Source organism: Phoca vitulina, unplaced genomic scaffold, assembly GCF_004348235.1.
Source record: "Phoca vitulina isolate PV1807 unplaced genomic scaffold, GSC_HSeal_1.0 scaffold5, whole genome shotgun sequence".
Classification (NCBI taxonomy): domain Eukaryota; kingdom Metazoa; phylum Chordata; class Mammalia; order Carnivora; family Phocidae; genus Phoca; species Phoca vitulina.
This window is the reverse complement of record NW_022589708.1, coordinates 73,181,433-73,252,381: the sequence shown is the minus strand read 5'-3', so window position 1 is coordinate 73,252,381 and position 70,949 is coordinate 73,181,433. Positions and strand designations below refer to the sequence as shown.

The 70,949-nt window shown below is 42.2% G+C and overlaps 3 protein-coding genes and 2 non-coding genes across 7 annotated transcripts; all 5 read left to right on the top strand.

The window, feature by feature from the left end:
* Nucleotides 1-9,337: 9,337 nt before the first annotated feature.
* LOC116631256 (protein FAM162A-like) lies at nucleotides 9,338-10,051 on the top strand. The gene is made up of 2 exons (XM_032402447.1): nucleotides 9,338-9,729; nucleotides 9,943-10,051. The coding sequence occupies exons 1-2, from the start codon at nucleotides 9,338-9,340 to the stop codon at nucleotides 10,049-10,051; spliced, it is 501 nt and encodes a 166-aa protein (XP_032258338.1).
* A 15,888-nt stretch (nucleotides 10,052-25,939) lies between these two features.
* Nucleotides 25,940-30,940, top strand: RPL21 (ribosomal protein L21). 3 transcript variants are annotated; one of them, XM_032403297.1, is made up of 6 exons: nucleotides 25,940-25,988; nucleotides 28,427-28,505; nucleotides 28,767-28,828; nucleotides 29,386-29,498; nucleotides 30,427-30,577; nucleotides 30,739-30,940. In XM_032403297.1, exons 2-6 carry the CDS (start codon nucleotides 28,439-28,441, stop codon nucleotides 30,826-30,828), a joined length of 483 nt encoding a protein of 160 aa, XP_032259188.1. In that variant the 5' UTR covers nucleotides 25,940-25,988; nucleotides 28,427-28,438; the 3' UTR covers nucleotides 30,829-30,940. The 3 variants fall into 3 exon arrangements, with proteins under 3 accessions (XP_032259188.1, XP_032259190.1, XP_032259189.1); XM_032403299.1 differs by lacking the exon at nucleotides 25,940-25,988 and adding an exon at nucleotides 25,998-26,240; XM_032403298.1 differs by lacking the exon at nucleotides 25,940-25,988 and adding an exon at nucleotides 26,231-26,254.
* LOC116631829 lies at nucleotides 29,200-29,270 on the top strand. Its single transcript, XR_004299279.1, has one exon. It is a non-coding gene; the product is annotated as a small nucleolar RNA SNORD102 (small nucleolar RNA).
* On the top strand, nucleotides 29,566-29,692 carry LOC116631838. Its single transcript, XR_004299287.1, has one exon. It is a non-coding gene; the product is annotated as a small nucleolar RNA SNORA27 (small nucleolar RNA).
* Nucleotides 30,941-38,821: 7,881 nt separating the features above from the next.
* RASL11A (RAS like family 11 member A) lies at nucleotides 38,822-41,671 on the top strand. Its single transcript, XM_032402503.1, has 4 exons — nucleotides 38,822-39,059; nucleotides 39,465-39,521; nucleotides 39,628-39,707; nucleotides 40,629-41,671. The coding sequence occupies exons 1-4, from the start codon at nucleotides 38,936-38,938 to the stop codon at nucleotides 41,094-41,096; spliced, it is 729 nt and encodes a 242-aa protein (XP_032258394.1). The 5' UTR covers nucleotides 38,822-38,935; the 3' UTR covers nucleotides 41,097-41,671.
* Nucleotides 41,672-70,949: the final 29,278 nt, after the last annotated feature.

The following is a 70,949-nucleotide window of genomic DNA, read 5'->3' as shown; positions in this document are numbered from 1 at the left end:
CCCAACAGATCTGATGAGGGCAATAAAATACTGCTGAACATAAACGCTAAGGGCTAAATAAAATGCCCCCAAAAGGTGTACTTTTAGGCCTCCATGTTATATGACTCCAGTTTTGATAACTGTTAAAAGGAATTTCTATGAAAACTAACTGTATAATATAATATATAAAAACATCAAATAACATAAAACAGCCAATTAATGATACTGAACTTAAAAACAGCAACTACAAGCCAACTCTTCTGTCAAATCCACATCTTAATGGCAGGAACTCAACCAAAGGAGGGATGCAAGAAGCCAGCACTGACACATTATGCTATTTCCAACATAACTGAGCACTTCATAGACAGCAATTGGGAAAAAAGTAAAGCACTTTGCATTCTGAAATAAAAATAACAGGGCCATCCTAACTGGCTTGAGCCACCAAGCTATTAAAATATGGAATATCCTATAAACCTGGTTTCTAAACAAAAGCAACTCTGCTCCTGATTTTGCTATGTTGCTGTCTGAGAATATGTCTTGGTCTTTATGACTATAATCATGTAAGGAAGCTGTCTATTGCCAACATTAGCACACTAATATAAACTTGCAAACCTTCGTAATTTTGTGGTTTATTTGATCAAATACTTACCGGGTCCTCTATTTGGGGAGGGAATCCTTCTGAAGTCTGACTTCCTTGTCTTCTTTGCAAGTACCTTCCCTTTTAAAATCTGTCTCTGAGCCCTCCTTTGTTGTTCAGTCGGATGCTTCATTTGCTTATTGGTCATCTTTCTTGCTTGGTACTTCCAGCTTTCAATGTGATGACGTTTTCTTTGTTCACAGCTCACCCACACACCTCATGTTTTGACTGGGAGTATTTTCATTGGCATTTTACACAGATTCATCCTGGATACTGTCCACAAATGAGTTCTTGGTTTCCTCCTAAAGCAGCAATTCATGGATATGTCCTTTCAGAAACATGTAAGAGGAAACAAAACCACACTTGTAATGCTCTTTGGTTTGTTCTGTCTCAACCTAAGCAAAACCTCACTGTTAGAATTAAGTCAGTCATGGGTGCCTGGGTGGCTCAGTCATTAAGTGTCTGCCTTCGGCTCAGGTCATGGTCCCAGGGTCCTGGAATCAAGCCCCACATTGGGCCCCCTGCTCGGTGGGAAGCCTGCTTCTCCCTCTCACGCCCCCTGCTTGTGTTCCCTCTCTCGCTGTGTCTCTCTCTGTCAAATAAATAAATAAGATCTTAAAAAAAAAAAATTAAATTAATGACTTATTTTAGCAATTTTTTTTAATCTGAAAGCTTCCTTATCAGTAGGAAAAAAAACAGTATTTTCAACCTTATAAAAACCTGTAATAATGAAAGTTCTTGGGCATATATGAGTCAGCAGTTTTCTCCCATTTGTTTTTTATTTTGGGCAGAGTTTACATGTCTTCTTAGGGTGACTGTGGCCAAACTGCAATATTTGTGGCTCCCTTGGGACAGATCTTCACATTCTCACCCTTGCCTGGGGTCCTAGGACACAAGGTTGATGCAAAGGCCCTGAGGTAGACATATTTGTAAATGTATAGAGGTGGAAACCATCAGAGGCATCACAAAATGAGTTGGCTTTTAGGTCAAACCTGGAACATGTCCACCTTCTGCAAGTTTAGGTTTGTGTGGAGAATGGTTCTGCGTTCAGATAACACAACTTCATATCCTCCTCTGAGGCTCACAACTCAGAATCCAAGCTCTGAAGACATAAGGAATGTTCCTTGACACTGTGCAGACTCCAAGCAAACACCTATAGCCCATTTCTACCCCCCGCCCCCCACTTCCAACTTCCAATAGTTGTAGCCAGAAGTGAAGCGGAGAAGCCAGGACACAAACAGCAGAGAGGAATGTCTCAGTATTCTCTGTCAGACTCCATCAGACATACCCACATCTGACACCCCACATGTCTCAGAGAATGTGAGACAATCGTCGGTGGTTAGTGGACCCAAATTCATATTCCCATAGAATTTGAGCATATAGCATCAAATGCTTACCACAGGCATGAGCACCCTGGTCTCAGTCAGCAGCCTCCCAAGGGCCATGTTGATCTGGATCTTCTGTATATGAGAAATGTCAAGACACTGAGGACAAATGAATAGTCCATCCAGGTTCTTTCTCGCCAAATACTATAGGCAGGTGAAGCATAAGTTGCTTGCAAGATGTCAAGCAGAGGTCTTCAAAATAGTTCAGGTAAAAAGAAGAGATAGATTCTTTTCTGAGTTTTCTGTTATGGTCACATAGAAGTTTGCCATCCTAAGGCCCATGTTCAGTGCTGTACTCTGGAGTCCAAGTCTCTGAAAAGGCTCACCAAATGTCCTGCTGCCAGGTTTTCCTGGATTTACTTATTCCAGGAGAACTGAAAGCACTTTGAATGTGAAAAGCCTTTTGTCAGTCTGTATCACCACGGAGGCAAGGCACCTTGGACAGAAGCTGCATGCATACATTATAGCATAGGGTTCCTCACAGTAGACCCCACAAAAGGGGTAGGTCAATGCTTTCCAGGGTTCAGCCACAGATCTTCTCAAGCATCCAACTCTGAAGACTCCCAGAGAAGTCTGAAGGGATCTGGACTAGATGCTACCCTTTTGTTAGAATCAGTAATTCACACCCATATCACCCCTTCTGTCCATTGGACAGACATCTGTGAAAATAGAGTAGAGAACTCCAAACTTTCATCCCTCCACAAAAGCAATGGACAAACTGGCAAAAATGGTCACAGTGAACTTCAGAACTCTAGAATCTAAAAACAAACAAACAAACAAACAAACAAAAACACCTCTCAGCAACCAGGGGAAAGCTTAATGAAGGAAAAAAAGCTGAATTTCAGCAAGAGAGCTCTCTGGCATTCTAGCTTACCTCATTACCATCCCCCACTCCCCAACTCAGCTGCAGACTTGAAGACAGAAGCCCGTTTTCCTGGTTCAAGTTACTGGTACCAGAGGGACCAACACCAAACTTATTCTCAAAGAATTGTGCGTGTACATTTGGACTGGAAGTAGCTCCCTGAAGTCCTCTGGTAGCTCCCTAAAGGATCTGCTCAAGGACTTGCCTTTGTTTCACACGCCTCAACTCCGAGGTGGCTTCTTGGGCGTCATTTGCCAAAAACATTTAAAGGCAAATGTATAAGCCGCTGCCACCTGCGGCAAAGGATAACAATGAGGGCAAGCAATAGAAAAGCCAAATACTGGGGAGAAAGAGGCTGGAGAAGGGCATGTTTGGGGGATTAAGGGCTTTTAAATGCTCCCATTTAATCCAGAGAATCTAGAAGGCCACATACATGCCTGGGATGGATACATGCTCAGAAAAGACCTGAGAAGTTTCAAAGCCCTCATCCCTGGCTGATCTTCAAGTTCCATGCAAGCAGGAAGTAAATGGCCTGGCCAAATATCAAAGGAGCAGCACAACATAGAGCCCATCTGAAAAGACTAAAAAGAGTTTTTAGTGTTGTTGTTGTTGTTTGGCTCCAGGTATTAAAAGAAATCTTTGCCTAACCACTAGCTGACTAGTAAGCTAATGGAATAGAAACTTAAGTGGCCACACATGACAAAAATATACTTTAAAAATTAGTTCAGAAAAGTCATTTAAAAAACAAGCAACATCAGCCACAACAAACAGTAACAACATATCATGGAGAGAGAGGGGGAAAGTGATTTCTAAAGCTGCCACATTATAACATTCAAAATATCAAGTGTTCAATGAAAGATTATAAAATTACATGCAAAAGAAAGAAAGAAAGAACCACTCAAAGGAAGAAAGAAATTAATAGTTCTTAAGGAAGCCCAGACATTGGACTTAACATACAAAATTTTAAATCAATTGTCTTAAGTATGCTCAAATGGCTAAAGAAACCATGGGGGGGAGTCGGGGGGAGGAACTAGGAGGATGATGTCTCACCAAATGGAGGATATTAACAAAGATATAGAAGTTACAAAAAAGAATCAAATAAAAATTCTGGAGTTGAAGAGTGCAATCACTGAAATGAAAAACTGACTAGAGAGTTTCAAAAGCAGATCTGAGTAGGCAGAAGAAAGAACCAGTGCATATGAGATTATCCAGCCTGAGGAGCAGAAGGAAAAAAGAATTAAAAAAATGGACAGAGTCCAAGAGACCTGTGGAATACCATCAAACATACCAATATACACAGAATAGATATCCCCAGAAGGTAAGAAGAAAGAGAAAGGATCAGAAAGAACATTCGAAGAAATAATGGCCAAGACTCCCAAATTTGATGAGACATGAAGCTCTCACCCAAGAAGCTCAATGAACTCCAAATAATATAAAATCAAAGAGATATACACTAAGACATATTATAATCAAGTTGTCAAAATCCCAGGACAAAGAGAGAATCTTGAAAGCAGCAAGAGAGAGAAAACTCCTCAGGTACAAGGGATTATCAATAAAATTAACAGCTGATTTCTCATGAGAAACTATGGAGGCCAGAGGCAGTGGATGACAAGCTTAAAGTACTGAAAACTTGTCAACTGAGAGTTCTATATTTGACAAAACCATTCTTTAAAAACGAAATAGAAATTAAGACATTCCCAGATTAACAAAAACTGAGGAAATCTGTCAGGAGTAGACCAGCCTTACAAGAAATGCTAAAGTGAGTCCTTTAGGCTACAATAAAAGGACAATACACAGTAACCTACAGCCTTATAAAGATGTAAAGAACACCAATAAAGGTAACTACATACATATATACAAAAGCCAGCATTATTATATTTTTGGTTTGTAACTTGTTGGTTTTTCTTTTTCATATATGATTAAAGACACACACATAAAAAAATAGTTGTATATCTATGTTAACCAGCACACAAGATAAAAAGATATCATTTGTGACAACAGCAACATAAAAGGGGGACATAACATATATGGAGTTACATAGGAGCAAAGTTTTTTTAACATTTATTTACTTATTTTAGAGAGAGAGAGAGCATGAGTGGAAGGGACAGAGGGAGAGGGAGAGAGAATCTCAAGCAGTCTCCAGTCCCAACATGGGGCTCAGTCATGACCCTAAGAGCACAACCTGAGCCAAAACCAAGAGTCTGACACTCAACCAACTGCATCACCCAAGCACCCCAGGAGTGAAGTTATTGAAACTAACTTAGCATATATTCAAACCAGATTGTTATAAATAACAATGTTAATTGTTAACAATTAACAACCAGGGTAATCACTAAGAAAATAACTAAAACATATATAGGTGAAGAAATGAGAAGAGAAACAAAACAGTGGAATAGGAAAAAGTTAAACACAAAAGAAGGCATGAATGAGGCATTGAGGAGCAAAAATGGTACAAGACATATAGAAAGCAAATAGCAAAATGGCCAGAGTAAGTACTTTCTTATTAATATCACATTAAGTGAAATTTATTAAACTCTCCAATGAGAAGATAGACATTGACATTATTAAATTAAGCAAATTTAAGAATGATCTAGCTATATAGTCTCTACAAGAGACTGATTTTTTTAAGATTTTCTTTCTTTATTTGACAGAGAGAGAGAGAGAGAGCACAAACAGGGGAAGCAGCAGAGGGAGAGGGAGAAGCAGACTCCCCGCTGAGCAAGGAGCCTGATGTGGGACTTGATCCCAGGACCCTGGGATCATGACCTGAGCAGAAGGCAGCTGCTTAACCAACTGAGCCACCCAGGCGTCCCAAGAGACTCATTTTGGATCCAAAGACTCAAATAGGTTGAAAATGAAAAGATGAAAAAAGATTCCATGTAAATCATAATCAAAAGAAGGTTGGGTAGCTATACTAATATCAGATAAACTAGACCTTAAGAAAACCTATTACAAGAGAAAAACAAAGACATTATATATTGATAAAAGCATCAATCCATCAAGAAGATATAACAATTATATCTAATAAAAGATTCCCAAATAAAGAAGCTCCAAAATATACAAGGACCTCCAGATATAAATCCTAATAAAATAGCTCCAAAGCATATGAAGCACCTAATAAAAATGCCTAATAAGAGAGCCACAAGATATATGAAGCAAAAACAGACAAAATTAAATGGAGAAATAGACAGTGTTATAATAGTAGTTGGAGATTTCAATATACCATTTTCAATAATGGATAGAACAACTAGACAAAAGATCATCAAGGAAATAGAAGACTTGAACAATGCTATAAGCCAGCCAGAACTAACTGACATATACAGAACACTCCATTCAAAAACAGTAGAATAAACATTCTTCTCAAGTGTACATGAAACACTCTCCAGAGTAGACTATATGTTAAGCCACAGAAGAAGTCTTAATAAATTTTAAAAGATTAAAATCAAACAAAGTATCTTATCTGATCATAATGGAATAAAACTTAAAATCAATAACAAGAGAATCTAGAAATTTTTCAATTACATGAAAACTAAACACATTCTTAAACAACAATTGGGTCAATTAACAAATCACAAGACAAATTAGAAATTACTTTGAGACAAATGAAAATGACAACACAACATATCCCAAATTTATGGAATGCAGTTAACCAGCGCCCAGAGGGAAATGTATAGCTGTGAGTGCCTATGTTGAAAAAGAAAAAAGATCTCAAATCAATAACCTAACTGTACACCTTAAGAAACTAGATAAATAAAAGCAAACTAAATCCAAAGCTAGAAGGAGAAAGGCAATAATAATGATTAGAGTGGAGATAAACCAAATAGAGAATAGAAAAACAACAGGAAGAATCAAGGAAACCAAAAGCTAGTTCTCTGAAAACAGTTAAATAAAATTGACAAATTTTAAAACCAGAAGATCAAGAAAAAATGAGAGCAGGCTCAGATTACTAAATTCAGAAATGAAAATGGAAACATAACTGCTGACACTGCAGAAATAAAAAAGGATTATAAAATACTATGAACAGCCACTCTGGGAAACAGTATGGAGGTTCCTCAAAAAGTTAAAAATAGTGCTACCCTAAGACTCAGCAATTGAACTACTCGGTATTTATCCATGGGATACCAACATAGTGATTCAAAGGGGCACATGCACCACAATGTTCACAGCAGCAATGTCCACAATAGCTGAACTATGGAAAGAGCCCAGATGTCCATCGACAGATGGATGGATAAAGAAGATGTGGCATATATGTCTACAAAGGAATATTACTTAACCATCATAAAGAATGAAATCTTGCCATTTGCAACAATGTGGATGGAACTAGAGGGTATTATGCTAAGCAAAATAAATCAGTCAGAGAAAAACAAACCATATGACTTCACTCATATGTGGAATTTAAGAAACAAAACAAATGAACATAGGAGAAGGGAAGGAAAAATAAGATGAAAATTGAGAGGGAGGCAAACCATAAGGGATGCTGAACTCTAGGAAGCAAACTGAGGGTTGCTGGAGGGGAGGTGGGTGGGAGGAAGGGATGACTGGGTGATGGGCATTAAGGAGGGCACTTGATGTAATGAGTACTGGGTGTTATATGCAACTGATGAATCACTAAATTCTACCTTTGAAACTAATAAAAAAAAAAATACTATGAACAATCAGACTCCAGCAAAGTAGAGAACCTAGATGAAACCACCAAAACTGACTCAAGAAGAAACAGAAAATCTTAACAAATTTATAACAAGTGAAAAGATCTGATCAGCATTTAAGAGGTTTCCCAAAAAGAAAAGGCCAGGAACAGATGGCTTGCTTCACTGGCAAATTCTATCAAATATTTAAAGAAGAATTAACACCAATCCTTCTCAAAGTATTCCAAAAAAAATAGTACAGAACAGAACACTTGCTTATCCTTTTTATCAGGTAGCATTGCCCTAATACCAAAGCCACACAGGGATATCACAAGAAAAAAAAACTACAGACCAGGACCCCTTATGAATATAGATATAAAAACTCAACAAACTACTAGAAAACAGAATCTAAACAGAGTCCTGGATTTCATTCATCCCAGGATTGCAAGAGTGTTTCAACTTTTAAAAATCAATCTATAAAATACAGCACCTAAATAGAATAAAGGGGAAAAAAAACTTAATGATTATTTCAATTGACAAAGAAAAAGCATTCAACACACTTCAGCAAATGTTCATGATAAAAGCACTCATGAAAGTAGGAATAGAAGACAACTTCCTCATCACAATAAAGGGCATTTTTGAAAACCTCAGCTAACATTACACACAATGGTGAAAGTCTGAAAAGACTCCCCCTATGATCAGGAGCAAGACAAAATTGCCCACTTTCCCCATCTTCTACTCAACATTGCACTAGAAGTCCTAGCCAGAGAAATGGGGCAAGAAAAGGAAATAAAGGCATCCAAATGGGAAAGGAGCAAGTAAAACTATTCATAGATGACATGATCTTTTATATAGTATCTCATAAAGAATCCACACAAAAACATTTAGAGCTAATGAATGACTTCAGCAAAGTTACAGAATTCCATATCAAAATACAAAAATTAGATGTATGGAAACAATTTCCTTTATAAAACCATCAAAAAGAATAAAATACTTAGAAATAAATTTAATCAAGGGGGTTCAAGACTTGCATGCTACAAAACTATAAAACATTCTTGAAAGAAATAAAAGCAGACCTAAATAAATAGAAAGCCACCTTGTGTTCATGGATTGGAAGATTTGATATTGTTAATATGGCAATAATTCCCAAAGGGATCTACAAATGCAGTATAATCCTTATCAAAATTCCAACTGCCTTTTTTTTTCCAGAAACAGACAAGTTGATCCTAAAATCTTTAGGAAATTTCAAGGGACGCTACATAACCTAAACAATCATAAAAAATAAGATCAAAGTTGACTCAGATTTTCCTACTTCAAAACTTAATGCAAAGCCACAGTGACTGAAACAGTGTGGTATTGGTGTAAGGATAAACATATAGATCAATGGAATAGAACTGAGCATCCAAAAATAAACCCATACATCTTTGTCAAGTGACTTTGGACATGAATGCCAAGATCATGTAGTAGGAAAAAAATCTCTCTTCAACAAACAGCGCTTGGACAGTTAGATAGCTACATGTAAAAAAATGAAATTGGACTCTTACCTTACACCATTTGCAAAAATTATCACAAAATGCATTGAAATCCTCAATGTAAGAGCTAAAACTATACAACTCTTAGAAAACATAAAGGCAGATCTTTGTGACCTTGGATTTGGCAATGGTTTCTTAGATACAAAAAAAAAGCACAAGCAACAAAAGAAAAAATAGATAAATTGGACTGCATCAAAATTAAACTTTTGTGCATCTAAAAATAAGAAAATGAAAAGACAGGTGGCGTTTGGTGACATTGAACATGCCCGCGCTGTCACCACCCACGAGGCGCTGGCAGGTCGGCAGAGTAGGCGGCCATGGGGAGTCTGTACGGCCTCCACAGGCCGGTGGGAAGTTATTTTAGGTTATATGAAAGAGATGTTTGCTCATCTCTAAGACTTACCAGAAATCTTGATTTGAAGACAATAAATGGATTTTGCACCAAACCACAAGAAAGTCTAAAAGCTCCACCCTACACTTACAGCCGCAGAGTGCCATTACACAAACCTACACATTGGGAGAGGAAGATCCTGATATGGTCAGGTCGCTTCAAAAAGGAAGATGAGATCCCAGAGACTCTCTTGCTCGAGATGCTTGATGCTGCCAACAACAAGATCTGGGGGAAGATCAGCTATGTAATGACGGCCCTGACAGTGGCAGGATGCATGTCGATGGTTATTGAGGGCAAGAAGGCTGTCAAAAGAAACGAGTCTTGGGGTGCCTGGGTGGCTCAGTCATTAAGTGTCTGCCTTCGGCTCAGGTCATGATCCCAGGGTCCTGGGATCGAGCCCCACATCGGGCTCCCTGCTCAGCGGGAAGCCTGCTTCTCCCTCTCCCACTTCCCCTGCTTCTGTTCCCTCTCTCTCTGTGTCTCTCTCTGTCAAATAAATAAACAAAATCTTAAAAAAAAAAAAAAAGAAAGAAACGAGTCTTTAACAAGCCTGAACTTGGATAAGAAAGCTCGCCTAAGAGAGGAAGCAGCTATGAAGGCCAAAAGAGTAGCAGAGGTATCCATTTTGGCTGGATTTTGAAAATGCAGGAATAATGTGGCAGCAGTTAGCCAGTATTTAAAAGAATATGGAATGGGGATCCATTTCAGGAAAGTATGCTTTGCACAAACTTATAATTTCCCCATTTCTGCTGTAGGGATACATATATATTTCCTTAAAGAAAAAAAAAGAAAGAAAGTTGAAAGGACAACCCATGGGTGGAATGGGAGAAAATATTTGCAAATCATATATATCCAGAGTATATGAACACTTACCACACAACAACAAAAAGACTAACAACCCAAATTGAAAATACACAAAAGACTTGAATAGATATTTCTCCAACTAAGATATATCAATGGCCAATAAACACATGGGAAGATCCTCCATATCATCAGTCATTAGGGAAATGTAAACCAAAACCACAATGAGATACCATTTTATACCTTTAGCATGGATATACCAAGAAAAAAAATAGCAAATGATTGTTGGTAAGGATATAAAAATACATTGCTGGTGAGAGTGTAAAATGATGCAGCTGCTGTGGAAAACAGTTTGGTGGTTCCCCAAAAAGTTAAGCAAAGAATTAACAAATGTTCCAGCAGTTCCACTCTTATGTGGCATTCCAAAAGAGCTGAAAACAGGAACTTGAACAGATCCTAGCATGTCAGTGTGAATTGCCACAATACTCACGAGAGCCAAAAGGTGGGAGCAACCCAGATGTCCATCTGCTAATGAATGGATAAACAAAAATGGTATATCCATACAATGGGATATTATTCAGCCATAAAAAGAATTGAAATTCTTGCATATGTGGCAGCAGGCATAGACCTTGAAAACATCATGCTAAGTGAAATAAGCCAGACACAAAAGGACAAATACTGTCTGATCCTTTTGTACCAGGTCCCTGAAGGAGTTAAATTCACAGAGACAGAGAGCAGAGTGGTGGATGTCAGGGGCTGGGGAGAGGGAGGAGATGGGGAATCATTGTTCAATGGGGACAGAGTTTCAGTTTTGCAGGATGACAACGTTCTGGAGATGGATGATGGTGATGGTTGCACAACAGTGTAAATGTAGGGCGCCTGGGTGGCTTAGATGGTTAAGGGTCTGCCTTCGGCTCAGGTCATGATCCCGGGATCCTGGGATCAAGTCCCACACTGGGCTCCCTGCTCCTTGGGGAGCCTGCTTCCCCCTCTGCCTCCCTCTCTCTCTCTGTCTCTCATGAATAAATAAATAAAATCTTTAAAAAAACAAACAACGTAAATGTACTTAATGCCACTGAACTCTGCTCCTACAAATGGTTAAAATGGTAAATTTTATGTTGTGCATATTTCACCACAATAAAAAAATTATACCTTAGAATCTTCTTGAAAAATACTTCAAAAAATATTTCAAGAATGGCAATGCTGTTAGACTGAATATAACAATATGAGTTATAAATAATATATAATAATATAATAATAATATAATAATAATATAAAGTATTTATATTTAGAGAGTAACAACTTTTAAGAGTACAGTATTTATTTAAATGTAGGATTCAGCTGCATTTTGTGTATTCACGGTGTTATATCACCATGTCTACTTCCAGTATCACCACTGTCTACTTCCAGAGCACTGCATCACCCCAAAAGGAAACCCTGTACTCATTAAGCGGCCCCTGAAAATCCTTTTTATGCTTTCTGTCTCTATGGATTTAGCTATTCTGGACATTTCATATGAATGGAATCATACAATGTTGGGCCTTTCGGGTCTGTCTTCTTTCACTTAGCGTAAAGTTTCTGAAGTTCATTCATGATGGAGCATGGATCAGTACTTCATTTCTTTTTTCTTTTTCCTTTTTTCTTTTTGTGCGTTAAGGAGGGTACTTACTTTTTTTATTTACCTTGTCAGACACATTATTTTGATAATTTAAAAAAATGGTTTCAATAGTCTATGGTATCTCCACCTACTGACTTCGTCTTTCCCTCATGAGCTGCTTACTTCTTTTTCGAGATCCACTTTGGAATCTGATTATCTATTTTTCTTTTTTTAATGAAAAATTTTCAAATATACAGAAGGACTAGAATAATGAACACCTATATTCATTGCCTCGTTTTAATATTAACATCTTGCCATTTGTTTCATCTGTTTTTTACTTGAGTATTTGAAAGTAAATGAGGCATAACATTTGTCAGCATTTGGATGATGTCCCAGGGTGTCTAAAGTTTCTCATGTTTCCTTATGTTCTCAGGGAAATCTCCCGACCTTCTTTTCTCCCTTTACGTCACATAAAATGTCCAACATGAGTCCCTCATTCATCATTTACTCCTAGTCTCTCATGCTTATTACTCCCAGTAATCCCAGAGTGGATTCATACGTGATTGCTTACTAGGATTGCCTCCTTCTTCTGAGAACACTTCCCCTTCATTCCACCCAGATTGTTCTCTCAGGAGCTACAGTTATCATACAACTTCACACACATAGCCCTCCGCCTCCCATCACAGTTGATGGATCTAGAAGTCTTATGGCCTAAGGAGTGCTTTCCCACTGCTCTCGGACTTAGGGCCCAGAGAGTTGAGGTGGTTTCTCTGCAGGTGGCCAAGTTGGCCAGCTGAGAAGCTCAGGAGCTCTCAGTGATCATGTTTCTGTTCTGTGTGGAAAGATGGTTTGCCATGAGAGAGAACAAGGAGGCTCACGCTCAGAACAGGTGGAGCAAACATCCTCCATTGTTACGAAATTGACTTTTTTGTCTAAGCTAATTTAAATTGGGATTTTGGCGCTTGCAGCCAAAAGAGCACATATGTAAGTGTGATTTGGCCTAGGGGGTATCAATAAGGAGAATCTGGCAAAACCTTCAGGCTACCCCCAGGTAAAAGTTATAAAGACCACTCTAAACAATCCATCTGACCCCAAATTCAAAAGACTTGAAGAGAAGCTATAATTCTGTGGATGTTTCCAGGTCTTTCTACAGATATAAATACATCAACATATAAGACTTTAAAAAAAGGAAAGAAAAGAAGGCAGGGAGTTGACCGACCTATGTAGAACTTAGGATTTCAGATTGTTACTTTTGCATATTACACATTCATCCAAAAATCAAACAATTTTATTTTTTATCTACTTTTTGTAGAAAGTGCCTAAGGATTGGGGAGCATGGGTGGTGCAGTCGGTTGAGCATCTGACTCTTGATAGCAGCTCAGGTCATGATCTCAGGGTCATGGTCTCGGGGTGAGATCAGGCCCCACATTGAGCCCCATGTCGAGCGCTGCATGGAGCCCCACATGGGGCTCTGTGCTCAGCAGGGAGTCTGCTTGAGATTCTCACTCTCCCTCTCCCTCTGCCCATTCCCCACCATGCTCTCTCACTCTGGCTCTAAAATAAATAAATAAATCTTAAAAAAAAAAAGTGCCTAAGGAAGTATAGCGTGCTTGATATTGAACAGGAAAATATATTTCCTTTAATTTGTGGTTCTGTATTTCAGTCTAAACATGATCAAATCCACATCCACATCCACACAAGAAATAGAAATATGTACACATTTTACAAACTGTTAAATATACCAACACACAAAAACAAATAGCAAGCTGGAAAAATATTACTAAGCTGAAAAACTCAACATTTGTTATCTATATAGCAAATTCTTCTCAAATATCAACCTAGCCATAGAAATGTGTAGGTCCATTTCCTAAACTATGTATTACTGAAAATAATTTATTCACAGTTTTGTAGCCTCTGATAAAATGTATACTTTTCATGGGTATGGATATAATCATATAAATCAGGTAATAATTCAAAATGTGTTTGAGTACACGTGTCCCAAAACTGTTCTCTCACCTCCTCCTCCAGCTTGATGTCACCTCCTCTAGCAAGTCTTCCCCGATGTCCCGGATAAGGATCATGCACTATTGATGTTCTCATAGTCTCAGCTGGTCATTCATGGCACATATAAAGATTATTGTGAAATAATCTCCTAATTACTAGTTTAGTATTAGTTTCCCTGGAGAATATGTAATTTCCCTAAAGACACTGACTTTTCCCCCTCTCAGGAATGGGTCCCAGTATCAAACAGGCATGTAATGAAATGCTTGGTAAAAGATTAATGAATAAATCTGTCACACCACAGAGAATTTTATAAAGAAGGGACTCCACAATTTTTGTAAGTTGTCTTATTTCTGGTTTGTACAGAGGGTGAGAATGGAGAAGGGGGTGCATACTACTGAGGAAGGCATGAGTGAATACAAGGTTCTGGCATTTGAGGGTTTCTTTCTCTCCCAGTTTCCAGTCAAATGTCAGTTAGAGCAAGGTTTACTTTTTTATTACATACAATCATAGTAATTTCCCATTTTGGTGTCCTGTGTTTCAAAATCTTTTTAATGATGTGTGGTGACAGATGTTAACTAGACTTTTTGTGGTGATCATTTCACAATATATACAAATACTGAATCATTATGTCGTACACCTGAAACTCACATAATGTTACAATTCAATTATACCGCAATATTTTTAAAAAAGAATTTAAGCTATAAGTCTCGCTATAAGCACTGCTTTCATGGTATCTCATACATTTTGTTATATTTCATTTTCATTCATTTCAAAGTATCTTCTAATTTCTATTATGATTTCTTCTTTGACCAATTGGTAACTTATAGTGTGTCATTTAATTTCCACATGATTATGATTTCCAGAATTTTCCTTGTGTTCCCCTGTGGACTGAGAACATACTTTGTATGATTTCAATTAAATTTTTGAAACTTGTTTTATGGTCTAGTATATGGTCTATCCTGGATAATATTCCATGTGCACTTGAGAAGATGTCTATTTTGCTTTTATTATTCAAATATTCTATAGATGTCAGTTAGGTCTAGTTGATTGATAGTATTAAGTGTTCTAAATGCTTGCTAATTTTGTCTGGTTGTTCTACCCATTACTGAGATGGGGTAATGAAGTCTCTGACTATTATTTTTTGAACTGTCTGTTTCTCCTTTCAGTTATCTTCTGTTCAATCAAACACCCCTAACCCAAGGTTGCTTAAACATGTCTGACACTCTTTGTCCACAGGATCTTTGCACTTGCTATTCTCTTTGCTTGACATGCTCTTCTTTCAGATACCTGCATGACTGTCTTCCTCATTTTCTTCAGATCTTTGCTCAAATACCCTTCTCAGTGAGGTCTTCTCTAATCACTCTATTTTGAATCATAACACCTCATTTCCTCTTTCCTGCTTGATTTTTTTTTCTCCATCGCACTTGTCTCCATCTGTCATAATGTATATATTGTAACATAATACCGTAAATAGTGTACTCTTCATTATCTTTCTCCCACTAGAATGTAAACTTCAAGAGCACAGGGATTTTTGTCCATTTTATTCCCCTATATCTCTAACCCTAGATCAATGCTGCCACATAATAGGTGCTCAATGAATGTATGCTCCATGAATGAATGAACAAATGCCCTGAGCATGGCTTGAGTCAGCTGGGCAGCAGACTAAGTTGGATTCATTGTCAATTTCAAGTGGATCCTAGGTATCAAATCATTCTATTATAAGACCCTGCAACTGTAAATAATCATTTTCTTAAAATTCCATTCATGTTATTAAAATTATCCATATTAACACTGATTCAGTTGGGTCAGCTTGTTGCTCCCTTCTATTTCCATCTGTTTCCAAATATTTTTTGAGCCTTTACTATACTGTATGCTAAGCCCTGGATACAAAGGGGTAAGCCTAGAGTGACAAAGTCCTTGCCTTCATGAAGCTTACATTATAGTTTTCTGAAATTCACTGTGCAAAGTCAGCACACCCCTCTCCTCAGTTTCAGTGTCTTCCCCTAGATCAACTACAATTAAGTAGAATTCTAGCAAATGATTTAAATTGAATCTTATCAATTTTGTGCACATAAATCAGCTTTCAAATACCACTGAAACCTAGCTTTAAGCACTACAGATACCTGAAAATTAGTTCGAATAGGTGGCAATGGAATTGTATCCATAACATTTGAAAGCTGAGTGCAAATTGGTAGCATTAAACTGAGTCTGACAAAGGTTCTTCACGTAATTTTATGTTTCAGCTACAAATCCCAGTGCTAAAACCTTTAAAAGCATTTGTATCAATTATTTTGCAGAAATACTTTGATGTCATTGTGGTTCATTATAATGGTTAAAGTTATTGTCAGTCCCCCCGCCCCCAACAAAGCCTCTTTCGATAATTCCTGGCATAAATGAAACCTTAGCCAGAGTAATTTTTCTAATGGCTAAAAATGTTTTAGTCTTTTGTCAGCAAGTTCGGTAGTTAAAATATTTCAACCGCAGAGTCTTCTTATTCCATCAGAGAACAGCCAAGTACCTGAGTAATAGCTCAGAGATTGAGACAGGACACTATGCCGGTCAGCAGAAAAATTTGAATCTATCATAGGACAGAAGCCTAATTGCTCACCGATTTCATTTGACATCCAGAAAGACTGTTTTGAGAAAACTTTTGTGGGTTTCTTTTTAAAGTGTTTCCAGGATTAATTTTAACAAGCACAACCAAGTGCTAGTTCCCTATCTGATTTTCCCACAAAATTTGACCTGTTTGACTAATAAGCAGTTACACTGGCAACCTAAGGACATGACAGAGTAATAGTGAAGCAAAATCAGCTTAATTACAGGATAAATTAAGAATTGAAGACCGTCAGCTCAAGGCAAGTCAGCAAAATTGTACCGTGGCTTATTCAGAACTCACAAAGCAAAATGGAAATAACCCCATGTGTTCATGTTCCTGAATAACTCTGCAGAAGCAAGATTACTATGGGTACCTGCCTATTTTGACCTGGGACTCACCCTAATTGTATAATAGTCAAAGTTTGCTACAAATGGAGATGACTTCCAGAACTTACAGTGACATCCCTGGCTCTCCTCAGGGGGTCAAAGCACACCTGGCAGTAGCAGAAGTAGGGGACTAGGACAATGTTTTTAAACTTTTTGGTCTCAGAACCCCTTTACCTCTTAAAAATGAATGAGGACAAATTGGAACTTTTTGTTTATATGAATTTTTGTCTATCGATATTTACCATATTAGAAATTAAAATGAATCATGTCTAGGAATATTAATTTATTTAAAAAGAATAGAAACCTCATACATGATAATATCTTTTTATGACAACCATATTTTCCAAAGTAAATTTTTTTCATTGCATTTCTTTTTTGCTGCACCATTTGGTGAGAAATGTGGCATTGTGTTACCTTTTTGTGATATCCTTAAGGTCTAGCTCCATCGAAAATGGCTGGACACTCCTGTTTGCTTCTGCATTGAATCTGTTGCCATATGCCATTGGGTTGAAGTACATGAAGAAAGTCCAGTCTCACACAGGTATACTATAAAAGGGAGGAGTATTTTCATAACTTTTACAGGTAACTGTGGCTAATCTTACTTGATGCTACACCAACACTCAACAAGTGGCAGATTTTTTAAAAGAGTAGTTGCAGTGTGAAATCTGAAATGCTATCGGTGACATTTTCATGCTGGGACATTAAAATCTATTGGTCTGTCTTACACTTCAAATGATCTTTTCCCATTCCTTGCTTTGTAACATTATGTATCGGTCATCTGAAAGTATGGCTCACTCAGGCAGATAATCCAAATGTTGACACATTTAATTATATAAAACAAAATATTTGTTCATATCGCCAATGATCTAATCAGAAAACTATCTGAGTTGTAGGAAACTGTCAGGCTCACGGTGGTGGATACAAGTTTCCTAAAATTATAATTTCTCCGTAAAAGCTCAAATTTTCATTGGCACCATTGTCAGTTGTTTCCCTTGAAGCAGCAATAGTCCGGTTAAGTTCATTTATCGGAAAATGTCAGCCAAATACGCAACTCCGACTTGCCATAAAATTTGTCTGTTGTTCTTGCAAGTAAAAATAGTGTTCAATGGGAAAAAGTGGTGGTTAGTTCAGCTTTCAACTCAAACAGCAGAGCAGGTGCTTTTCCTCCAGACAATTACTGTACTGGTCATATAGCACTAGTGTCTTTTGCATGGTTCCCATTTTATGACAATTTATTAAAAAGATGTGTACTCAGGGATGGAGATCAAATAAAATTAATGATTTTTACTGCCCTGATCAAGCATATTATTAAGTGAACTGGCTTTTTTTTTTTTTTGACCCTAAGAGTGCATGGTGGTGAAAAGTACAATAGTGACTAGTGCCACAGCCTTGATTCATGGTAAAGCTCTAGGCTGTTTTTCCCATTATTGCTTTTGCATCATCAGAGAAATGTCAGTGCAGTATAAAAAGCAAATAATGTCTCAACACTATTATGAAAGTAATTTTGACCTCACACATGCCTTGCAAAGGTCTCAGAAACACCCAGGGGTCCACAGACCCAGACTCTGAGAACACTTGGACTATGAGAAGCTATAAAGGAGAGCAAGGGAGATGAGATGCTTTGTTACAAAATGGAAAAGATGTTCTACATTTATTATCTCATGTGGGATTATAAATACAAGCTCCTCCTAAACAAGTATCTGTGCTTCCACTTTAAGGACAAAGAAACAGACTTCAGGAAGTGATAGAATATAGAACCTAGTCTGTCTGACTCCAAAACTCATGTCCCCACTCCCCCATAGTGGAAAAAGATATCTTCTTTCTAGCTTTGATTTAGGGACCCTCTTGCAAAGTACCCACCCCTCCTCCATGATAAGCCATGTCCCCACACTATCTTCTAGCCTGTTTCCATGTCTGGGCTGGCCTCTGACTCCGCCAGTGAAACTACTTCTCTTTCTACCAGTTATCTAAGCCACAGGTGACAAGAATATGGCATAAGAGGACTTTTTCTCCAATGAGCCTCCATTGGACATTAATCATCTTTACTTTTCAGTAAGCCTGGAATTGGCCTCAGAAACGTCTCAACTAGGTCCAGGTAGCCATAATCAATCAATAAGTCAATCAGAGCTAACAACAGATATGAAATTTATTTGTCAGCCTTCATCTCTAAATTATGATGAAGCATGCGTGTGGGAACAGAGCATGAACCTCCTCCTTCGTTACAAATACAAAATGTAAGTTTGCCAGAAGAGATGCGGCAGCTTCAAGTGATGAAATTACCTAGAAAGAACAAACATAATCATTCAGAGTAAGGATTGTTGACCCCAACTGATGAGTCTCCCTGAATTTACTACAAGTTCAACAGTCCACTAGATGTTTCCTACCTACCACAGAACTCTACACCATATCTGTTTCCACTTTTCCAAATTGTGCTTTACAGTCTAAACATAATTGGGCTTCCATAAAGCACTGCAATGGCTTCCCCAACCCTCACTGCAACACTTTTTCTGTCTGAACACTTCTGATATTTGACTAGGTTCTTCCTCATGTTGCACTGGTCTTAACATCTAAGATAGTTGAAGGTATTTTAGAAGCTGGAAGAAAAAGCAGGATTTGGGAACAGAAAAATCTGGATGCAGACAATGAGGACACTGTTTAGAGGGCTGAGATTCAATCTGAACGTCCACTCACATGGTCACAAACCTGTTTATGCTTCACTATTTTCAGGCAGAAAATGAAATTGTGGAAAAGTGCAATCTTTGCCTCTTTGATTAAAAAATAGATTTTATCTTACTCATTACCCTGCCCCCAGCTTCTCAGGATCTCAAATGAAAATTTTAATGGAAAAAAGACTATTTTATGTAATTATTCTTCACTATATGTTTTTCAATTATTCATAGTATTTCAGACCCCATTACTTATCATTACAATGACATTTCCCTGGAGAAAAGAATTCTCATTATATACTTTCTACACTAGAAATTCCTAATCATTTCTCATTTGAAATTGTTCTCCTACCAGTCTACCAAGACAAAGGGCAAATCAAAAGGAGCTGATTGATACTCATACAGAGTTCCCCACTAGAGCCTCACACATAGAGGATAGATCCAGGTTTCCTCCTAGCTTGGAAAATGTGTCCTGCTGGAGTTAAACTGCCAATGTCCTCTGAAAACCAAAATAAAACAAAACATATACCTTATTAAAATCCCTTCACAGGAGAAAATGTGAAAATAGAAATAGAGATGTGACTAGCTTAATAACCAAAAGTTATGGGTTTTGTTTAGTACTTTATTCAAGCCTGGTACTAAGTATTAATTTCTCTCATTTTAATAAGTCACATTCCTATTCATTTGTTGACCTTATTTTCTAAAGCTATTGGATGACTTTCATTTCTCTGAGTTTTTAAAATTGTTATTCATCTCTGTGCTTTTATAGAAGTTAAAATACCCTCTGCCTAAAATACTCTTACTACTTGTTTTATGGTCAAAGCTTTACTCTCTCATCAAGTCCAGCCTCTCTGGGAAGCTTCCTTTTTGTCCAGGGGTTCATCTTTCATCCGCTCCCTTCCTCTAATGTAGGTGCATGGTATCATCCGTGGAATGCCCATACTGTTCATGTTCAGTGTCCTCTATTATACCGCTTAGAATATTGGAATGCACTCACTTTTTTCTTCCACCAAACTCTTTGTGGAGTCCTTGAGGGTGAGGGTCATGTTTTATTCATGTTTATAGTCTCATCACTCAGTGTAGTAACCTGATATAATCTAGATGCTAATAAATATTAAATGAATTTTGAGTTTTCCTTCTTTCCACATTTAATTTACTTCACTTTTTTTTTTTAAGTTTCAATGCTTTTCTTTTTCTCTTTACACTAATGATCTCAAAGTGGAGACAAATTGACTATAAGAGAGTCAGGAAACCACTATGGTTTTCCGATGTGTACGATAGAGCTAGTGACACAAACCTATTTTAAAAGCCTGTAGTAAAAATAAATGCCTCACTCTCTTTAGAAGAAAATGCTAATAAAATGGGGGGGTTCACGTTGAAAATCCATTTGGCAATTTTTTATGAAGTTAGACACACACCTACCTTATGGTCAAGTAATGTTCAATCCAGGTATTTTCCCAAAAGGAATTAAAACATATTCACAAAATGTTTATGACAGTTTTATTCACAGTATCAAAAAATTTCAAACAACCCAATTTCTATCAAGAGAAGAATGTATAAATAATTTGCAGTATATTCACATAGTGGAATACTATTTAGTATTAAAAAAGGAATTGAGGGGCACCTGGGTGGCTCAGTCGTTAAGCGTCTGACTTTGGCTCAGGTCATGGTCCCAGGGTCCTGGGATCAAGCCCCACATCGGGCTCCCTGCTCAGCAGGAGGTCTGCTTCTTACTCCCCCACTCCCTCTGCTTGTGTTCCTACTCTGGCTGTGTCTCTCTCTGTCAAATAAATAAATAAAATATTAAAAAAAAAAAAGGAATTGAACTATTGGTACATATGATATGATGGAATCTCAAAAACAAGCTGAACAAAAACAGCCAAACAAGAGTACACAATGTATGGCACCATTTATATGAAATTTAAGAATAGGCAAAACTAATCTGTAATTATAGAAATCAGAATATTGGATGGTTCTGGCGAGGGACTGGCTGGAAAGGAGCATCAGGGAGTATTCCACAAGGATGGCAATGCCCTGTACCTTTGTTGGAAATACTGGTTACAAGGTTATAAAAGTTAGTACAAAGTCATCCACTTGTACAGTTAGGATCTGTACATTTTAGTGTATACAATTAAAAATCTATCTCAGTCTCTCTGTCATGTATATACACATACATACACGTGTCCATGTATAAGTATGCATACACACATATACACACATCATACTGGGGTTCAATTATTTACTTATTATTCAATTAAGTCAAGAACAATGTACAATGCCTAAAATAGTGGGTCACAGCAAGAACACATTTAATTTTGGATTTATTGTACTATTATTTTTATTTTCTTAATTATTATTTTCTTAGGCTAAAAGTAATATGATTTTGGTTACACTTAGCCTGGACCAACTGATGAGTGGGGTAAATAACAGAATATGCTAAAAAACAGAACTACTGACTTAGAATTAAATTTTTCCTATGACAAAGATTTTTTAAGGTTACCTAAAATATAATTGCAAATATTTTGGTCACAGACATTTGGATTTGCTTTGTAACTTAAACATCTTTCTAAATTCCTAACTAGGTAGATATATAAAGCAACGTAGTATGTTAATGTTCAGGAAACAAAAAGATGAGAAACAATGAGCCATCTGAAAGGCAAAGGGAAGAGCATGCATAAAGCCCCTGAGGCTAGAAAGACCTGGCCTGGGTCAGGGAACTACAGAAGGCAGTGGGAGCTACAATGAACTGGGTCGGGAACCAAGTGAACCTAAGATAACCAAGAACTGGTTTACACAGGACCTTGCAAACCAGGGAAGGACTTTAAGCAAAGTCATGATACAATCAGATTTATATCCCTGAAAGATCATTCTGGCTACTATGTAGAAAATGGAGCAGGGGCGCCTGGGTGGCTCAGTTGGTTAAGCGACTGCCTTCCTCTCAGGTCAAGATCCCAGGGTCCTGGGATTGAGCCCCGCATTGGGCTCCCTGCTCGGTAGGAAGCCTGCTTCTCCCTCTCCCACTCCCTCTGCTTGTGTTCCCTCTCTCGCTGCGTCTCACTGTGTCTCTCTCTCTCTCTCTGTCAATTAAATAAATAAAAAATCTTAAAAAAAGAAAAGAAAAGAAAAGAAAATGGACAGAGCAGAAGCAAGAGAGAAAAAAGTGACCTTAACGGGTCCGTTGCTAGTTCGGGCGAGAGATTTTAGTGGTGGCGGTAGAGATGGGAAGAGGCAGGCCATCTGGGACAAAATTTGCTGATGGATTGGATATGGTGGGGGGAAAGGAAAACTTAAAAATGAAACCAAGGCTTCTGGTTTATGTTATTTACTGACATGGGAAATATTGGACTGAAAACCGGTTTGGGGGTGGAAATAATAAGTTTTATTGTGGACACATTAACTTCGAGATACCGAAGGTATCCAAGAATAGATGTTACCCTGAATAGTTTTGAGAAGAGTCCCGAATTTAAAAAATAAATCTGGCAGTAAGCAGGATAGAGATGAAATTTAAAGTTATAGGTATACATAGAATTCCCCAAGAAGAGAATGGAGAAAGAGAAGAGCAGGGGAACTAATTCCAAGTCCTGAGGTACTCTATTATTTTAGAGGACAGGAAAAATAAAGAAAACCAGCAAAATAGGCTGTGGAGTGGTCAGAAAGGATACTGTTTCAAGAAGGGAATGGCCAAAGCTTCTGGGAGGTGAAGAAAGACATGAACAGAGAATATCTTTTGGATTTGGTAACATGGAAGCAGCTTTAGTGGCAATGACTAGGGCAGAAGTCAGATTAAACTGAAAACAGAATGGGAGATAAGAGATAGTAACGTTCATGTATTAGGTTAAACCATATGACCTTGCTGACATCGGACAGTTTTTGATGTACAAAAACAGTAATTTCAAATGATTCTTTTTTTAAAAACCTTGATGGAAGAAAGTATGGAGCAGTGTAGGAGGAAAAGATGCAGTCAAGCAGGGCCAGGAAGGTGGAAGGAGAGGGTTGTGGGTTTTGGGTGGAAAGACCAAAACATGTTTGTACACTGATAAAAACAAAGCAATTATCAGCTAAAGAAAGGTGAAGAAAAGGGATGGAAGATTTGGTTATCGAAGAAAAAATGTGAGATAACCTTTACAGAGAGTAGGTGTGTAAACTAACTCTGGAACTGCATGGGGCTGTTAGGCACCACTTGAGAATTGTTGATCTTGAATGTATGGCAGGGGCTAAAAGCTCAAATGCTGGCAGGGGCAAGACAAGTAAACAACTGAAGCAGGCTCAGTGGACATGAAACTCAAGAATATATATCCAGTCTAAATGGGGTGGCCACTGGATTGCTACCACCCAAAGTGTCAATCCTATGTTGCCACATCCTCTGATTTTTCAAAGAGGAGCCAGAAATCTTGATTTTTTACATGACATACCATAATTTTAAAAATTCTCTACGTGTTGAAGAAAACAGAGGTTGCATTTATCCAAGGTTGTACATTTGTTAGGAGAGTGATATGGAAGACTGACTTGAGTTAGTTGAGATGGAGTAACTGTAATGATGAACTACTAAAAATTAAGTTGGATAAAAAAGAATATAGAAGCTAAAGGGAATTAGTGGTTACAGTTAAGGTGGAGGAGTCAATGTATTAGGGGCGCCTGGGTAGCTCAGTCATTAAGCGTCTGCCTTCAGCTCAGGTCATGATCCCAGGGTCCTGGGATCGAGTCCCACATCGGGCTCTCTGCTCAGCGGAAAGCCTGCTTCTCCCTCTCCCACTCTCCCTGCTTGTGTTCCCTCTCTCGCTGTGTCTCTGTCAAATAAATAAATAAGATCTTAAAAAAAAAAAAAAAAAGGAGTCAATGTATTAAAGGAATCGATGAAGACTGGCTCCTGATTCCTCAAGTTCTTGAGCAAGTGAACTCAAGGCTAAAGATTACAGTCACAGAATGTATAAAAATCAAAACTTTGGAGCCTATGCAGTTTTTAGAAATTACAAATTCCAGATGCATCGGAGAGTAAGTCAAACGCAAAAAATCAATGGGATAACGTTATTTAAATTCAAACAGGTTAAGATTTTTGTTATTTAGCTGACTTTTAGAAAATACATCATAAAAATAATACAATGAGAAAAGCATCAGACAAATTCCAGTACTGGGACATTCTACGAAATAGCTGACCACTACTCCTCAAACTGTCAAGTTCATCAAAAACAAGGACAGTCTGAGAAAATGCCACAGCATAAGGAGACATGATAATTACATATAATGTGGTATCCTGGATGGAATCCTAACAGAAAAAGAATATTAGGTAAAATTAAGGAAGTCTGAATAAACAATGGATTTTAGTTACCAATAATGTACAAAATTGGTCCACTAATTGTAACAAATACATCATACCAATGTAAAATGTTAATAGGGGAAACTGGGTACCAGGTATACAGAAATTCTTTGCACTATTTTCTCAAAAATGTTTTAAAATAAATCTAACACTACTCTAAAAAACACGCTATTAAAATAATATATATCAAAAAGTGTAACAAATAAAACAATGGCTACCTATATTTTCAGTAATAGTCGAGATAGTAAAAACCTCTTATACTACTTCATGGTTCCTTCCCTACTGGACATGAAATAGATTTCTAAATTCGATTTTTTTCCCTTTTATTTCTTGACTACTTCCATTACGTATGCATATGTAGCTAAGCAACATACGGTACTGTTTTACATGTTTTCAGATTCTATGTAGATCGTCATACTATACGTTCCACATCCTCCTCTTTTCGTCTCATATTTCTGGGTCTAGTATTGATTTACTGGCATATTCCATCATATGAGCATCCCATTAATGAATGTACTCTCTTCGGCGGATGTTGCTAATTTTTTGCTTTTATGTCCTGATTTATGTGTCAACGTTCCTACAAGATATATACTTAGGAGCAAAATACTAGGGTACAGTATTTGAAAATTTGCAGTTTTACTTTGTCAAATTGCTTTCAAAATGCATGTTTAACACGCACACGCCAGCAAGAGTGTGGTATATCTTGACTCATAGAGCAAAAAAAACTCTTGAAAGACATACAAACTGGATAATATGTTTGCCTTATTACAATTTGTCTTCTGCGCCCACGTAATCATTTCTGCAAACACAGAGCTGTTAACGAGCCCCACAAAAGGCTTAGACGCCGTTATACCAACCTCTCCGCGGCGCCCGGAGACGCCGACACACGCGCGCTTCCGGCGTAAGCTCGACGCAAAGGCAAACGTCCGCACGCTTGGGTCACCGGCGTCGTGATTGACGCCCCTGAAGGCCCCTTTCCGGGCTGTCCGGAAAGATCCAAGTGTCAGCTTGTGTTGGTCTATTGCCTCTTTTTCACAAGAAAGAAAAATATTCTGCCAGGCTCCCCTTGTTCTCTGAGAAGATCCCCTTCCCCAGAAGAGTTGCTTTCGGCTGGCATTTCTTTCAGGCAGTGCTGTGGGCAGCCCGTAGGCCCTTGTAAGGCGCGCGCTGCGGCCCCGCCTCCTTCTTTTCGGCCGGAACCGCCATCTTCCAGGTAGGGCCTGCGCGTGGCTCCCGGTGCCGCGTGTCTCACGGACTCGAGTTGTGAACTTGTGACCACAGCGGCAGTGCACTGAGGTCCTTGAGAGACCGTCTAGCTTGTCCTGGGCCCACTGACCTGGGTGGTGGAGTTATGTTCGTCCCAGACCAGGAGCGGCGTGCGCCGGGGCGGGGGCTGAGGACCAGACGGCAAGGCCGCGGCCCTGCGTGGGGAGAGACTCGAGAAAAGCGAAGCCGAGTCCCTGGGGTGAGGCAGTTCGGGTCAGTCTGGGAAAGAATTTGTTTTTCCTGTGTCCCCACGGCTTCAGCCTCGGTATTCTGGGCCTTCGGACAGGTTTTGTGCGGCCGCGTGGCCCAGTGCCTTTCGAACTCTTCAGTGTGGCGTTTTTGCCACTAATGTAAAGCCTAAACCTGTGATGCTGTGGGATAGCGGCTTAGGGGTAGTAGGAATGGGTTTACGGGTTTAAAGGCATGTGCTTTAACTTCCGGTGAGGCCTAGTTGTGTGTGAAAACCTGGGTTTGCGGTCCGAGAACAGTGGATGCCTTGCATGATAGGACCTGTAGACCGCTCGGCTTTAGTGCGTGAAATTAATCCGGTTGATTTAAATTGGGGCCCCAAATCGCATTTGGACAAACGGAAAGTGCTTTCAGGTTGCCACAAGTATTGTTTTGTTAACGCTGGGGCAGCATGTGAATAGTTAGGTGTCTCATTTGGAATCTTAGGGGGAAAGTCATTGAATTACCACTTAATCTTACTTTTCTTTTTTTCATCCTTTTTTTCTTTCGTCTTTTCATCTAGTTTGTAAATGTTAGTTACCAGAGTTGAGCAAACTGTAGGTTCCGTTTTATAGTGGGTCCTGTTTGGTACTGTTAAATAATCTAAAGCATCACTGTTTCCTACTTGTTATTGTTTTTTTAAAGCGTGTGTTGGTTCGTGATGTAAGATAGATTTCTTTCTGGGGAGAATGGATCTGGTGGAAAGACAACGGACACTGGAGTCAAATTACTCTCCATTACTGAATCTGCCACTTAGTGACTCCATAAAGTGATTTGGGCCTGCAGACTATCTGTTGTTTGTGAACTTGACACTTGGGTATGAGTTGACACAAATGTAGAGAATTTGAGGATTAAAGCAGAATATTTGGCACTTAATAGATGCTTAGTTGCCTTTTTAAAAAGTAACGGATGCATTTGTTGTAACAATGATTTGGTTTTGGTGGGTTAGGTGAAACATTGTGTCTCCATACCTCCCAGGTTAATGAATAAGGTACTTTGGAGTCACTTTTCTTTAAGAAGTGTTAATAAGAGGGCACCGGGGTGGCTCAGTCGGGCTCAGGTCATGATCCCAGGGTTCTGGGATCGAGCCCCGCGTCGGGCTCCCTGCTCCGTGGGGCGTCTGCTGCTCCCCCTGCTTGTGTGCTCTCTCTCATTCTCTCTCAAATAAATCGTAAAATAAGAAAAAAAGGAATGTTAATAAGAGACTGATTTATGTTACAGTCCCATCAGGTTAAGCCTGACTTAACATATCTGCTTTGTGGTAGGAGTAATTCTCAGCAATGATAGTTCTGCCCTCGAATGACCTAAAGCAATAAAAACCATTGTTTTAACCTTTTGGGAAACAGTGAAATACTTGATTTGAAATGCCTATCTGTGAATTCTTAGATAATGATAAATTGATTACCACTTACTAAGCCATAGGCTAGAACTTGCTGAATGCTTTGTAGACATTACCTCAGTTAATTGTAAGAGTATTAACCCCATTTCGCAGATGAGGATCAGAATTTAAATATAAATTTCTCAGGAAGCAAATGGCAGAACCTAAGTCAGATTAGGTCAGTAGTTATAAAGCCTGTGTTTTTCAAAACCCTTCAACTCTACATACGTTTATTAGTAAATGATGGAGTAATCAGAAGTATGAAGTGATTTGGAAATTCATGGCAGATGCTGTATAAGATACACTGTCACAAAAAATAACACCAATAAGAGAAGGGGTTTAATCACCATGTAAAAATGCAGGGCTGATTTGTCTTGTTCTCCAACAACAAATAAATTACCAACAAATTAGTTAATCCCAGTGCCTTTGGCATTCTGGGCTGGGTTCTACTACAGACAGCGTGGTTTTAGAAGTTTTGTTGTGTTTTTATGTTCTAACAGGGAAAGTACTGGTGTGGGTTTAAAATAAAATCCTGCTACTTAGTAGCTTTAACGTTAACAACGCTTAGGCAGTTTCGGCAAAAATCTTACATGCCAAAATGATGGGTTTTTACCGTTTATGAGAAATATGGATTGGTGAATCAGCTTACATTTCTTAATTCTGTAGCTCCTGTAATGCAAGTGTTTGACATTTACAGGGTTGTTTGATTGGTTTTTGTTTAAAAAGACAAATGTCAATTTTGCATTTGCATTTAACTGTTTTATACTTTCTGTTTTCAGTAATTCGCCAAAATGACCAACACAAAGGGAAAGAGGAGAGGCACCCGCTATATGTTCTCTAGACCTTTTAGAAAACATGGTAAGTAGATTTACCCTCTAGAGAGCAAACATAGCATACCTTCATACAATGCATTCTTACTAAATGGCATTAATTAACCAACATCTACCTAACTTGTTTTTGTAATAAAAGCATAAATTTCATATAGTAGTTTCTTATAAATAAGATTTAAAAATACAACTGTCAAAAATAGAGTGTTGAAAGCTAATAAGCTTGCATGTTTCTTTTATACTCTAGACTTTTTAATCTTGATACTGACTATACTCATTTTTTTGGGTGCAGGAGTTGTTCCTTTGGCCACATACATGCGAATCTATAAAAAAGGTGATATTGTGGACATCAAGGTAAATTCTACAATTGGGTAAATAACCTACAGAATATTAGAAGGTAGAAAAGTTTAATTTGGAATTCAGATACTAGTGTATGTTGCATCTGTTGGCTTTTTATTCTCCTGAATAGGGAAAAATCTTTGGTCTGAATAAGAGCTGGTAAGTGTAGAATGGCTATTTAACTCAGAAACCAGTTTTAAAGTGCTATTCCTGAGTCTAAGAATTTTCTCGTTACTTGTTAACAGGTTGTGAATTTGTGGAGGTAGAAAGGAATAATACCTTAGTGCAAAATTTAATTGTTGATGGTGATAGAGATTGTTACTTTTGTAAAAACAAGTGACAGTTTTGTTTTGTGACCAATATTTAAATGTATCCTGGTACTCTGGAGCTTAATGATGATTGTCTTTTTGATTGCTTAAAGCAATGTGAAAAACACATTTCACCGGCTCTGAAAGCTCTTGAGTTGCCATTTAAAAGAAAAAAATTTTAGAGTATCTTAGTTACTTTAATAAGAGTCAGGATGTAAAAGGAAGGGGAAATGCTGACATAACTTTCATCTCCTTTCTTAACAGGGAATGGGCACTGTTCAAAAAGGAATGCCCCACAAATGTTACCATGGCAAAACTGGAAGAGTCTACAATGTTACTCAGCATGCTGTTGGCATTGTTGTAAACAAACAAGTTAAGTAAGTAATGTCAGGGTTCTTTTTAGTCAGGGTTCTTTTTAGCTGATCAGTATTCCTTCATACCCCATACCCCCTTTTCACTTTGCCAATTGGACTTATGTCTTTATTGGTCATTCAAGTGGGGCAAAGGAAATATCCTTTTAAAACTCAAGCAAACTGGGTGTTTGCCTTGTATCCTGTCAGAGGAAACAAATTGAACTAGACTTAATGGAAAGTTTTATTAGGGTTTGGTGTTAAGCAGTTCTAGTTTTCAGAGTATAAAAAAGAATAGTAAGTAATAAATTGAGTTAGTGATTTGGTTTTGGTTATATAGTATTTCAAGGTCTGTCACCTCATCAAAAGAAAGCTTAGAAGTGGAGATGTTTGGGGGCGTATGGGTAGTGCAATTGGTGAAGCATCTCTTGATTTTGGCTTGGGTTGTGGGCTCTCGAGCCCCACGTCAGGCCCCATGCTCAGCATGGAGTCTGCTTAAGACTCCCTCTCCTTCTACCCCCCTAAAATAAATAAATAAATCTTTTACTTATTTTTAGAGAGAGAACATGAGCATGGGGAGGGGCAGAGGGAGAGGAGAGAGAGAGAGAATCTCCAATAGACACCCTGCTGGGTGCAGATCCCGACACCTAGGGGATCAATCCCATGACCCTAGGATTGTGACCTGAGCCTAAACCAAAGAGTGGAAGGCTCCACTGACTGAGCCACCTAAGCACCCCAGTGAATAAATCTTAAAAAAAAAAAAAAAAAAGTGGAGATGTTTGCTTCAAGGCCTCTTAGAGTACAATTAATGATTGTAAATTAGCCATCGCCTTGCTGAGTAATGCTATCTGTTGGTAAAAGGTTTGTGGTTGGTTTAATAAATGAAACTGCCAAATAAAATTGGACTTGGTTACATTTTTGCTGAAGCGTTTATAGTAATGTTGATTCTCCCCAGGGGCAAGATTCTTGCCAAGAGAATTAATGTACGCATTGAGCATATTAAACACTCAAAGAGCCGAGACAGCTTCCTGAAGCGTGTGAAGGAAAATGATCAGAAAAAGAAGGAAGCCAAAGAGAAAGGTACTTGGGTTCAACTGAAGCGCCAGGTGAGTGCTTGACAGATGATTTCTTGGTATTGATCTTGGGAATTTTAAAACTTGCTCAGTGGTAATTTTCTTTTATATGAAAGTTAATGAATTTGAGTATGTTATTTGTTCCTGAGAACACTTTGAAATTGATTACTGTTCTTGGTTTTTTTTTTTAATAGCCTGCCCCACCCAGAGAAGCACACTTTGTGAGAACTAATGGAAAGGAGCCCGAACTGCTGGAACCCATTCCCTATGAATTCATGGCATGATAAATGTAAAGAAAATAAAAGACCTCAAGACTGTAAAAATGTTTCTCTCGATTGAGTAGAAGTTGGTGTCCTTTCCCCCAAAAAAATATTTAAAGCAAACTTTGTGTCCTAATTCATTGGGTGATGTCTTTATTCAAACTTAGTGGCTTTTGTCTTGCTGGAAGATGTGAGGTGGTTTATGGCAGAACAATATACTCAATTGGTTAGGAAACTGCCAGATACTACTTTAAAAATATTTATAGTTGGAAAATAGTCCCTCCAAATCCCTAAGAAAAAAGAATTTTAAAAAAATATGTGAAAGGTTATCTGTCGCATTGCATTTAAGCTCAGTGAAAGTTGAGTTCTTCTAATTGTATCCTGTCTTAAATAGCTGTGTTTTAAGGATAAAGAACTTGCCTTTGAAGGCTACTATTTAAAAACAGATGGTTTAAAGCACTCTGTCTGGTTCCTACCAAAAAATTGTTTTCCCTGTCATTTCCTGTTATGGTTTTCTTGTATGGTGCTCTGGCTCTTAGGAAAAATGTATTGGAATTGCTCCTTCTTGCCCCAGTTCCTTTGTACTTGTCTTTGCCTGAAATACCTACACTTTAAGTTGGTGAATTCCTGATTGTCCTTTTTTCACCTTGAGTGTCATAGGTGAACCTTCCCTGATAAAAGTATTTCAAGGAGAGAAATGAAAGTGCTTGGAATCAGAGAAGAGAAATTATTTCTGGTTTGGGATGATAGAGTAAAGTCCCTTACACCTGTTCTCACTACAGGTGTGTTTGCTTTCTTACAGTGTTTATAATTTTTAAAAATTTAATCTTCCCGGGGTGCCTGGGTGGCTCAGTCGTTGGGCATCTGCCTTCGGCTCAGGTCATGATCTTGGGGTCCTGTGATCAAGCCCCGCATCAGGCTCCCTGCTCTGCAGGAAGCCTGCTTCTCCCTCTCCCCCTGCTTGTGTTCCCTCGCTGTGTCTCTCTCTGTCAAATAAATAAAATCTTTAAAAAAAAAAATTAATCTCCTCCAATAGACCTGAGGTTAAAGACTGTTAGTAAACTTTGCTGTCCTAGGTCCTAGCACATAATAAACATTTCATAAATGTTCTTTGAATTGAGGAAAGCACTTCCCCCCCCAACTTTTTTTTTTTTTTTTTAAGACTTTATTCATTTATTTGAGAGATAAAGCACAAGCTGGGAGGAGAGGGAGAAGCAGGCTCCCTGCAGAGCCTGATGCTGGGATCATGACCTGACCTAACGACAGCCACTTAACCAACTGAGCCATCCAGGCACCCTGAGCAGACATTTTCTAGTTTCTGTGTGTTTAATCTTGTTTTCCTATGGACTTCACCAAACTAGAATGTTTTGGATTTTAGAGGGCTTATAACAATTTTGTTCATGAGTAATTGGGATTATTAAGTCTCCCATATGATGTGGAAAGATTGGGGAACCTCAGACTTTGTTCATTTTCCGGCAGTTTGTATTAACCTTACTTTCTGTTGCCCCTAGATTAGACCAAATGATTTCCAGAGGTCCTTTATGCACATAGGGCCTATGACTCCATATTCCCATGACCACCAGATGACATAATTGTGACAAAAGACATGGCAGAGGATCAGCTCTCTCAGTTTAGGGGGGCTGGTGAAGGTGAATATTAAGAAAAGGAAGGGCTGCAAATAGAACTGGTTTAGGGGAGTTCTTAGGGCAGATCATCAGAAAATGTGAACTCTAACATCTGATGTACAGTGGCAGTTTTCTAATCGCTATAATGGCAATAGTGGTACCATGAATGTACATAAAATATTTTTGGTTTTGGGGGTTCCTGGGGGGCTCAATCCAACTTGGTTTTGGCTTAGGCCTCGGCAGTGAGGTCAGGCTCCACTGTGGGCTCCAGTGGTTCTCAAGTATGGTTCCCCACCTGACAACATTTTTGGAGAACTTGCTAAAAATGTGGGCCCACTAAATCAAATTTTGGGCGTGAGCCCAGCACTCTACAACCTCTCTGGGTGACTGAGATGCTCAAGTTTGAGAACCACTGATCTATGTCTTTAGTCATCTCTAATATACTTGAAACTCAAAGTTCAGAACTTGTTTTCTGAACCTCTATTTCCAACTCCCTCTTGGGCAGTTCCATCTGGATATCCTGCAAATACACAGATTAGTTTGAAGAGGTTTTATTGGAGAAATAAATTGCATCGAACTCCCCTAGCTTTGAGTAATGTGTATGTGCTGATAAATTATGTGCCCGCCTTGAAATGCAGGTCCTTTTAAATGAGTTAATTGTTATAGATGGTGAAATTATAAATGAATCTCTTAAAATTTCCCTTTCCTACACTTTGTGAGGATGAAGAAAAATGTTCTAACTTTAAAATTTTTTGCCCTATTAAATTAGAGCCATTACCATAAATGAAGGTGCATGGCTCCTTTAACTTTTGATTCTGTCTTTTCTGATCTAGCCAGGTACCTTCTGAGGACTTCTGTTTTATTCAATTGAGCCTAATCCCAAGAGTTGAATAAAATAAATCACACTCTCAATGTTGGGGCAGGAAAAACCCCACAGTTTCATATCTCTAGTGTATTCTCACTGTGTATTTCATATCTCTAGTGTCAACATTTTCTCTGTACTATGGTGGGAAAATGGAAAACAATTTTTGCTAAAATGGAGCGTTAACAGTTGCCAAGATATAAAAGTAGGTTTACTTTTTGAGCACAAGAGAAAACAATTAGATTTGGAATACAAGTGTTTATCCCATCCCCACTTAAAAACAATAGTATTGTTCATACAAAAGCTTTCCCAGAATCTGTTAGACAAGTTACTTGGTTATGAATAATAGTGGTGAGGCAGCCTCTGCAGCTCGTATTGCTGAGGCGGAAAGTTTGTACAGAGGAGTGAATAGCAGCCCAGGGTTTCTGTATTGTGATTGTTTTCCAACTGCAAACGTGTATGGTGAGGATTAATTGACAGGCTAGCTCATAAAGCCCCAAATGGAAAAAGCATAGAGAAAATGCCTCTGATACTTCCTTCCAAGATTGGAATTTATGGAAATCATTTGATTTGGAAAAGAAATGCAGTGAGGTACTCTATTCTCCAAAATGAGGTGATGGCTTAGCTCAAGTGAGGATGTGATAACTTTTTGCTCCTGAGCGAGAAGGAGGTTCAGAATAATTGCTTATGGGAGATGAGTAAGTAAGTAGTTCTAAGATTCTTGAGAGCAGAGATGATATTTTGTTCTTCATATATATATGCTCCTAGCACTGACCCTGTTACATATAGTCAGGGTTACCCTCCTTAAGAAAAGTTCAGTGGCTTTCCATAGCCTCCAGATAAATTCCTGAGCATGGCATGCATTGCCATCCACAGTCTGGTCCCCAACTTTTTGGGCTATCCACCACATCCTTCTAATGTTTGAGACTACTCGTAGCTCCCCAGACTTGCATTATACTTATACTTCCATGATTTTGCTCATGCCATTCCTTCAACTTGACATGCCATCTCCCACCCTCTGTGTTTCTGCCTACCAAATATTAGTCATGCTCAGAGACCGGGCAATTTCTTCCTGTAGCTTTCACTGATTACCACCGCCCCCTCCCCCATTCAGATTTAATTCTCCCCATTGCATCTCTATTGGAGTTGGCACCCTGACCTGCTTTGTCATTCCTTTTACATGACCCGAGTGTTTTCATCCCACTCTCTACCTTGATGGAAAATGCCAAGATTAGAAATCAGAGGGGTTGGGGGTGTCTCCTACTGAATGGCTCAATGACCGGGTAAGTTATAAACTTGTCTGAACCTCAATTTAGGAAATATTTAACCCATTTTACAGGTTTAGTTAAGATTAAAGAAGAAATAGAATTTTTTGGTAAACTCAAATTTATAAAGGATAATTTCACTATAGGGATGTCTGTGAAGGCAGGCAGGAGTGTCTTATACTTTGTCATCCCCTCAGTAGATGATTGGTAATAGAAAGTTAACTGTTAATATATGTTAAGAAAGAAAAAAAGAAGAAGAATGTAGCAGGATGGGAAGAATGAAGGGGGGGAAATCGGAGGGGGAGAAGAACCATGAGAGACAATGGACTCTGAAAAACAAACTGAGGGTTCTAGAGGGGAGGGGGTTGGGAGGATGGGTTAGCCTGGTGATGGGTATTGAGGAGGGCACGTTCTGCATGGAGCACTGGGTGTTATGCACAAACAATGAATCATGGAACACTATATCTAAAACTAATGATGTATGGGGATTAACATAACAATAAAAAATTAAAAAAAAAAAAAAGTTAACTGTTCTTTGTATTCTGTACCAGCACCTAATGGAGTCTTGCAGTGAGTAGATTTTCAATAATTTTGACTGTTGAAATAAAGCAGGAAACTGGTAGCAAAGCACAGTTTTTATTCTGGTGAAATTACCTAAAGGTAGTCTGCGAGTCTCCAGTGAGCTCATTGTTCAAGGATTTAGGATACACAGGAAGAGCTGGTATTAGGAGGTGATGGATGGTGGAGGGAGAGATGTTCTTGAACTAGAGGAGGACCCTTGGCAGCTTTACCTCGGCTAGAAATCAAGCTGATATGGCTGGTAAAGGGTTAATAACTTCCCAAGGCTGATATTTGCGAATTACCAAATTCTGCCCTTCATAGTCATTTCAAACACCCACAGGATCTGTGTATCCATATCTGTGCCTACACATTTCCATTGTCATTTTAAAACCACTTCAGTATGCCTGTGTTATATTGGTTGCAGTACAATTTTACATAACTCTGGACACAAAGAAATCCAAAATGAAATAGAACACAAGCAGCAACAATTTAGGCAATGCTATTTATAATGTTCAGTAACAGTTCATCAGTAACAGTTCGGTAACATATTGTCTGTATTAAAAGGTCATGGATTATCTTGTCTATTTGCAGATGCAAAGAGTTTCCAAGGAGAATGGAATAACATTTTGAGCTCTCTGAGCTAAGGTGCAATGTGAATGCAAAATGGAACATAATTATCAGTGGACAGAGAACAGTCTTAGGAATCTTACTTATTGGGTGACCTTAAACTAAAATGATCTTATTCCTGACAGGGAATTAAGATGGGGAATGAGGTGTAGAGGTGAGTCCAAGATTCGGCTAAGAAAGTGCTCTTTTCCCTTGACAGTTCTGCATTTTAATCCCAGGAAAATGAAAGGTGCAGAGTCCATTGATTCCTGCTCAACAGAGATCCCCTCTTTTATTTCTTGACTTAATGGGGGAGCAAGGTGTCCGCTAGCTCCTGGGGCGGAGCTAGGGTTGTTCTAAGGTAGTGGCAATCCCAGTCTTCTTTGCTAGATACTTGGATAAACTCTCAGCTTCTCAGTTCTGGAGATGAGAGGTAAAAGAAAGTCTGCTGGGTTCTGAGAATTATTTTATTTCATAATAAAAAGACAATAGAATCCCACACTCCCTTCCTGCTTTGGTGAGGACTTGGTGTTTGGTGAAACGGGCCATTTTGTGTTCAAAGAGAGCCAAAGAGCATCTGGGACACAATGACTTGGACCCCTATCACTGAACAGCTGAAGGATCCCTGGAACCAATGGTTTCAGAGTGGTTCTTTAAATAGTAACTGTCTTTATGGTGCTTTCTCCTGTCAAGGAATGAGGTGGCCTGCTTTAAATCTTTCCAGTTAAACTGAAGTTTAACAGAAGGGGATTGCCTTGTAAGCTGCCAAAAGTCAGTGCAACTGAGATACAGCAGTTATCTCAGGACATTTCCTGGAACACTTTCTCTCGAGAGTAGGTTGCTCTCAAAACCAAGCTATTGGGATAATGGTTACACATATGACTTCTGTCTTTTCCATTTCACACAGTGAAGACAGCATTCATTCATTTATTCATTCAGAAAGTCAGTCAGTGAACAAAGGACCTTCAAAGTCCCAGGTACCACTATGTGCTGATGCTAAAGACACAAGCTAGAGTCTCTGCCCCCTGGAGACAGTCATGAAACAAATTTTACAGAGAGTAACAGTTGAGATCAGTGCTGCCAAGGGTGTCCTAAGAGGGAGGACCTGGGAGATAGGAGTGGGGCTGGCAGTGCTGATCAAAGAAAGCTTCCAAGGGAAGAGCAAGTAAACAAGTCATCATCTATTCCTAGTCTACAGCAGGAGTCCTGAAGAATTCAACTGAGAGGTGAGGAGAGCAGTGGGGATGGAGAGGGGGAGACACCCAGGGGTGTAGGCAGTAGAAATGGTGGAACTTGGAAGTGAGAGTGGTTGGAGTCGAGGATGGAATTCTGGGTAGATGGAGGAAACATGCATTAGTGTAGTTGGTTGCTAAAAATGGATTCCAACCTCTATCCCTCTCTGCATCTCACTCAGCCCTGTCTTTTTTATTTCTTTGAAATATCTTTTTCAGAGAGAAAGAGAGTGCATGAGCCGGGGGAGGGGGAAGACAGAGGGGGAGTAGAAGCAGACTCCCCACTGTGGGGCTCAATCTCCCAACCCAGAGATCGCGACCTGAGCAGAAACCAAGAGCCAGATGCTTAACCCGACTGAGCCACCCAGCCCTTTCAAATGTGACTTCAGCTCCCTCCACTTAGGCATGGAGTGTATCCTTTCCCCTCTCCTTGAATCTGGGCTGGAATTGTGACTTGCTTTGGCCAACAGAATACAGCAGAGGTTATGGGTTCCACCGTGGAGTAGGGCTCAAGAGGCCTTTTCCACTTCCACTTACTCTCTCTGAAACCTGCTCAACCACCATGAAAGCAAGCCCTAGCCGTCCTGGTGGGGGGGGGGGGGGGGGGGGGGGGGGGGGGGCGGGGACGGACTCCGACAAGTGAGTCCGTCACTGCCCCTCCCCCATCACAGCTGACTGCCTGCCACCCTCTGCCAGCTCTCTGCTGATACATGACAGGGCCCAGCCTAGGTCAGCTGAGTCTGGCCTAGATTAGGATAACCACTCCACTGACCTACAGACATGAGCAACTATGGGGGATTGTTTTAAGCCATTAAGTTTCGTGCAGTTTGTCGTGCAGCAAAAGCTAACTAATACGACCGAGACAGAGAAGGGGTAAGGAAGGGGCCCTCCAATAGGCAATTGACATATGAGGCTGGTACACAGGAGGCCAGAAGCATGAAGTTCTAACCTGTAAGGATCAAATCCCAAGGCCTTACTATGGTCCGTCTCCCCAAACCCAAGACCAGGACATTTTTCTCTTTTGTGTCCCCTTTTTCCACTCTCTTATCCTTATCCTACACTTCATTTTGCGCTTAGAAGTAAGTACTTGAATAATAAAAGCAAATGCACGACTCAAGTGCATAAGACAGTATTAATGATGGAGAATTAGTCCGGAGCCAAAGCTCCCAGGGGATGGAATGTGTATTGAGTGTTCACTAAGGAGTGGATTCAGCCAAGGCCAGCAGCGAGGGTCTGGGCTTGGAGGCTGAGCTGCAAACAATTACTGCCCCCAAGAGGCCTTCACATTTGTGGAGCAAGGTCACAGTGACTGCAGGTCCCTTATAACGGCTACTAATTCAGGGATTCCGGGCTTTACCCTCCTCCTTTTTCCTTAGTAATGTCACCCCTCAGCACCTTTTGAAAATAAAAAGGGCAATATACCCAACAGGAATTTACCCCTCCCATTGTTGCAGAAACATCCGACTGATTGCACTTTTTCCTGTTTCTTTCCTCCCCCGGCTCAGAACTGATCGCAGGTTCACCCACTGGTCTAGTGACCCGGGCTCGCCTCTGCGGGTTGGAGGGGCCCCCAGGGCGGTGCAGGCACAGCCCCACGAGAGGTCTCCCACCGCTCGCGGGACCGTGGCCGTCCTTCAGGGGTTGGGGGCGGCAGCGGCGCGGGGCCCGGACGGAGCGCGTCAGGCTGCGAGGCGGTGCGCACGCCGCCGGCGCCCGGTCCCTCCCCCCGGGCTCTCCAGCGCCCCGGTCCCTCCCGGCCGCCGCGGGAAGGGGCGGGAGGGGGAGGAGCCGGAGGCGGCCGCCGCGCCCCCGCAGCGCGCGCGCAGCCCTTTAAAACGGCCGGCGCTGACAGCTCGGCCGGCCGCCGCGGTCCCCGCGCACCTGTGTCCGCACGCTCTCTGTGCTCGCGAGCCGCTCCGCTGCGGCCGAGGCCAGGCGTGCGCTCTCGGCGGCGGGACCCGCTCGGCCGGCGCGCTCTCCATGCGGCCGCCCACCATGTCTGGGCACTGTCTGCTCGCGCCCATCCCCGAGTCCTCCTCCGACTACCTCCTGCCCAAGGACATCAAGCTGGCCGTGCTGGGCGCCGGCCGCGTGGGCAAGAGCGGTGAGTGCCCAGGGGCCCGCTCGGGGACGACGGGGCCTCGGGGAAGAGCCGGAGCTCTGGGCGGAGGGGAGGAGGATAGAGCGCCAGAAGAACCTGCAAGTTTCCGCGCCAGCCCTGGCTCTCCCCCGCCAGCTCGCTTTCCCCGCTGCTTCCTCGGGGCGGCTACTCCTGGGCTCCCGCCTGGCTTGGCCCCTGCTGGAGGAGGGGGGCTCGTGCGGCAGGTAGACACCTGCAGTCAAACCCGCGAGAGACCGCGACGGCCGCACCCTTGGCTTTGCAGAGCCTTCCAACCTGGGCAGTACCCGGGGTTCTGCGGCCCAGCGCCCTCTCCTTTTCCACGGGAGCGTCCCGGTTTGACTGTTTTGTCCTAGTCCTTTAACTGATTTTCCTGTTTTTCCTTTTCAGCAATGATTGTGCGCTTCCTGACCAAGAGATTTATTGGCGATTATGAACCGAATACAGGTTAGAATAATTTCATGCTCTCTGCTTTTGTGGCTGCATGCTCCGATTTTCTTTTTTGCTGATATGTGTGTAGGAATTTAAAAGCAAAGTCTCCTTCATCCTTCAGGCAAGTTGTATTCACGGCTCGTCTACGTAGAGGGAGACCAGCTCTCCTTGCAGATCCAGGACACCCCGGGGGGCATCCAGGTAAGGACGGCCCGAAGCGAACGGCTCACCACCGCGCACACACCCAGGGGGCTCCTCAGCGGGAGCAAGATGTGTGAACACACCTGTTTTGCATTCAGATGAAGGCGTGGGCTGTCCCCAGGCGGGCTGTTAGAAACCCTCTTGGTGGGGACGGGGTGAGTGGGTGGTTCCAGAGGCAGCTTCCTCCAGTCCAGCTCCTCCAAAGGGGAGAGAGAGTTAACCTCTGTTTGCAGCCCTGGGAGAGGCATCACTACTTGCAGGGATGGGGCTCACCACTTCTTTCAGAGCTCGGCCATGGAACCATTAACAGGGGTGGGATTCTGGAGAGGGTCTTCTCCCCTAGCAAGGACAGCGAGAGTGCTTCTGGGTTTCTAACTGTTCCCTCAAGTCGGTTAATTGCAACCAGATAACCCCTTGGCAAGCAGTCGGGAATTTAACTTGATTAACAAGTTATTAATTGCGATCCCTTGGAGGGAGGAAAGGTCTTGTGGAAGACCAGAAAGAAGGACTTTGTTTCTGTAACATTCTCAAAAAGGATATGCTAAAAATATTTTTATGGGCTTGGGAAAAGATATTTATCTTGGCTTATTTTCAAAGTTTTGTTTATTCTCAGTTCCCTGAAGATTGCGCCATTCTTCTTTGAAAGTTCTCATTGAAGTCATTCTTCAGTCAGCCAGGGCTCACCACAGAATACCTGCCAAGCAGGGGGTTAATGCATTGGTGACAGCCAATAAAATAACCCAGGCAGGGAGCTTGCTCTTCTTGCGTCCAAAGCCTCCTTCTGCAGAAGCTAGGTAGCATCTGAAAACTGTATTTATGATTTCTCTTTTGAATGCTTTTTGCAAGGGTTACTCTGATGTTATTTTGAGTCCTCTCCCACTGAGGGCTTCCTTGATCCAGACTCGTTCTGATCTTTCTCAGGTCCAAGACAGCCTGACCCAGGTAGGTGATTCCCTGGCCAAGTGCGTGCAGTGGGCAGAGGGCTTTCTGCTGGTCTACTCCATCACAGACTATGACAGCTACCAGTCCATCCGCCCCCTTTACCAGCACATCCGGAAGGTCCACCCTGACTCCAAGGCCCCTGTCATCATCGTGGGCAACAAGGGGGACCTTCTGCATGCCCGGCAGGTGCAAACGCATGATGGCATTCAGCTGGCCAACGAGCTGGGCAGCCTATTCCTTGAAATTTCCACCAGTGAAAACTACGAGGACGTCTGTGACGTGTTTCAGCACCTCTGTAAAGAAGTGGGCAAGCTGCACAGCCTCAGCGGGGAGAGGAGAAGAGCCTCCATCATTCCCCGGCCGCGCTCTCCCAACATGCAAGACCTCAAGAGGCGCTTCAAGCAGGCTCTGTCTTCCAAAGTCAAAGCCCCCTCTGCACTGGGGTAAACCCATCTCACACAGACTCGGCTCCTTTTTATTGTGCGTTTGTGCAGCTGAAAAAGACAGGGGACGTCCCTTTTTAATTACACATTCAAAGTTTATTTTTATACAAACTGTTGGTTTTCAAGTGTATGTGTATTTCTGAAAATTCAGTGATTGCCTAGAAGTTGGAGAGGTTTTTTTTTAAATAAAAAAATTTTTTTTTTTTTACTGTAACTGCTAGCCACTTTTCCATTAAAGGCAAAATGGCAACATTGCTCCTTGTTTTTTAAATGTCTTTTTATAGAAATCATACTTGCACCAGCGCCCAGAACGGCTCCATGCTTGTCCTCAGCCTGAACTCCTATTGGTGTCTTGCGGTAGGGGAGCCGATGTAGAGGGAATCTGTTGTGGGAGAAAGCAAAGAATGTGGAGGAGAAAAGATTTGAGCAACTGCAGGATGTCTTTAATTAGGGCACTTTGCCACAGGCATGAAATTGATACCACGTGATTTTCAAGGAAAGGGGTTCATAGTACGCTGGTGCTAACAAATCGCAAACATGAATAGCAGTTTTATTTATTGGTGCAAATGGAAATCTACTCTCTCTACCTGTATTAGAAAATAAAAATTCCTTATGTCAGTAAGTGCATCCTACCTAGAGTTGCTTAAAAATTCTCCTTCCTGGGGCGCCTGGGTGGTTCACTCAGTTAAGCATCAGACTCTTGATATCGGCTCAGGTCATGATTTCAGAGTCGTGGGATTGAGCCCCGCACTGGGCCTTGTGTTGGGCTCCGTGCTGGGCATGGAGCCTGCTTAAGATTTTCCATCTCCCTCTTCTCCTCCCCCCCCACCCCTCCCTCTTTCTAAAAAAAAAAAAAAATCTCCTTCCTGCTCTGTCTTCTTGACCCTCACATCCAACAGGGCACTTGATCTGTCAGTTCTCTCTCCTCTTTTTCTCTGAAGCATCACTCTGCCATAATCCATCCAGCTCTGGCCTAGACAGGCAGGCAAGTGTAGGTGAGATCGGTTTCTTGTCTTCTGGACTGACACCCCTCTGATTCTTTCTTTACACCGGAACAACCTGACTAAAACCAACTCTAATCACTTATTTTCATGATTGAAAAACCTCAGCTGTGTTCCCTTTAGCTACTGGATAAAATACAAATGAGGCATGACATCAAGGTTATTTCCCACCTCTCCAGCCTTCTCATCCCCTCCTACAAACACACTCACACACATTTACATGCCCCCTCACACAGTGGGGCTGAAAGCCCATTCAACAGAACGGTCTGCTGCTCTCAATATATACCAGGCTCTTCCATGCCTTCCTGCCTTAGCAGGAGCTATTTCCTGTGCCTGGAATATTTTTCCTCTTCTCTAAAAGATCACTAATTCATTTTTCTTTTCTTTTTTTTTTAAAGATTTTATTTATTTATTTGACACAGAGAGACACAGCGAGAGAGGGAACACAAGCAGGGGGAGTGGGAGGGGTAGAAGCAGGCCTCCCACTGAGTAGGGAGCCTGATGCTTGGCTCGATCCCAGGACCCCAGGATCATGACCTGAGCCGAAGGCAGATGCTTAGCGACTGAGCCACCCAGGCGCCCCGATCACTAACTCATTTTTCCAGACCCAAGTCATGTGCTCTATTAAGCTCCTGGGCTGCCCTCTTCGAGTCTTTCTCCATGCCTACAGCATTTGTGGGACACCCGACCATGTCATGTAGCTAGTTGTCACCCCCATTGGAAGGAGCACTGCTTGTGGGCTGTAACTGCACTTCCTAACTTTGTATCCCAGGCTTTGGGCCTAGTGCTTGCACCTAGAGTGGTAGGTTTTCAGTAAATATTTGATGAATAATATGATGAGCTGAATGCATTATTTTTTGGTGCCAAGGGACAGTAATGGGAGATTGCATGAGACAACTTGTCACGTCTGCAGAACAAGGACAGGAGATGTTCTGAGTAGTTAAAGTACTTTATCAGCAGTGACAGAGAGGAAATAACACATATCCAGCTTCTGGCCGCTGCGGACCATTACCCTGCCTTCCAAGGACACCCGTGTCCATGTCTATGCTGTTAACACCATTCTTCCCTATAGTTGAGGGGTGTCTACCTATGCAAAATGGCATGAAGGATTGCAAAAATGAGATAATTCATGTCTAAAGCAGTGTCCAAATAATTAAGGAAGAATACGATTTTGAATTCCATTATCTTTGAAAAAGCACCTAATTCTTCTTGCTCATTTGCATACCCTCAGAACAAAAGCAGTTCTTTCTATCCTCAGCCATTCCTGCTTCTGCCATACATCTTAACTTTGTAGGCGAGGACATGAAAGGAACAGGTTGACCTAATCATTGCCACGCCCCCAGCATGCCCGGATTGCCACCCAGTGCCAGGGGCTCTCCACCTCCAAGGAGCCGAGATCAGACATCCCATGGGAAGAAGGCATCGAACATCCCATGGGAAAAGTCATCATGGAAACGCTAAAAAGAACAATACAAGAGATGTCCCAAGGCAGCCTGTGATGAAGTTCCAAGTGAGCGACCAGTAAGGACAGGAAGTACCCTTGACCTCTCCAGGGGAGAGCACAGTGTAGACCAGAGGGGTCAAAAGAGGAGTCACGGGCAGTTCCAAAGGAGTAGCAGCCCCTTGGGGCACAGGCCGGCTGGAGGGCCACGCAGAAAGCACTCCACATGGTATTTTTCCTGTCCTCAGCATCACAAATCACTGACCTCCGGGGCCTCCAAGCTTCCTTTATTTCTGGTCCCCAGACCCGACCCGGCATATGACCTGGATCTCTGGTCTCAGAAGGCTCAGTGCCTGTTCCCCAGGCCTCCTGCTGATGGGGGTGAGGTGCGTGGGGTGCATCTGGAAGGAACCCTGGGATAGTAGCCCTGGAGATGGAGGGGGAGCCTGGAGTTATCAGGAGGCAGGTAGGGTGGGAAGTTGTCGGCTGTGTGTATAGGAAAGAGGGTCCGAGGATTTGGGCTTGACTGGGTGCTGAGGAGGCCCTTAGTGGAAGCCGAGCTCTGAGCCACCTTCCCCTTCCCACAGGAGTGGGGAGGGCAGAGCCATCGGAGCCCTGGGTGTCACTGTAGTCCTGGTGGGTCACAGCTTCTGGAACACTGGGCAGAAAGTTGGAAAGGTGGGCAGGTGGGTGGGAGTACCCTCACACCTTTATCACAGTTTTGCCTTACCTCTGAGGTGCCATCCTCAGTGTCATCCTCTCCATCCTCATGGCCCCTCCTCACTCCGTGCCCCCCCCCCTGCCCCTGCCTCTGTTTCTGTGCCCCCCCTCTCCCCGTCTCCACGGCTGCCACTCATCCTCCTGGTCGAGGCTCCATTCTATTCTGCTCTGAAACTGTGGCATGATTTCATTAACGTGCCCATCGGTGTGGTCCCAGGGAAATGGATGAAATCCAAACGGCTAAATTGTACATCCTGCGTACATTCTGTGCCTCACATGTTCCTCACGAAAAGCAAACTCGAAAAATGGGAAAATAAATCTATTATAGCATAAGAAAATAAATTTGTTTTGCTTGTGTCAAGGTGAAGGTCACAACGGAAGTTCTAAAGTTTATTAATATCTCTTTGGAGAAATGGATTAAAATAAATAGCTGTGGAAGGCGGCAGTGAACAATAGAGCAAATGGAAAAGACAAGATGACTGTTTAGTCATGAACTTGGGGCTCGAATAGCTTTTTTGTTCCGTGTACGTGTTATAATTTCTACTTCTCACTATGCAAAGTTACCGATCCAAATTTACAATGCGATGATAATTTCTATGATTAATAACTTATTCTTACCATTTGATCTGTCTCCAAAAGGTGGGGTATTTTTAAGGACTTTGTTAAAATGAGTATTAAGCTACTTTGATACTCAATAAGAAGGTCGTGATATATAAACAAACTCAAACACCATGAAGTTAGCTGGGGCTGTAGGAAAAATGACCACCCAGGCGTCCCACCCCCATGTGCTTCTGCCTCAGGAGAGAATGAGCTCCTCAAGGGTTGGACAGGTCCTCAAACATCTTCGGCTTCACAGCACCTGTTAGAGTGTCCGCTACAAAACAGGATCCCCAAAAACATTTGCTAAGGTGAACCATTAGAAAACTTAAGGAGTCCCTCCAATTGCTTTTTTTTTTTTAAAGATTTTATTTATTTATTTGAGAGGGAGAGAGAGAGCAAGTGAGAGCGCAAGAGCAGGGGGAGAGAGGAGCAGGCTCCCCGCTGAGCAAGGAGCCCGATGCGGGGCTCGATCCCAGGACCCTGGGATCATGACCTGAGCCGAAGGCAGACACTTAACCAAGTGAGCCACCCAGGCGCCCCTCCAGTTACTTTTATATGGCTGTGAGTGCAGGGGTGTGTGTCTATGTGCTGAGTTCCCTTTGTCCAACTGTCAGAGTTGGCCCTTTCGCATTCTCCACAGCAGGCCTGCTTGAACAAATAAGTATTATTGCTTTGGGTATTCTTTACATCTTTATTAAGACCACCAAGACAGTCATTTGCATGATTTCAAATCATATTTATTGAGAACCTGCTTCCTACAAAGCTCTGTGCTGAATGTTGTTGTGATCAAGACAGCACTCTTTCCAGAAACTCAGTCCCGTGGGAGTCCTAGGGGCTCGGCCTTGAGGGTGGGATTCTGTGGGATGAAAGGCAAAATACGATTCTGACCCAAATCTGAGGGTGTTGACAAAATCAGTGGAGGGGAGAGATCACAGAGCTGAGCGGGGAGTGAGGCAAACACTCCTCACGGGGCGAGAGTACCCTTCCAAAGAAAATGACATTTCTTACTTTACAAACTGGAAAGCATTGGGGTTTTTTTGAGCATTATTTGCTCAGCTGAGGATGAATGAGTTAAAATTCTAAAATATTTGCTGCCACTTTTTTATTGGCATTCTTTATTTAAACTAGAAGAACATTGTTAACAGCAAGGCTTACTTACATAAACAGATTTTGCCTGGAGATACTAACGTGTATTTATGACTGTGGAAAAACAGGGAAATTTCAGGAGCTCCTGCTGATGAGACAGTTACTAACCAGCTTTATGAAGGCGGCAGACTTAGATTTGGTTCCAATCCCGCTTTACCTGGGGCAAAGGGCAGTCGAGGTTTCCGTGTCTCTGCAAATGGACGTAATACTACCCATCAGGCAGAATTATTGGCAAAGCTGCCACACAGAAGGTGTTCAGTAAGTTGTAGTTGTTTTAAAGGTAACTTGGTACATTATGAAGTTGTTTCTGGAAAAGAGTGCTTTTCAAACTTGCTTGTATACCCTAAAAAGTATAGTAGTTGCTTTGCAAGATATGACTTTCTCCATGTTACATATGGAAAAAGAAAGTTTTCTGGGGAGCAGTTATTCCCTCACAATTACTGATCCTTTACTTTGTGCTGGGCACTTTTATTTTCTCGATAATAACCTTTGAGGTAGAGCTATTATCACTCCCATCTTTCAGACATGGAAACTGAGGCTCAGAGAGGTCATGCAATGGCCAAAAATCACAGAAGCCAGAAACCGGGAGGTCTGGCTCCAGGAAGGGGAGAGGGCTCCCTTCAGCTCAGGGCTGTTTCCCCTGGCCAGACACGTGCCTGCCAATGTCTTTTGGAGAACTTGTTAAAAACGAAGATTCTGGGGCACAGTCCCAGGGATTCTGTTGCTCTGTATTTGAGCTGTGGAGGAGTAGTCTGCATTTTAAAGAGCTCCCTGAGTGGTCCTGAGGCCAGATGTCTCATGTTTGGAGCTTTCAGCAAGATCACAGTCTGGGCTCCCCCCATGCTTCCTGTTTATCCAGAGGAACGTCAGACTTGGAGGGGGGAGGGTGGGAGTGCCACACTGGAGGGGTGGGAGCCCCTGCATCTGGCCCGGGAGCTGGGGTGGGCTACTCTCACTGAGCTGCACCCAGGAGTCTTCAGTACCACCTGGTAGAGTGCAGTTGTCTTTGGGGGGGGGGGTCTCTCCCTGAGTCACCCCTTTGAAAGCCACGTGGTAGGGGGGGCAGTGTGCACTGTCTAAGTCAGCGGGCTAGGGACACCCTCTCCCTGGCTGTGCTCTCTTCTCTGACCCACCCAGAGGAGCAGCCTCCACAGCGGCCCCCAGAAATTCAGGCTTTTTATTTTCTCCTGGAACGCCTGGCGGAGGAGAAGGTGGACGGCTGAATGTCAGCATCCCTGGGGGCTGTGGGAGCCATGGTATACTACAGGGAGGGAAGGTGCCAGAAGCAGAAGTTGCCAATGCACATCTGGGAGCTAAAGATGTCTCCCCCACTCCAACTCAGTGTGATCCAGGGCATCTCCAGGAATTGCGCGCTCTGTGTGTTTCTGTGTGTGTGTGTGTAAGAGAGAGAGAGAGAGAGAGAGAGAGAGAGAGAGGTGGGCTGGGAAGAGGGAGGGAATAAGTTCGGGGTTTATAGAGAAAGGTCAATGAATTTCTCCAGGTGGGGGAAATACAAGGATGCTGCCGCAGCGTTTGAGGGGCCATTCCTGGGCGCTGTGTGCTGGCTTCATCATTTGTCACATAATAAGAAAACTAACACAACAAATAGCTACCATAATTACTGAATATGCACTATTGTTCCATGTATTCCTGTGTATTATTCAGGGCTCTCCAGAGAAATAGAATCAACAGAAAAAATATATATATATATAAAGAGATTTGTTATAAGGAATTGGCTCACATGCTTATGGAGGCTGAGAAGTCCCAAGATGGAGGCCCAGGAGAGCAGACGGGGGACTTCCGGTCTGAAAGCTGACAGGCTCGAGATCCAAGAAGAGCCAGTGTTACAGTCTGACTCCAAAGGCAGGAGAAGATCCCAGCTCAAGGCGGGCAGGCTGGGCGAGCTCCTTTGAACTTGAGGGAGGGTCACCCTTTCTATCCTATGCAGGCCCCCCTCAGATTGGATGGGGCCCCTGCATATCAGGGGGGCACTCTGCTCGACTTGCTTCACTGGTTCCAATGTTGATCTCATGAAGGAACACCCTCACAGGCACACCCAGAATAACATCTGGCCAAATATCTGGGTATCCCGTGGCTCGGTCAAGTTGAATGTCAACATAACCATCATGCACAGTGAGAGTCTCAGGCGTATTATCTCATTTAATCCTCCCAAACTGCTCCAGTAGCTTATTGTTACCATCACCATTGAATGGAACAGGAAAATGAGGCCCTGAGAGGTTCATTAACTTCCTCATCATCTCTCGACTGGTAAGGGGCAGAGTGGAGATTTCAGTCCACATCTCTCTGATTGGAAAGCCACCAGACTGTACATGCCAATTGTCAGAGGTCGTCTGCAAGCTGCTACCATTCTCCTAATCAACCATTTTGGCCTTGAAAAGTACATGGTGTATCAGTCAAAGCTATCATTTGCAAGCAATGGGAAAGGCTCTGTCTGGTTAATAAAAAAGGATTTTATTAAAAGGCTATTGAGGGGGCACCTGGGGGGCTCAGCTGGTTAAACATCTGCCTTCAGCCCAGGTCATGATCCCAGGGTCCTGGGATCGAGTCCAGCATCGGGCTCCCTGCTCCTTGGGGAGTCTGCTTCTCCCTCTGCCCCTCCCCCCTGCTCGTGCACTCTCTCTCTCTCTCTCTCTTGCTCTCTTTCAACTAAATAGATAAAATCTTTAGGGGAAAAAAGCTATTGAGGGAGCACCTGGGTGGCTCAGTCCATTAAGCAGCTGCCTTCGACTCAGGTCATGATCTCAGGGTCCTGAGATTGAGTCCCGCCTCGGCTTCCTGCTCAGCAGGGAGTCTGCTTCTCCCTCTCCTCCCTGCTCATGCTCTCTCTCGCTATCTCTCTCTCTCAAATAAATACATAAAATCTTAAAAAAAAAAAAAAAAAAAAAGACTATTGAGAAGCTTAGAGCATCACCAGGCGAGCGGGAGAACCACATCTGGGGCTGCGCAGCTACAAGGGAGGCTGTGGGACTAAGTGTCCAGCATTTTCAGCATCTGCTGTGGTGGATGGTCCCTGCCTCCCACCCAGCCCCGTAGGGTGCAGGCTCTCCCCAGATGCTGGAAAGGGGTTGGGAGACTGAGCAGGAAGAGAAGGTGGCAAAGACCGCTGCACATATCTAATGATGATTGGATGATGGGAAGGGATGCCTGTCCTCCACTGTAGACGTGACATTGGCAAAGGCCAGCTCTAAGGCACGTCCCGGGGACTTCCTAAATACTAGACCCTGAGAATACATACAAATCTGACACTGGGGAAACTGAGGTTCTCAGACATTAAGTAAACACCCAAATTCTATTAGCAAAGAGAGTTAGTATTAAGGGAAGAATTGTGTTCCTCCAAAAAAACATATGTTGGACTCCTGGTACCTCAGAATGTTGACCTTATTCGGAAATAGGGTCTCTGTAGAGATAACCATGTTAAAATGAGGTTATTAGGATGAACCCTAAATCAGTATGACTGATGTCCTTACAAAAAGGGGAAATTTGGTGCCTGGCTGGCTCAGTCGGTGGAGCGTGCAACTCTTGATCTCGGGGTTGTGAGTTCAAGCCCCACATTGGGTATAGAGTTTACTTTAAAAAAGTAGTTAATAATAAAATAAAATTTTAAAAAAAGAAATGTTAAAAAAATAGTTAAAAAGTGGGGGGATATTTGGACACAGAGACAGACATGCACAGAGGGAAGGTGACAAGAAGAGACACAGGGAGAAGGCCATGTGAAGATGAAGGCGCAGAGATTGGGATGATGCACCACACGCCAAGAACTGCCAGAAGCTGGAGAGAGGCCAGGGACAGAGCCTTCCTTAGAATCTGATGGGTGTGGCTCCACCAACAACTTGACCTGCTCCTTCTAGCCTCCAGAAGCAGGAGACAGTCCATTTCTGTGGTTTAAGCTGCCTGGCTGGGGCGCTTGGCTATGGCAGCCCGAGCTGCCTAGCCCAGGTAACAAATGGCTGGGCCTGTATTTGAGTCTGAACCTAAAGCTAGAGCTCTACCCACTGCACACCTTGCTCCAGGCATGGCAGCCCAGAGCAGAGGAAACGTGACTCTCTATTCCATTCTCGAACTCTGTATCAGGTTGTGGGCTTAGCTGACATGAAATCTAAATGGCCTAGTGAGAGAGAATTTGCTTCCCCACATATGCAGTTCAAGCTGGTGTAGGGCTCTGCTCTGAGGTTCCGTCAGGGGCCCAGGCTCCCCCTCTCTGTCACTCTGCCTTTTCTGGTGTCACCCTTGATCTGAGGTCTAAGATGGCTTTCAGCCATTCCGAAGCCAGAGAGCACAAAGGCGCTGAGAAGCACTAGACAAGAGGAGGCTCCTTCCCTTTAAGATGGAGACCCGAAAGTTGAGTCCTTCCCCTCTGCCCACCTTCCATCCTGTGACTGAGAGATGCCATCTTCCGCTGGGCAGCTTGCTCCCTGCTAAAAATTCGACTGCCATTTATTATTAAGGGGCAAGAGAATGGATATTGGAGACAACTAGTGGTCACGGCCACAACATCCATCTCAAGACAGATTCATTGTCCGGGTTTTCACAGATTAGTAGAGGACAAGGAAGAGAAGAGTTTCCTTCACGTCTGGCTGAAGAAGGAAGGGGAAGTCTGTCCCCGAATGGCTCTGCCCAGTGTCCTTTCAATGGCTTGTCTGCTCCCGGTACCCGAGGAGCCTGGAGACTCTGGGGTCCCCACCTCGGCTTCTCCCAGGCCACCCCCACACATCACAGCAAGGTCCTCTGCCTTGGAGGGATGGGGTCAGACTGAAGAACAGTCTGATGGTCAAGGACATCCTTATTTATGGACTTGAGGAGCTTGGAATGGAGGAAACGAAGTGAGTGGTGACTCATGGGCTTTGGTTCTCCAGCTGCAGATGGGAAAGGATTGGGGGTGTAAGCGGCCAAAGCTGGACTTCCCATCTAGGCCGGCTCTGTGGCCTCTGGTCCCCTCAGGGCTGCCCACGAGGTAAAAGCACCCCTGGGTGGAGAACGCCTCTGAAAACCAACAAAGTTTGGTCTGCTTGGGTTTGTTCAAGCCCCTGAATGAAGAAAGACTAGACAGTGGCTTGTGCAGGTCCTCACGGAGCCTGGGTGACTCATTGCCCGACCCTGGCCCTCAAGCTCCTCGGTTATAAATCAAGAGGTCTGGATTTCGTTAGTGGTCCAAAAGTTCCAGCGTGTGGTGGACTCACCTAGGGGTGTGTGCTGAAAATGCAGTCTCCTGGGCCCACTCCCAGACACCCTGCTACAGCAAGTAGCTGTAAGAAAAATACCTAAAACCTATTGAGTACTTGGCACCTGCTGAACACTGTTCTAAAGAGGTTTTCATGGATTAACTAATTTTATCCCGCCACGATCCTGTGACATGTACTATTATTAGCACATTGGCACTAATTAGTATTATTAGTACATTATTAATAGCGTGAACTATTACATGCACAGATGTGCAAATGGAGGCACACAGCGGATGAGAGTCTTTTCTCAGTTCTCGCAGTTGGAAGAGGCAGAGCTGTGATCCAGGCCCAGCTGACCTTGGCTGTGGGTCCAGGGCTCTCCGCGACTGCTTTCCCAAGAGGCTGTCACGAGCCACAACCCACCCATTCTGCTGGCTGCTTAAATAAAGTCTCCCTGATGGGACTCGCACTTTCATAAAGAAGATAAGATAGACACGCACCTCACACAGTACAGGGCAGACACAGGCAGAAGCAACCGGAAAGGGATGAGCCATGTGCTCACTGGAGGGCCAGTGAGGGGGTTCCCGTCTTTCTGATGGGAGGGATTCAAATAAGCATCAGAGAGAAGGAGGCATTTGGAGTGGAAGCTTGTCCATATGTAGAATCTAAAAAAAAGGAAAAAAACCCCAAATGAACAAACAAACAGAAAGCAGAATCAGACCCATAAATACAGAGAATACACAGATGGTTGCCAGAGGGGAGGAGGGATGGGCAAAATGAGTGAAGGGGAGTTATGGAATGAATAAGTCACGGGGATGAAAGGCACAGCACAAGGAATATAGTCAATGATGTTGTAATAGCGCTGTAGGGTGACAGATGGGAGCTCCGCTTGTGAGCGGAGAATTGTCCAATCACGATGTTGTGCACCTGAATCTAATGTCACATTTTATGTCAACTGTACTAAATAAATAAATAAATAAATAAATGGGGAAGTAGGGGCTTGTCAAGGGTGGAGGGAGGTGAGTACCCCCAGCCTGAGGGAGGGGCCTGAGCACAGAGTTCCAGGTGCTGATATGACCTGCTTTCTCCAAGAAGTGGGCCCTTTGGTTTGGTTGGTGGGCGGAGCCCATGCAAGAGGGGAGCTGGGGAGGTGAGGCGAGCCTGTGAGTGGGACTGTGAAGAGCTCGATGCCCTTCGAGGTCAAGAAGGTGGAGGCTTCGTCCTGCAGGCTGGAGGGAGCTGCGAAGGGACCCAGGAGACCAGGAGGCTGCACCGTCTCGACTGTCCCTAATCATGGGGCAGCAGCAGGGGGAGGGGGCAAGAGGTGGTGGGCACCGGGGGGATGGCTCAAAAGCAGAGTCCACAGGAAAGAGGTGGCCTGGAGGTTTAGAGTGAGGGAGATAGAGGTGTCGCGGGTGACCCAGCCTTTTTAGCATGGGGCAACTGGAGAAAAAGAGACATTCTTTACCAATGAGGGCACCCCCAAGAGGGCTGGGTAGAGCAGGCAGTTGAGTTGAGGAGCTATGAAGATGCCCTCCATTCAGAAGATAACGCAGGACCAGTGAGAGGAGTGGCCTTGGGAGGCGTGCATCCCTGTGGAGTGGGCACTTCCACACCCCAGAGTGCGGGGCGCGGGGCGGGGGGGGGGGGGGGGGGGGGGCGGGTCTTGCTTACTTAAACGACCCAGCTGCACTGAAGAGTTAGGACAGGCTGCCCGGGATCCCCATCAGTCCTCTCAAACTCCCCACAGAAGGACCGTTCTGAGGGCTACAGACCCCTCTCTTCATTGTCCCGCCCCCCAGCATACTTCAGGACGCCAACATGTCCACCGGTGATTCTATTCTAGGGGTGCTTGGGGCGGGGCTGTCTTGCAATAGGAACTAACTCCCATCTAAGAGGACAATCCCAGTGTAAGCTTCTCTTGGCTCCCACCCATCTGTGCTTTGAAAGGAAGTGTCTGCATGAACATGCATACCATCCTGTGAATGGTACACAGACAAGATCATTCAACTGGTGAGAGATTTAGATGCTCAAAGACAGGCAGTGGAGTCACTTTTCCCATACTGCCATGCAAATCTGAATGCCCGCTAGAACGGTCGGAAGCCAGGTACTGTACATTCCAACTGGCAGAATACTTGGCTGTTTATAGTCGGAGCAGCTGGTATTGTCACCATTTCCTTCCTCTCTCCACCTTTTCCTGGAAGCAAGAAGGACCTGCCTGCCTCCCGTTCTCCCACCCCTTGATCTCTGCAGGTTGACTGCAAGCCTGTGGGAAGTGAAGGGCAGATGGTGAGGTGGAGTACCCTCTCTCAGGCACAATCAGGTCTTACCTACCCATCTAGACTGGCAGCCCAAGCTTCCCTGACACAATCCTCCCTCAGTTCCTACGAGACCTTATCTACTCATTGAACCTAAACATGATTTGTCTTTCCTGTTCCCTGGCGTCAATGCACGTGTTCCTTCCACCTGGAATCCCTTCTGCTCCTCCAGATCTTAGCCTGTTTGCAAGGGCAAACTCAAATGTCACTTCCTCCATGGACCCTCCTCAGACCTCTTTGCCGCTCCACCCTGAGCACCAAGCACATAGTAGATGCTTGATCAATACGCATTGAGTGAGTAAGTGAAGGAAAGAACAAAATGTTCATTGCCTCTGTTGCTTGGAGACACTGATTAGAAGATTAGAGCACAAGTGGTCTTGGGGGATAACCAGTCCATAGGATGCTGATGGTTGTCAGGGGTTGGGCTAAATTAACTTTACATGTTCTTATTCTATCTGTGCCAGGAAGCTGGAGACAGATGTGCTGGCCGAGGCTGCTTGGCCCTGATCCTTCTGTTTTATGCAGACAAGGATGTCATCTTGCTGACACTGAGTTTGTTCAGGAACTAGAAATCTGATGTTTGTAAATATTCCTTTGAATGGAAGCATCAAATATAGAGATTGTTCGTATGAATTCTTCCTTAAGAGTGTTGAAAGCCTAAGTATCACATGACTGTGGCAAAGGGCAAAACCAAGCTTCTCAGATCCAGTAAGACCCCACCTTACATGGTCATTGTCACTGGCAGCCATGCACACCTGCTCCCACCCCCAAGTCCCCACCACATTGATTTGGATGGCTCAGAGAAGCTGCACTGTGTTATGCCCAGGATTGAGCTACATTTCTGTAGCTGTAGATAATTGTATTAGGCACTTACAGTGGGGTAGTCGTGTTCTTCAGAAATGATGCCTTCTAGGGGCGCCTGGGTGGCTCAGTCATTAAGCGTCTGCCTTCAGCTTGGGTCATGATCTTGGGGTCCTGGGATCGAGCCCCGCATCGGGCTCCCTGCTCAGCGGGAAGCCTGCTTCTCCCTCTCCCACTCCCCCTGCTTGTGTTCCTTCTCTTGCTGTGTCTCTCTCTGTCAAATAAATAAATAAAAACTTAAAAAAAAAAAAAAGAAAGAAAGAAATGGTGCCTTCTAGGGGTGCCCAGCTGGCTCAGTCAGTTAAGCATCTGCCCCAGGCTCAGGTCATGATCCTGGGCCCCTGGATCATACACAGGACTCCCTGCTCAGTGGGGAGCCTGCTTCTCCTTCTCCCACTGCCCCTCCCCCCGCTCATGCATGTGCGCACACGCTCCTTCTCTCTCTCTCTCTCAAATAATTAAATAAAATCTTAAAAAAAAAATGATGCCTTCTGTTATGGACTGAATTGTGTCCCCTCCAGATTCATATGTTGAAATCTTAACTCCCAGAATATGACTGTATTTAAAGATAGGGTCTTTAAAGAGGTATTTAAGTTAAATGAGGTCATGTGAGTGGATTCTAATCCAATCTGACTGGTTTCCTTGTAAGAAGAGGAAATTTGGACAGAAACATACACAGAGGAAGAGCCATGTGAGGACATAGGGAGAAAATGGCCATCTACAAGTCAAAGGGAGAGGCCTCAGAAGACACTAACCCAGCCAATCCTTTGATCTCAGACTTCCAGCCTCCAGAACTACAAGAAAATAGATTTCTGTTATTTAAGTCCCTCAGTCCATGGTGCTTTGTTATGGCAGCCCAAGCAAACTCATGCCCCCTCTAATAGGTCTATGATGGAGAGTCACATACATGCTGATCTTCTCAATAAGACAACATGCAATCATTCCATCATCCTCTGCCTGAAGATCAGAATTGGGAAGACCTCATATGTGTGAAAACGTCTTATTAGCTGTGAAGGTTTATATAAACCCGGTTTCTATACCTGTAGATATCAGGAAATAATACCCTTCTTTGTAACACCCTATGCTTGTCCTAGAGGGTGAGGCTCAACGTGGGTGCTGGGTAAATTCTAGTTGGCCAACTGAAAAGTGATAACAGTGGGTGGAATGTTCACCACTAATGTTCTGTACTGCATTGGGCACTTTGGGTTGTGTAGGACAATCCACCTCCTTCTTGGGTGTGGCCAACTGACACAGTCCTTCGCTGGAGTCTTAAACTGGAGTCTGTCTCCACAGGAGCAGTGAAGAGAATTCCACCTTCGTTCATGTCATAGCTCCAGCAGAGCAGTGAGGATGGCTGACATTCAGTCACTGCATTTCTGTGGACAAAGCACTCAGCCTGGCTAAACTCTGTGTCCTCACCCACAAAATGAGGATGTTGGATTAGATGACCTCCACAATTTCTTCCAGCACTAGAATTTATGATTCTTTCCTTGTATCAATTAGCATGCATTTGGCTAGAAACTTGATTCCAGCTGCCTTTGGCCATAGAAACACTCATCATCTCACATAATTCCAAGCTCAGAGGGTCCTGCCATTTCTCCATTCTGTCCTCAGTATCAACTGCATTTCAGGGCTGGTTCTTTTCTTGGTGGCAAGATGATGACAGCCCAAGGCTATTGGGGCTTCGTGTCAATCAAGAAAGAGCGAACATCTTTCCTATACCATGGAGTATGTTTTTGCTCAGTCTGATTAGGCCAATGGAGGACACATACCAATCTCTGATCCATGTGAAAGGTCAAGGGATACCTGTGCTGATGGACTTGACTGAGTGGGATGTTGTGAAGGTGGGTGAGCTCACACCACTTGCTCTTAGCGTCAATGCACGTGTTCCTTCTACCTGGAATCCCTTCTGCTCCTCCAGATATTAGCCTGTTTGCAAGGGCAAACTCAAATGTCACTTCCTCCACGGACCCTCCTCAGACCTCTTTGCCCCTCCACCCTGAGCACCAAGCACATAGTAGATGCTTGATCAATACGCGTTGAGTGAGTAAGTGAAGGAACTATACCCTGAGGTATAGTCTCCTGGAGCCATTAATCAGAGTCCATCCAGGCTGAAGACCATGGGCTTCAGCTCCCCTGGCTCCAACACAACCTTGAGGTGTCATCTTGTAGAGAAGGCCTGGCTGGGCCACCTTTCTGACTTTCTCTCTGCCATTCTCCTCTCCATGCAGCTCCACGTCCATGTCCTCCTTGCCTTTCCTGGCACATGCCAGACAAACTCTCATCTCAGGGCCTTTGCCTTAGCTGTTCCTGTGGCCTGAATGTTCTTCCTGGCATCTCTGGTTAACTCTCAAAAGTCACCTTCTCAGTGAGACCCTGAGTACTCTATTTACCAGTGTAACCTTCTTCCCTGACATTCCTTCTACCCCTACTTCTGTCTTATTCTTTTTTCATTGCATCTTTGCCTTCTAACAGGCTATATAATTCACTCACTGATTATGCTTGTTGCTTATTGTCTGTTTGCCCTATAGAATCTTTCCCAGGGCACCTGAGTGGCTCAGTCGGTTAAAGCGTCCGACTCTTGCTCTCAGCTCAGCTCCTGATCTCACGGTTGTGAGTTCAGGCCTTGTGTTGGGCTTCATGCTGGGCATGGAGCCTACTTAAAAAAAAAATGTTTCTCTATTCATTGACATATTCCTAACACATCAGCCAACCTAGAGCAATTATTGAGGAAATATTCGGTGAAAGAATGAAGGGATGTAGAGGAGGACATGGTGTCTACACTCTTTCCTTATGGGAAGGGTGCATATATTCAGCCCAAAGGACTGTGTTTTGAAAGAAAGGAGCTGTATATAACATTTTGCCATTAAACTTTTAATAATAGTCATGTGGTTTTCTTATACATTTTTATATTTGCTTTTTTTCATTATGCTATGTTAATCACCATACATTACATCATTAGTTTTTGATGTAGTGTTCCATGATTCACTGTTTGCGTATAACACCCAGTGCTCCATGCAGTACCTTTACTCAGCTGAAAATGACCAATGCATTACTCTCTAGCTCCTAGATTCTTAACTGATTAAATGCTCTCTGCCATCCATAGTCTTGACTAGCTTGTTTCATCATCCTAACATGTGTACTTCCCTGGGCGTGCGGTGGGGGAGCCTCCAGACTGATGGAGCTGGGCTCTGGGTCATTGACCCTCTGCCCTCATGGGTGATCTCTAGAAGCAGAAGGAGTTTCATATCAGTAATTGTCCTTTGCAAAGGTGTAGCTTTCTAGGACTTCCAAATATTTTCCATGGATACCACCTCATTCAGTCATCAAACGAGCTCTGTGAATTAGGCAGAGTGAAGTCTGCCTAGTTTTCAGTTTTAGGAGGAAACTCAGCAAGATTACTTGCTTTGCCTAAGGTTGCATAAGTAGGACATGGTAGCACAGGGACCAGAGCATCCTTTGAATTACCACTCCTCTGCTATGTCCAAGCCACCATGCTGCCTTGCTCAAACACCAAGAACTTTGTGCCATTAACTTTTTTGTCAACAGTATTAAATTGGCTTACCTGGTGATATAATATGATAATTATATATGGTATACACATATGGGGTATAGAACTAGGCACTCTTCGAAGTGGTACTTCAGATTGGAGTGGATTCACACCTCACACCCTTATGAGCTAAGTTCTGTTACTATCACCCCATTTTACAGATGAGAAGACTGAGGTAGAGAGAAGTTAAATAACTTGCCCAAGGTTGCATGGTAAGAGGCAGACTCAGAATTCAAACCCAGACTGTCCGGCTCCAGACTACTCCCTTAGCTGCCAAGTGATACTACTTCTTATGATTAGCTTTTGTCTGTGGTCAGGCACTTATGCAGACCAGGAAGGTCACTACTTACCACCCAGCTCTACTTGGAGGGGAAAGAGCATCGCAGGGCATTGGCAGAAGGAACGAGTGCTCTCTGTCTAGAATCAGACTCCTGGGCTGCTGTCCCTTCTGGTAGGGTTGTGGCTTAGTGTCCCCAGCAGTGGCCAGATGGTCAGCAACAGTGAGGGGGAGTGACCTGAGTTTCCTGTTTCCTCTTGCTCCCTGAGCAGTCTGGTTCTGTGCTGAGAACAGAATCTTCCAATGCTGCTGAGAGGTTCAGTTGACAAGGATAGTGATTCAGGCTGATTTCCTTGAGGTTTAGAACAGGCTGAGTGCATCCTAATGGTTCTGCCTACTCCTTCTTTTTGTGTGTCAGAGACAGCTGATCTGTTGAAGAGGTTTTATCAAGCTCGCAGAAACAGTTGTGGGTAGTTCCCTGGTTGTTTTCAGCAGATTTGCATTCACCAGATTCATTTGACAATGTCAAATAGTTTAGGGAGAAGAACACACCTGTTTGACTTTGAATTCAAACCAAAGATCTTATTGTAAACCCTGTGAGTAGTATCTTTTTGTATAGTTATAGAATTGGGTTCTTCTTTTTACCTTGGTGGGAGAGCAGTTCCCAAATGTTCAAGTGTTTACAATGTTCAAACCACTTTTTGAACAAATTAAATTCACCCAAGGAATAGTCATACCCCTTGAATCAGTACCTTGAGGACTTTGACCCAATACATAATCTTCCCATTGGATTACAAGTTGTCTTTTGCCAAAGGGCATTTCACAGTGCATGTTAGGATTCAATAAAGGGTAGAATGAAATATTGTGTGTGAGTTCCCTGGTGCTTTGAGTCAGGGTGTCACTGTTCCAGAGCAAAACCAAAGTCACAAGGCACACAGTGATATTAAGGCTTGTGGGCAAAATACCTTCCTCAGCCCCAGATGGATGCCTGTGATAGGAGCCCCTCAAGTAATTTAATTTTGGTAATACAGTTTGATATAGGAAGCATTGCTCTTGAGTTGTTGGCTTTCTTTTTTTAAGTAAACACTTCAGGACTCCTATATCTGAGTGAGTTTTGTCCTTCAAGAGTAGTTCTCAAAAAATAATACATTTTCCCCAAAGATGCTTGAATTCTCTAAAGTGTTTTTAAATTTTTCTTTTATAGTTGCTCTCTGAGCCAGTTTACAAAATGCACGATAAAATCAGTCTTGTTACTTTATATTTATGCCAGATTTACAAATCAAAATGGCATTTTCTTATCTGGGAATAAAATAAAGTTTTATCTTTAGTCATATCTTACACCAAAATAAAAAACAAATGGGTAAAACATTAAGCATTAAAAAAAGAAACCATAAAAAGTGTGAAAAGAAAAGACAGAAAATTATTTTTTGTTTTTGCTTTTTAAAAATTTTATTTTGTTTAAGTTCAATTAATTAACATATAGTGTATTATTAGTTTCAGAGGTAGAGTTCAGTGGACAGAAAATTGTTTTAATAATCTCAGAATGGGGAACACCAGAACACCAGATGACTTAGTCTTATTTATGAAGCATAATGTCCCCATTGGGCTACTGAAGGTCTTTCTAAGTATGACATAAAATCGTCAGTCAGAGTTCTCTAGAGCAACACAACCAATAGAAGATACACACACATACATATTATGTATACACACATATACATTATAGATATTGTATATATGCACATAATAATGTGTATATATATATATATATATATATATATATATATATAATGTGTGTGTGTGTGAAAGAGAGAAAGAGAATAAGATTTATTTTAAGGAATTGGTTCATGTGATTGTGGGGATCTTTAAGTCCAAGTCCAAAAGCTGTAGGGCAAGCCAGCAGTCTAGAGATTCAGGTAAGAGTTGGTTTTAACCTTGAGCCAGAAGGCTGGAAACTCAGGGAGAGTTCCCATATTGCAGTCTTGAGGACAATGTTTTCTTTTTTGGGGATCCTCAGTTTTGCTCTTAAGACTTCAACTGATTGGATGAGGCCCACCCACATGATGGAGGGTAATCTACTCTACTCAAAGTCTACTGATTTAAATACTAACCACACCTAAAAATACACTGTCGTTTGCATTTACACAGATTACTCAAAAAACAAAAACAAAAACAATACACTTTCATAGCAACATCTAGACTAGTGTTTGAGCAAACAACTAGGTACCATAGTCCAGCCAAGTTGATGCATAAAATTTGCCATCACACCATAGAAGATGTAAAAGAAGGGACTAACAAATGTAACCAAAGACAGAAGTGACAGCAACCCTGTGTCACAAGACTTGCAATTCTTGTACCAATTCTGGTACAACCTTGTCACCCTGTGTCACAAGACTTGCAATTCTTGTACCAATTCTGGTACAACCTTGTCTACCCTTCTGAGTGGCTGCTTGAAATGAACCACGAACTTGGAAAATGCCATTCTTTCTAAAGATGTTTTTTTTTTTTAAGATTTATTTATTTATGAGAGAGAGAGAGTGTGTGCAAGCAGGGGGAGGGGCAGAGGGGGAGGGAGAAGGGAAGCAGACTCCCACGACCCTGAGATCATGACCCCAGCCGAAACCAAGAGTCAGTCACTTAACCGACTGAGCCACCCAGGCGCCCCTTTTCTGAAGGTGTTTTTTAAAGAGGTGTTTTGAAAAGAAATTCTTAGGCTGAGAATGGAACCTGAGTGATTCTTCTGGCGTGAAATGATTGACCTGTTTGGCACCTGGAGCTATTGCTACATCTTGGTCCCTGGGTCTGTTTGTGTTTTTAGAAGTTTTTTGAATGAGAAAACTCTGCTAGTCAGATGTTACTTTGTATTTGATATTAACTTTTCATATCAACTCAAAACTGATATTTTTTATTAAAAGAGGTTTTTTTCTTCTTTTTTAATGACTCCATTTAATTGAATTTAAAAGCTTTCAATGAGAAAAAGTCCTGGTTTCTATGGCTTTCCTTTATAATACTGAAGTACTTGGGAATTTCTATTGGATATTTATTGCTATTATAGTAAAAGGACTTAGAATAGCAAAACAATAGTGAAGAAAACAAAAGTGATCATTCTGGTTTCAAATCACAAAACTTCTGAAGGATGGTTGGAAAAGTTTTTCTTTATGAGGTTGGTTTGCATAAAACTTCCCTGAGAAGTTTGAAGACTTATTATGGACCTAAGGATATGCATATCTCTTAAAATCCCCAACTTCTCATGAAGAAAGTAGGAGGAAGGAACAGGTGCTGGTTCACACGCAACAGATGGAGGAGAAGTGGGGACATCCAGCTGTCTGAGGTCGTGCAGAATTCACCACCCTGGGCCTAACATTGAGGCGATCACACTCCATGCTGGTGATACATTTTTTTTCCTAGTTCTGAGTTGCCATCTTATTGATGGTGGACTCCTCAAAAGAGCCTCCAATATAAAGCTGTTACAGGGACACCTGGGTGGCTCAGTCTATTAAGCATCTGCCTTGGGCTCAGGTCATGATCCCAGGGTCCTGGGATCAAGTTCCACATTGGGCTCCTTGCTCAGTGGGGGGTCTGCTTCTCCCTCTGCCTGCCACCCACCCTGCTTGCTTTCTCTCTCTGACCAATAAATAAATAAAATCTTTTTAAAAAAGCTGTTACAAGTATTAATCTGGGGGGGTAAGTAGCAGAAGTCTTATTTTTTAAAATTGGGTGGGAATTGATTATACCATCACCTTTCTTCTAGGGAGGAACACCAGATGACTTAGTCTTATTTGTGACGCATAATGTCCCCATTGGGCTACTGATTTTCACAAAGGAAGAATTACAATGGTGCTAATCATGACTAGGAAAATTGCAGCATAAACATATAAGATAAAATATTACACAAAATGTGCTCCAAACATAGCAGAAAAGAAAAATGGATTGTAATCAGTGTCAATGCCCCTTCCTTGCTAAGTATTGTCTTGTTGCAGTGAAGGCCACGGATTGCGAGAGAAGGGTTTGAGCCTGCAACGTTGAAAATGCTGTGGAAGGGCAACGCGCGCAGCGGGCGGACACCAAAGTCAGCAGCACACCCCTGAAATAGGAACCCACGAGCGCGCGTCCGTGTGTGCGCGCGCGCATGCGCATAATGTCCCTGCTGCCTCCTGTCCCAACACCTCCCGCTGTCGGACTGCAATGATACCAGCGGACCCTCACCTCCACCCCTCCTCACCCTGTAGGAGAGATGAGCCGGCGGGAGCGAGGGTTGAGGCCAAAATCTGCAGGGCAAACCAGCAGTCTAGAGAGTCAGGTACAACCCAGATATCTTCCAGTAGGTGAATGCAGAAAATTAAGGAGGGCCTAAAATTAAACTCTGGTACATTCAGATAGTAGAATATTATTCAGCAATAAAAAAGAAACAAGCTCTCAAGCCATAAAAAGACATGGAGGAAACTTGTATGCATGTTGCTAAGTGAAAGAGGCCAATCTGGAAAGGCTGCATGCGATGTGCTTCCAAGCATATGGCATTCTGGTCAAGGCAAAACTATGGAGGCAGTAAAAAGATCCGTGGTTGCCAGGGATTTCAGGTGAGGGAGGGAGGGATGAACAGGTGTAGTACAGGACGGTTTTAGGGCTGTGAAACTATTCTGTTTGATACTATACTGGTGGATACCTGTTATTATCACTGTCAAAACCTATAGCATGTACAACATAATGACCCCTAATGTAAATGATGGATCTCAGTTAATAATAATGCCTCAGTATCGGTTCACTGATTGTAACAAATGTGTACTACATGAATGCGAGATGTTAATTATAGGGGAAACTGTGTGTGTATGTTTGGTGGGGGAGGATAAAAGGGTATGTGGGAACTTCTGTACTTCCCACTCAGCTTTTCTTGGGTATGTAGCCCTTGTCCTCAAGGTCCCCTCATGGTCCAGGATGGCTGCCGGAGCACCAGCCATCTAAGTTCCAGGCAGTGGGAAGGAGCTGCAGAGAAAGCTGGGAAATGTAGTCTCTTCTCTGGGTGTATTGATACCTCTCGTGATACCGGAGTTCTGTCACTAAGAGAGAATGGGTATTGGACAGCAACTAGCTATCTCTACCTAAGGAAGGCGCCACTATTCCGGAGAGCTTAGGGTTTGGCCTTTTGAAGAAGCCCTGCAGCTTTTCAGTGAGTCTGCTTGGGGGACACTGCTGAGTCATCCTCAGCCCGGAGGGATTCCAGAAGGAATCCCTGACTGGTGGGGAGGACTGCTCTACTACAAAAAGGGCTGAGAAGGAATACTGCCTGCTCTGTACGCCTTCAAATGAAGACTCCCTGGCCGGCCCCCTGACATCCCTGTTTCTACCCTCACGTTAGGGGGAGAAGTGGGGCCCAGCAAATAATGACTCATGTAGGAGCATTAATATGTTGGTGAAGCACAGGCCTCCTCTTCTAACGAAGGGAAACCCTTGCCTATGTGCCAGGTGGGGCTCGGGAGCTGGGGCAGCAGGGTACAACCACCTGTTTTCTGCTCAGTGGGAAGCACAAGCTTCTAAGGAGTGATCACATGAACTCCCAGGTTGGGCACCTTCCCTGCAAGGGGATGAATCACAGGTCCCCCAGCAAAGGGTGGGAGCGCACCAGCACAGCTGATGGGGTTTCCATCTGACTACCCTCTCTGTGACCTTCTGGGTGCGTCAGATGCTCTGCTAATAGCTTTAATTGATCACCCAGCACCGGAAGGCAGAGAAGCAGGTGGGGCTATGACACTGAAAAGTGTGTGGAAGTCATTGAGACACCGGGTCAGAGTAAACCCATGACGTGGGCATTACATCTTTCCTTCAGCCTGTTAATGGGACTATAACCCTCTATAACTATCCACTACCAGCCTGTCAATGTTGGAGCCAGAAGGACCTCTGAAATACCAGCCACATGGCCCAGGGGGGCATACTTGGGTGGTTTGCCCATGATTCAAACAGAATTGTCCTGTAAATGGGATGCCTATTTCTCTGCCCCAACCCCCTTGGCTGACCTGACCATAGGAGCCAGAGCCCAGATAGATAAGATCAAATATCTCTTTTCTCTGTGTGCGTAAGGAAAGCACTTTCTTTTAAAACCATTATACATCTGCTTAAATATTAAGTTAGTTAACAGGGCAGGGCCAGAGCCTCTTAGAAGATTGGTCATAGCCACAGCCCAGGATTTGGAAATCACAGGGGAGCAGAGGAAATTGGTTATTTGGACAAGTTTTGTGTTATAATTAGCTCTAAATCATAAGTAACTTTTAAAGACATATCAAAAGTATCTATGCCTGGCAGATTGACTATAGGATTATATTTTTTGTTTTTGAAAAGTAACTCCAGGGCAACTCTGGTGGCTCAGTGGGTTAAGGGTCAGGACATGATCTCAGAGTCCTAGGATCGAGCCCCACATAGGCTCCCTCCTCAGTGGGGTCGGCTTCTCCCTCTGCCCCTCCTCCCTGCTTGTATGCATGCTCTCTCTCTCTCTCTCTCCCAAATAAATAAATAAAATCTTTAAAAAAAAAGTAACTCCAAGTGGAAAGGATGCTCCTCTTGTCTCTCAGTTAACAATGTTTACTGAGTCTTTGGAGGCCACTGGGCATGCGCAACACAGTAGCTCCCACTTACCAGGCAGCAGTTACCATTTACTCAGAGGGCTAGCTTCAGGAAATGCCAGAGAAGTGAGTAGTAGACTCAAAACGCAAATCTAAAAACAAAACAAAACATAAAAAGACCAAAAATCCTCAAATCTATGCGTTGGTGGCCAGTGTTAGTGCCCCTCTCTGCATTTCTTCCTTCGATAACTTCAGGCAAATGGGTGTTCCTGTTCGGAACTTCCTGAGCCTGGGCCTCTTCCCTGATTGGTTTGCCTTTGCAGAGTTAGAGCAGACTGGTACCAATGACAAGGGGATAAAGTCTCAAGGTGGCACAAGTGCATTCAGCTTGGATTAGTTAAGGAACTCTTTGCTGCTATTGGAACACTTGTAATCATCTTGCAGAGAAAGAGAAAAAAAGACAAAAGGGTAAGAAATTTTGCAGTGAATCAGAACTGAATAGCAAGATCCCATAGCAACAGTTCTTGCTGTCAAATCAGCTACTTGGCCCCAGGTTTTCCTTAACAGAATTATTTCCCTTTTTAGCGTTCCAGATTGTTATTTTTTATCATTCATTGTTCATCTTAAATACAGGCTGGGCAGGAGGTTCTGTCTTTTCCTATTTATCACTCACATCAAGTTGCATTTTATGGTGCCTTTTTGGAGGTTTGCATGAGGATAACACTAACTTAGGACGATTCTCCAAGCCAATCTTGGAGTAAGGATACTGTCCTGTGATGATTTAACAAATGAAATTTTACAGGTTCACCTACTTAAACAATTTTCTGATTGACTTTATTTTTTAGAGCAGTTATTGATTTACAGCAAAGTTGAGCAGAAAGTATAGAAGAATCTCATAAACTCCTTAGCCCCCAACACACATAACCACCCCCCCCACTATCAACATCTTGCACAGAGGGATACATTTGTTACAATTACTGAACCTAAATTACACATCATCGTTATCAACCAAAGTCCCTAGTCCCTAGTTTACATTAGCGTTCACTCTTGGTTCTGTACATTCTATGGGTTTTAACAAATGTATAATGACATGTATCCATCATTATAGGATCATACAGCATAGTTTCACGGCCTTAAAAAATCCTCTGTACTCTGCCTTTTCATCCCTCCCTCCCTCCCTCCCTCCCTCCTAACTCCTGGCAACCACTAACCTTTTTACTGTCTCATAGTTTTGCCTTTCCCAAAATATCATATAGTTGGAATCAGACAGCATGTAGCCTTTCAGAATGGCTTCTCTCACTTAGTAATATGTATTTCAGGTTCCCTCGTGTCTTTTCATGGTTTGATAGCTCTTTTCTTCCCACTGCTGAATAATATTCCATTATGGGAATGTACCACCATTTGTTTGTCCATTCACTCGCTGAAGGACATCTTGATGGCTTCCAAGTTTTAGCAATTGTGAATAAAACTGCTATAAACATCTGTGTGCAGGTTTTTGTGTGGACAGAAGTTTTCAACTCCTTTGGGTAAATACCAAGGGGCGCAATTGGATCATATAGTACAGCATGTTTAGTTTTATAAGAAATCTCTGAACTGTCTTCCAAATGGCTGTGCCATTTTGCATTCCCACCATTTTGCAATGAGTGAGAGTTCTGGTTGCTCCACATGCTTATCAGTATTTGATGTTGTCAGTGATTTGGATTTTAGCCAGTCTCATAGTGTGCAGTGACATCTCACTTTTTTTCATTTGCATCTCCTTACTGACTTATGATGTTGATTATCTTTTTATGTTTATTTGTTATTATTATATCTTTGGTAAGGTGTCTGTTCGGATCTTTTGCCCATTTTAAAATTGGGAGTTTTGTTTTCTTATTGTTGAGTTTTAAGAGTTCTTTGTATATTTTGGATATTAGTCGTGATCAGTTTTGTATTTTGAGATTATTTTCTCTAAGTTTAAGACTTGTTTTCTCATTCTCTTGACTGTCTTTGATAGAGCAGAAGTTTTTAATTTTAATGAAGGATTCAACTCATCAATTGTTTTCACAGATTATGTCTTTGGTGTTGTATCTAAAATGAACAAAAAGTCATTGCCAAACCCAAGGTCATCTAGATTCTCTCCTATGTTATCTTCTAGGAGTTTTATAATTTTGCATTTTACATTAAGGTGTATTTTGAGTTAACTTTTGTGAAGGGTGTAAGGTGTGTGTTTAGATTCTTTTTTTTTCTTCCCCCAGCACCATTTGTTGGAAAGACTGTCCTTTCTATGTTAATGCTCCTTTTTCAAAGATCAGTTGACTATATTTGTGTGAATCTGTTTCTGGGCTCTCCATTCTTTACCATTTTTCTATTTGTCTGTTCTTTCACCAATACCACATGATTTTGATTACTAACTACAAAGTTAGTAGTTATATATGGTAATTTTGAAGCTAGTAGTGCCAGTCCTCCAGGCTTGTTCTCTTTAAAAATTGTGTTGCCTACTCTAGGTCTTTCGCCTCTCCATATAAACTTTAGAGTTAGCTTGTGATGTCCACAAAATAATCTTTTGGGATTTTGCCTGAGATTGTATTGAGTGTAATATGCGTTTTGTTGTACCTATACCTAGGAGTAGATACAGGAGTAAACATATGTTCAGCTTTGATTGGGTTTATGTTCAGTTTTCAAAAATGGTCTTGCAAATTTACACACCCCCCCCCCCGCCAGAAGTATGTGGGAGTTGTAATTGCTCTGAATCCTGGCAATATTTGGTTTTTCCTTTGAGCTCCTTTGGCAGATGTAAAATGGCATCACATTATCATTTTAGTTTGTATTTTTCTGGTGACTACTGAGGTTGAGCATTTTCTTTTTTTTAAAGATTTTATTTATTTATTTGACAGAGAGGGAGAAAGAGAGCGCAAGCAGGGGGAGCAGCAGGCAGAGGGACAGAGGGAGAGGGAGAAGCAGGCTCCCTACTGAGTAGAGAACCTGACGAGGGCGGGTGGGTGGCGTTGGGGCGGTGGTTTGGGATCATGATCTGAGCTGAAGGCAGATGCTTAACAGACTAAGCCACCCAGGCGCCCCAAGGTTGAGCACTTTTCATGTGTTTATTGGCCATTTGGATATCTTATTTTGTCCAGTTTCTGTTCAAGTCTTTTGTTCATATTTTCTATTGAGTATTCTCTCTCTTTATCAGTTTGAAGGAGTTGTTTTCCTGTTCAAATGTGAGTCCTTTGTTGAGCCTGTATTGCAAATATCTTCTTCCAATATATAGGTTTACTTTTTACTCTGTTAATAGAGTCTTTGGGTGGATGAAATTCATTATTGTCATGTAGTACAACTCATTTTTTTCTTTTATAATTACTGTTTTTTACCCTGTTTAAGAAATCTTTGCCTCCTTCAAAATCATGAAGTTGTTTTCCTCCAGAAGTTTTGTTGTTTTTACCTTTCACAGTTGGATCTGCAATCCATTCAGATTTTTGTTGTTGTTGTATTATAGTGCGAAATAGGGGTCAAGATCCCCTTTTCCCTATGATCTAACATCATTTAATTAAAAAAAAAAAAAAAAGACTGGGACGCCTGGGTGGCTCAGTCAGTGAAGTGTCTGCCTTCGGCTCAGGTCATGAGCTTAGGGTCCTGGATCGAGTCCTGCATTGGGCTCCTTGCTCAGCGGGGAGCCTGCTTCTCCCTCTGCCTGCCACTCCTCCTGATTGTGCTCTCTCTCTCTCTTTGACAAATAAATAAATAAAATCTTTAAAAATAAATAAATAAGTAAATTAAAAAAAAAAAACCTTCCTTGCTATAGCTTTATAATAGGTCTTAATATGTCAGTGTTTCCTTTTTTCCAAGATTGTCTGGTTATGTTTTTAACCAGAGCACAAACTAACTGAGCCATGCCTTCACATTAGGTAGTTCTTCAGTTGATCATTTGACTCTGTCAACTGTCTCAAATGTCCAGTTATTTCAAAGTGTCTGGTTTGATCTGATCACACAGGTCCTAGTCCAAAACCTTTCCTTCACTTTCAGGATAGTGACTGTCGAAATAACGCACCCAGCTAACTCTGGCAATGAGGTATGCTTTTAGCGTTCCTGTATTTTATTATAATCAAATTTATGCAGTACAAATGTAAATAATGTCAGCTGCTATTAACAATTAATAATAAATGGGGCAATAGATTTCATGGTCAGCTCACCCTCGCACTGAAAAGACTAGGATAATTTTTATCGCTGTTAACAAACACATTCCTCACATCTAGTGTCTAAGAGACTATAGCAGAAAGAAAAACATTTAAAGTTTGATTAACCGCTAGTCCCAGTCTATTACAAGCCTGCAATTCTGGTGGGGAAATGGGATAGATACATGGATAAACATACATAAAGTAATCAATTATTTCATGCAAATTCACCTAGAACAAGAAGCCTGAATTTCATCATGGCTGTTCAGCATAGAGCCTTTAGGATTTTTTAATGCTTGTTTCTTCCCCATATACATATACCCAGCAAAGGATGTCCAAGGTATGGGTATAGAGGAATTACTTGGTGTTCTACTGTTTCTTGTGTATGTTTACATCTAAAATATTCTACCAAGCGTCACAAGGCACTGATACAGATTATAAATGCTGCAAGTCGTGAGACATCTCTGGGGGCGGGGGAATCATTTCCTAAGATCATGTCATACATCATCCTGATAGATGGGAGGGAGCTCAGAGGAGAGTGATCAGCCTGCTGAGGGAGCTTAGAAATCATATTAAATAAGAAATGACAAAAAAGGAAAAGAAAACTGTGAGTACAGAAAAGGGAAGAACTTGGGTTGAAGGCGTATGGAGGGAGGTGGGACAGAAGGGGCCACTTACACCTTACAGACATTTGAGAAGATGCAGTGAAAGGAGCATAGGGTCCTTGAGTGTCTCCCCAGAATGCAGAATAACCATCCAAGGGTAGAAGGTTACTGGGAGTGAGTTTCAGCTCAATAGAAGGAAGAGCTTTCAAGGTGAAAGCTACCAGTGGAATGGGTGTCCTTACGAAGCAGTGGGCTCCTTAATACTTGATGTATTCTAGCAGATGAGTGTCCACCTGCCAGGGCTGTCTCACTAGTTAGGTATCTGGTTACATGCTCCTTCCAGTCTTCTTTTAAAAGTAATTAACTAACTGATTAATCACAAAAGATTGCCCAAAGAAGTGTAACTTAGATTTAAAATGAAATAAACCTTAGGGATTTATTATAGTGGAGAGAATCTGGGTCAGATGCCAATTGAGGAACTGGGCTGGGCATGGTGGAGAAGTTGTGTTGGAGCCAACGGTTGGGAAAAGATCATACTGAGAGAACAAAAATTGATGTTCAAAGCAAAATTCAGTTGTCAAAAATGGGGCGATATGTGAGGGTAAGTTTATTCACTTATCCATTCACTATATAAGTATTTATTTTCTGGGATGTTTATATAATGGAATTACATACACTTGTTTAAAATAAATGCACTAGAGCTGCATGCATTAATAAGGATGTATCTCCAAAGCTAAATGTTGAATGAAAAAAGCAAGTCATAGAAGAATAGAGAATATCTGATTCCAGTAATATAAAGTAGAATAATACACAAAATTTTTAAAAAAGCACGTTGTATAGAAACACATACAATTGTGGTAGACCCTTCGACCCTTCGAGCAAAACAAGGGGATTATTGACTTAAAACTCAGGCGATGTGTACCTCTTGTAGGGAGGAAAGGGATGTGATCAGAGAAAAGCACACAAGGGCTTCTAAGATACTGGTGAAGGTCTAGCTCTTAATTTGGTGGTGGATACACAGGTGCTTATTTCATTACTCATACAGTCTATACACTCTTTTGAATGTAAGATATAGTCACAGTAATGAAAAGCAAAGAAAAAACAAAGGTGAGCATTTAGATTGAAGTCTTAAGCAGAGTAGATACAAGTAAGTCCACACATGGACGTAGCAGAGAATAATGACTGAACATCAAAAGCACAGAGAGAAGCTTCAAAACCACTAGAAAGACTGAAAAGCACTTTAACGGACAGCAGACTTATTAGCAATGACAGAGGCTAGCAGCTACCTGGACGACATCTTCAAACCGCTGAGAAAAAGAACTATACACCAGAATTTTTTACCCATGGATTATGCCCAAGATTTAAGGGACAATAGAAACATTTTTAGACACACAGATCAAGGGAGCTTATTGGACCCAAAGGAATGAGTGGGAAACAAAGAGCTGGGTGGGCAAAGTAGCTA

What these genes read in the sequence shown, in the direction of transcription:
- LOC116631256 (XM_032402447.1), top strand. Translation starts at nt 9,338, where the DNA reads ATGGGGAGTCTGTACGGCCTCCACAGGCCGGTGGGAAGTTATTTTAGG. An exon ending in AAGGCTGTCAAAAGAAACGA is followed by an intron (nt 9,730 to 9,942) that starts GTCTTGGGGTGC and finishes AAAAAAAGAAAG; the next exon opens with AAACGAGTCTTTAACAAGCC.
- RPL21 (XM_032403297.1), top strand. Translation starts at nt 28,439, where the DNA reads ATGACCAACACAAAGGGAAAGAGGAGAGGCACCCGCTATATGTTCTCT. An exon ending in TAGACCTTTTAGAAAACATG is followed by an intron (nt 28,506 to 28,766) that starts GTAAGTAGATTT and finishes TTTTGGGTGCAG; the next exon opens with GAGTTGTTCCTTTGGCCACA. An exon ending in GTTGTAAACAAACAAGTTAA is followed by an intron (nt 29,499 to 30,426) that starts GTAAGTAATGTC and finishes GATTCTCCCCAG; the next exon opens with GGGCAAGATTCTTGCCAAGA.
- RASL11A (XM_032402503.1), top strand. Translation starts at nt 38,936, where the DNA reads ATGCGGCCGCCCACCATGTCTGGGCACTGTCTGCTCGCGCCCATCCCC. An exon ending in CGGCCGCGTGGGCAAGAGCG is followed by an intron (nt 39,060 to 39,464) that starts GTGAGTGCCCAG and finishes TTTCCTTTTCAG; the next exon opens with CAATGATTGTGCGCTTCCTG. An exon ending in ACACCCCGGGGGGCATCCAG is followed by an intron (nt 39,708 to 40,628) that starts GTAAGGACGGCC and finishes GATCTTTCTCAG; the next exon opens with GTCCAAGACAGCCTGACCCA.